This window comes from Drosophila sulfurigaster, chromosome 3, assembly GCF_023558435.1.
Source record: "Drosophila sulfurigaster albostrigata strain 15112-1811.04 chromosome 3, ASM2355843v2, whole genome shotgun sequence".
NCBI classification, from domain to species: Eukaryota; Metazoa; Arthropoda; class Insecta; order Diptera; family Drosophilidae; genus Drosophila; species Drosophila sulfurigaster.
Genome location: NC_084883.1, coordinates 31363439 through 31430430, shown reverse-complemented (window position 1 = coordinate 31430430; position 66992 = coordinate 31363439). Strand labels below are relative to the sequence as shown.

The following is a 66992-nucleotide window of genomic DNA, read 5'->3' as shown; positions in this document are numbered from 1 at the left end:
ACTGAGAATTAAATTGTGTGAGTTTGCAAAAAGAAAATGTTTATTTTAAAAATGATTCGATTGAAATCTCAGAAATTTAATACAACAGAATGAAAGGTTTTAATCTTTTTCTCTCTTCAATGAATATCAAATATGTTTAATACATGCATCAGAATTAAGTACATATGCAAAAGATACAATATTTCACATATGAAATATTGTTAAAATCGACAATTTAAAAGTTATGAATTAAATTATGTTAAATGACATGAAGACTGCTAAGACTCTGTGAGAGTAGTTTTAATTTATAATAAGACTTGATGGAAATCTTAGCAGATTGTCGCCCGTTGAAAGGTATTGATATTGCTTCTCAGAAGTTTGTTGAGCCTGAAGCAGCTGCACAAGTTGTGGCTTATCTTGTATTTGAAGTCTGTCTCCCATATTGTAGGCTATTAGCAAAGCGATGTTCTGCAGGACTTGCTTAACAAATATTTGCTGTTAGTGCCACATCGTGCGTAACTGCTGGACAAACATGCTGCAGCAGGAGGCAACAGGCTGGGGGAGAAGCTGCCACATTGATGTTGCCACATTGCTGACCAATTCGCGGCGTGCACAAAGCTGATTATCATGGCAATGACAAGCGTATTGGTCACGTTAACAGCTCCGCCCACTGCCACTCTCCCATCCCAGACTGACTGACTGAGTTGCATGCACTTTACAAGCAACCAGGAAGCAGTCCCGTTAATAACTGAAACGTGCCTCAAATGGACCATTCGGCATTAACGCGTCCGGATGGCTGCCTCTATTTGCGTACGACTGTCTGACTGTTGCCCAGTTACCAGTTTCCCAGCTCTCAGTTCCCTGTTTTCCAGTTTTGCCTGTGGGGGCAGCAACGGCATGTGGCTGCAGCCAGTGGAGCCAGTGTGGCATGCAAAGTGGCAACTCCATTTTCAGTCAGTCTCTCTCCTTGTTATTTCATATTTTTTCCTTTCTCTCTGTTGTTTTTTTGTGTGTTTGCCATTTGCCGCTGCCGTTGCCGTTTGCTGTTTGCGTGAGAATCCCTAGTCCCGAGTCTCGCAGAGCTCTCACGTTTGGCGCTTAGTCACGGCAATCGCATGAGTCGCAGTGATTAAGTTCTGTTAGCATTTCGGTTATGCATGCGCCTGCCACACGCCTACACTTTCGAGTTCCATTTGGCAGCATAAGTAAATACGTTCCTCTCTCTCTCTCACTCTTTGTGATGTTTGCTAATTACTTTCCTTTTATATTTAAATATTCAAAGCGATTCGTATCGTAATGCTAGCTAGCCCTTTCTATTTTTTTAATTGCCGCTAATTGTGGAGCCCTTTTCAATATCCACCGCCTCCTTGTTTAAGACGTTGATGTTGATTGATGCGATTGAGACTTTAACACCAGCAGCATTGCAGCACTGCAGCATTAAAGTCCCCCAAGAGCTGAGCTGGCTGGGCAAAGTTGCATAATTAATCATACGCGCATAAAAATGTCAACCGAAACGAATGGAAACGAGAAGCTGTTGCAACATGTTGCTGCTGCTGCTGTTGCTGCCCCGCAACAGTAACAGCTGCAACTGCAACAAGGGTCTCTCTCTCTCTCACTCTTTTTCTCTCTGCTAGCTGCGTCGAACATTTACAAACAAATCAAATTTGCATCAGAATTTCATTTATCTTGTTTTGCTGTGTGGCAACTACACAGCTCTCAGTCCGCTGGGGAGGGGCGAATGGGCGTTGCTCTTGGTTGTAACGCAGTAAAAGTGAAATTGTATTTGCCAGTTGCAAAATCAGAAATAACAAGCAACAGACAGACAGAGAGAGAGAGAGAAAAACTGAATTGAAGGATGAATTGTACGACCCTGAAATGACCTGCAAAAAAGGTTTTTCTATAGTGTATAAAGTTTATCGTAAACTATCATTTGGTAACCGCAAGTCAAACCCTTTTCATAATCGCACTCGACAATAGAAATTAGGCCCTTTACTTGCCATCAATCAATTTGCCCAATTTCGCAATCGAATGACAAGCTCGCTATGGAACTCAATATGCCATCAGCACGTAGCAACAATTTGCCAGTCAACGTTAAACAAAACAGAAAAAAAAAAAAACAAGCTTTGGTAGCATCATGTGGCAGCCACGGGTTCAAGTTGCAACGACTTGCGTCGCGCCCAGCGAGATTCAGCTCCTCATTTATTAATGTCAAATGTAATTTCTTTACATATTTCGCTCGTCGTTGGCAACCCTGGCAGAACAAACGATACTCAGCCAAAAACCGAAAACTGCGCAAAAACCAAAAAAAAAAAAAACTATGCAAAAACATAATAAATTGAGGCAACAGCAGCGGACCAAGGGGCAAAGCCATGAAATCACTTTAATGAAACACTATATACGACGATCTCTCTCACACACACAAACATACTCACACACACTCCCACACAGTTATACATATATTATATGACTTTTTGTGCAACGGGCAAACAAAGTTAATAACCGTTTTATGAGTCTATTAAAAAAGGATAATCGTTGGGTTCTATTTTGTTTTTCCTTTTTTATTCTTTGGTTTTCATTGCGTTTGTTTTGCCGAGAAGATGAGAAGGGAGTTGCGAGAGGGGAGTAGGGGAACCTGTCTAGGAGCGGGCTACATGTGCGTGTGGCATTTATGTAAACGATGCCACAAAAACTTCAGGCACACAGTTGCAAAAACACATCATCAACTACAACAACAACAACAACAGCAGCAGCCACAACACCAACATCATCAGCAACAACAACCTGCCTGACGGGTTGTAACAACAATAATAAAAGGACCCACACACACACAACAGCCTGGCACTCTCTAATCGTCGTTGCCGCTGCCGCTGCCGCTGCTTTATATGCTCGTATATTATTAAACCCGTCTGAACCTGAACCTTTCTGGAAAAAAAGAACTCCAACCCCAATCGCCAACAGGCAACCTCGACCAGGCTGCCAACAACTTCACTAGTTACTTACTTTCTGTGTAAATAAATAAACAGGCAAATAACAAAAAACAACTACAAAAAAAAGATCAAGAAAAAATGCAAACAATAAATGGGCTCGAGTCAAAGATACCTCTTGAAAAAGTAGTCAAAAATTAAGCTAATAAGCACAAGCACCTAGCAAGCAATGAGCCATAGATGGCGCCAGTGAGAAATTTCATAACTTTGCAGAATGTTAACTAATTTACAATCACTTAATAAATTAAGAATGTGATTTGATGCATTAATTAAAAAAACTCGAATTTAATAGTATAAACATTATATGGAATAATAAATATAAGGTATTCGAATAAAAACGTTTACCTTATATACAAAATAAAAAAAACTATATTTCAATATCAATTTACTGCGTTTTTAACTTCGCAGGGTATACAACATAAACTAGAGATGGTTTCTATTTTTTTCCTCATTTATGTTGTTTTGTATAAATTCTGCTGTCCCTTTAATGATTATCCTCTGTGTAAATCAAACCGCTTGTGAAAAGGGACGTAGCAAAAATTATGTAGATTAAGTTGAGTTGCAAAGTGTGGCGAGAGCACCAAAGGGGGCTCGAAAATAGTCTATAAATATTATTTATGGTGATATGTGTTTGTGCCCCGAAAGCCCGGCAGAATGATAAATTATATAAAATGCCACATTTTCTGCCAACATTTTCCAGGTAAAATGTTGTGGTTTAGGCTTTTAAGGTTTTCTTTTTCCCCTCTCCAACAATAATTCTCACTTTGCTTGAAGTGTGGCAGAAATCAATAATTAGAGAAAAGCCAGGCTGATGCTGCGGTGGCGGTGTCGCCGTCGCTGTCGGGACTATCATTTGGCCCGCGTTTATTTAATTAAATTATGCGGTGAGCGTCATAAATCAAATGGCAAATTGCATAAGCGGCGTCCCGAAAGTTGGCTAACTACGTTTGCTAAACTGTTGCCAGGCCAACCAACTGCATGCAATTATAAGGATTTTAAATGCACATGTGGCGAGTTGTCTCTACTGTGTGTGGCAAGTGTGTGTTGCAATGTGGCAAGTGCCAAACTTCCGCCTAGGAGTAGGAAACCATCTTAAAGCTAACGGAGTTGCCAGCATCAACTTCCCTTTTCCGTTGCATAAATAACAACAAAAGTCCTGGCCATCTTAATGTTCCAAGCTCTCATCCTCTCAACCAGAGTTGCGAGAGTTTCGCAGTTGCCAACGCCAACGACGACAACGACAACGCCGCCAGCGGCCGGCGGCAATGAAAATGCCGAATGCCGAAAACTTTGCAGCAGCTGCCACTAAATATTATATATGCTATCTTTGCACCCATAGATACTCGCCACACAATTATGAAAATGTCTCGGTGTGTGTGTGCGAGTGTGTGTGTGCACACACATGCATATGCTTTGCTCCGGCTAAGATGAGCATTTAAATTTACCGACTGGGCATTTGCGGACTTACAGACATAGCGCACTTCCGCTGAAGCTGGCAACAGTAACAGCAACAACAACAACAACTACAACCAAACATTGCTACAGTCCAGACAACTAACATGCTGCGTTATATGCTTATTATACGAGGTTGGGCTTTAAGTTATTGCCAACTCAACTTCATTTTACTAAAACGATTTGATGCTGTAGATATTGCCAAAAAATATTGTACATTTTAGAAATGAAACGAATATTGCATTCGCATGAAATGAAAAAGAAAAATGAAAAGTAATTAAAAGTGGATCTTTCAATGAATCTTAAAGAATAAAGCTGAGATTTACCTCTATAACTTGTCCAGCAACCCTCGCTCTTTTTGTGTGTGTGTGCTGGCATTCACAGCGTATGCTGATATGAAAAATATTACTTCCGCCATTTTGTTGGTAGAATTTATGCCTTGGCTTGGTAAGAAGGATTCACAGCGCAGCCACAGCACACACACAGTGAACAGTACAAGGCTCCCCAGCATCCCTTTAACACATAGACTTTCAGACAGACACCTTTGCCTGGTTGTATATATGTGGGCACTTGATTCCCGGAAAGAGAGCCGCAGGCAACACAGCTTTCATTAACAGGCAAACACAGCAGCACTTACAAAACAGGACACGCTCAGCTTTTGCTTTGTGCACAGCTTTAATATATAAGAAGCATTAAAATTTGGCAGCTTCTTTTTCCCACAGAATATTCCCGTAACATAATTAAGAGTTGCTGTTATGCTTTTTATTCAATTTTCTGCTGCTTGCAAACACAAAAGAAGTATGAAAATCAACAAACTGCTGCAGTGCCTCAAATTGTGGCTAGACGGCATAAATCAGAACAATTGCAGAGCAGCTGCTGCTGCAATACTTGGCCAGAAAATGTTATATCTTTGAAAACTTTTTGTCCAATTTGCTTACAAACAACCTGGCCACATGTCGACTCAAAAGTAGAGACTGCTTTATTTGGTACTTAAACGGAGATCAAACTCTGTCTCTGTATTCATTTCAATGCAGCTCCAAATGACAATAAAGATGGAAGAAAATCATAATGCCAAAATATGCCATAACCTGTGTGTGATGCAAAAATACAGTTCAAATTCTAAGGCAGAGAGTTCGGCAAAAACAAGTTTGGTATGACATAAATCCAGCTTTATTTTTTTCCCAAATACTTCCCAAATAATTGAATAAATTGTAGTTTTTGCTCTTGAAAACAATGTAAAATGCTATCCAACATTCCGGTTAACCTGAATTTCAAATTAGTTTCAACTAGCAGCTGTTTAACGTTTGGAAAGCAAACGGAAATTGAACCCTTCCGCAAGGACGTTTTTGGGAGGAAAACAGATGAAAATAGATCAAATTGAATTCAAGCATAAATCCATATTAATTATCGCACTAATTACTGGTATGCGTTTGCTGTAATCTAATAACGCATTATGAATAGCTGAATAGTCGAGAAATGAATAAATATGAATATGAATTGATTCAGCGATTTTTAAAGCGGAATTTCAGTTTTGATTTAATCAACGATTGCATTTACTCGATATTTATTTAGACATTGATGATAGTAGCACTCTGCGGCACATTCAGCGGTCTGAATGAGTGAATGACTGAATGAGTGAACGAATGCATTCAATTCATTGCGGCTGGCAATTAAATATTCAACGGGCAATTGAAAAACACGAAACAAATTTGCACGCATAAATTGCTAATTGACATGAAAACGCATCGTTTTGCCAACTCTCTGTCTGACTGACCATCTGTCTGTGTGTCTGTCTGTCAGTTAAACTGTCTCCCAGCAGCGAGGACAAACAGAACGCGTTATAACAAACAGCACTCCTAAATTGAAAATTCAATTGTCGTCGCAAATTGATATCAAATGTCACATAAACGTCAAACTTTGCAATGGATGCGAACCATATTTTCCATCCTGCTTCAACACACAGTGCAACTGCAGCTGCTGTTGTTTCATCTATGCTGATAATAATGCTAAAAGTGACAGGAAAATAGAAGCAAAGAGTGGGAGAGAGAGAGCGGGACTCTTGACTTTTGGCCATAGTTAGATAGATGATTCGTCAGCGTTCAAGCCATCCATGAATTTAGGTGAACACCAATCAATAATCGCATTCACATTCGCTTTGGCCACACTCTGTTTCCTCCCCCTCCCCATTCCACCCTGGTGACCACCATGCCAACATGAAAAATGACCGATGGCAGCCAAATAAAGGATGGAAAGAGAAAAGGTGTTCGTGTTCGTGTTGGTGTTAGTGCTCGAGTGTTTGGGTCGTAACTGTTGTGGCAGCAACTGTTGGCTCTGAGCTCTCTGAGCCAGCAGAGAGCTCGCTTTGATTTACTTGACTGTGCCCGGGCTCGACACTTTGACACAAATCACTGCTGACCAGGCAGCTAGTCGCTCAGGCATCCACTTTAAATGGCAGCCTATTGCAACAGCTTTTATGTGTGTGTGTGTGAGTGTGTGTGTTTGAGAGTGTTTGTGTGTGTGGTTTCCAGTCAAATCTGAGATTCCAGTGTGTCAAATGGACTACACTGCGCTACCTCAACTGGGAAATCAAATTTAAGCCTATGTCAAATATTTAAAATGCCATGAAATTTCAAATTGAAAACTCAACAAAAACTAGATTTATTTTGCTGCAACGAGAATTCGTCTAATATCACGGCATTAGTTTGAAATATATTTAGCGAATGGCTTTAATTATTTATTGATTTGAGATATATTAGAGAAACAATATTAGCTTTTAAGCTTAATTTGATAATATCAAATTATTATTGTTATATTTATCCATGTAAAATACACCATTTAGTTTAATCAATGTAATTGAAATTTGTAATCGACATAATTAGCTTATAGTATACGTGAATGTAAATATGATAATAAATTAATAAATAAATACTTTACTTTGTCATTTAGCAGCGATAATTCCAGTTTTATATTTTGTCCCATATAATTTATATTTAACGTATCTAGTTCAACATTTGATTGTTTAAATTTAAGTTGTTATAATAATCTATGTAGAAATGCATGATTAAAAAGTATAATTAAAATTCGTTAACAACATAATTAGTTTATAGTACTGAGATGAAATTAAATAATGATAAACAAATAACAATAATTGAAACAGTTTATTAGAAGGGAAATTTACAGAAAAAAAAGAGTATAGGTAAAGAGTTATATAAGAAACACAATATAAAATTTGTATTAGAAAAGATATTGACAAAAACTTCATGGTAAATAAACTTTGAAACTTAAGCATAAACATTCACCTTTACATTTTTGATTACATTCTCTATCTCTAAAATGTATTATAAAATTGCTTGTTGAATTAAAATTGTTATAAAAATCAATATGGAAACACACTATTGAATTTAATTAGTTTAGCTATAAATTCTTAATGTCAAAATATGCGAATAGGATGAAGATAGTTAATTAATAATAATCAAAAACGACTTCATTCATCATTCATAATTCTTGCCTTAATTTGTATCTCATATATTTCCTCTTTAACATATGTATCTACCATATTTACAACATTTATATTTCCTCTTAGCTTCCCATTTCAGATTGTCAACCTCTCAAAAATTTGTTATCTACTCGTGATTCCTTTTGATCTGAACCCTGGGCTTGCTAGTGTGCTTCCTAAAAACTTTGCCTTCTTCATAAGTGAAAGGATGTTTAATTCATGTAGCATTTACCTGTTGGGAATAACAACAAGTGTTGAAGTGACGCCTGTCTTTGGCTTCTGGCTTTTGGTCACGCGTGTGCGAGCAAACCGTATGAGGAATTTAAAAAATACAATATATAATAATGCTCATAATAATGCCAAATGCTATGAAACGCAATCGCAATGATGCAGCTAAGCGGAAGCACGTGTCAAGGATTTGCCCAGCAATGAATCGTTGTTTTTTTTTTTTGGCGCTTTCGGAATTTTTGGAGAATTTTTGTTGTACATTTTTCTTTTGTTTTTGCAGCGGCAATTGCCTTTCATTAGCCATAGTAGAAGCTGACAGGATTTGTCAGACATTTGTCAAATTCGAGCATATCAGACGAGGACAGCGAGAATGAGGATGAGCGAGGACGTGAATGAGGACGACGACGATGACGACGCGACAGTTGTCAACTTGGCCTGCGCCTTTTGTTTGTTTGTGTTTGTGTTTCTATTTGTGTTCGTGTTTGTTTTTCGACTTGCAGGCCAGAAGCGAGAACGCGTACAAAATTCACGATAAATCAGAGAGACAACAGCCAAAATTTCATATCACACACAAGGTGTGAGAGGGGGGACGACTCTCTTTCCTCGCCCCGCCAGGTGACACACATGCAGAGCGACGTCGTCAATTTTGACTGCATGTCTGCCGGACTGAAGTGAACTCCGGCACGGGACACAACTCAACTCAACTCAACTCGACTCGACTCGATTTGTTTGTTGAGTTTTGGCTTTGGTTGTCGCGACAGCAACAACTTCATCACTCAATGCTGCCACTGCTGCTGCTGCTGTTGCTGTTGCTTGCCACATTCAGCGGCGACAGTTACAAATTATGATTGATTGGCATACAAACTGAATTCGTCTCTCTTCTGGTCGCCTCCCACGCACGAACTGAACTGAGCTGAGCAATCATTGAATTTGAGTTGCATGAGCCATAAATTCGCATTAGACACACTAAAAACTACTGACAAGACAAGTGCATAAATTCATATATAAAATCCAGCCAAATTTATGACCAACGTTTGCCTCAATTGAAGCCACTTCATAAATAATCTGTTCCGAGTGTGTGTGTGTTTGTGTGGAGAGTACACAACATATTTTGCATTGTCTGTGGTGGGAAACGCTTCACTTGAGCTTGCCAAAAAGGCTATTAAAATTTAATGCTGGACCGCGTATTATTGAAAAGCAGCAGCAGCAACATCAGTAGAAGCAGCGGGAACAGTAGCACCACAAAATGAAGCTACCACCACACACAACTCTGCACGACGGGCAACCGAATCATAAATCATTTGGTCAATTTTAATGCAGAACAAGACAACGTAGACAGCAACAAAAGCTGCTGAACTCCAGAGAAGAGACAACAGCAACAACAACAAACAGAAGAAGCGACAACTAAGAATGAAAAAAAGAAAGCTCCAATACCCAAAAAAAAAAGACGAAAAGCAAAAGAAAAGACAAGCAGACAACGTTGGTTTCGTCCCATTACACGCTCACTTGCCTAGATAATTGGTGTCTGCCCCTCTATATGTGTGAGTGTGTGTGTATGTGTGGTCGAGAGGTGGCCATTGCTGGCGCGTGTCGGTGATTTAACCTTAGGGGTATTATAGTACGATTGTCCAGTTTGCATACTTCCACTACCAGCTGCTTACCAAAGTTTGGGTCGAAAACAACAAAACGAAAACATTTAATTAAAATTACTCACTTCATTCTCAGCTTTGCAATCATTACAGTTCGTTCATATTTATTTATGCAATTAGTTTAAAGAGGCCCTTAGCATTCTATACCCTGCATACTGAGCACAATGGATTAATTCTACCAAAGATAAGAGAGGAATGCTTTATAGAGTTCAAAGAATTCCGTACTTATGAGATAACTATCACTTTTTTGCGAATGTGTTTCTCAAAATTTTGATTTAACTTAAATTTTTATTTTTATTTAGAACACTTTAAAATATGAATGAGAGAGAAATTATTTATAGAGTTGAAAGAATTTCTTTCTTAACTGTTCATTTCGATTTACTTTTATTTTTATTTAGAACACTTCATTTGAAAAATATGAATGGCAAATAGAACATAAAGATATGAATGAAGAAGAATGATATGAAAAAATTCGTTATAGTTTAAAAAGAGGTAGCTTTCACTTTCTTCGAAATTCTTTTTTTTTTCGCAGTGTCTGTTCATTTTGATTGTGTTTTATTTTTATATACAACACTTCATTAGAGAATATATATTAATGAGAATATTTATAGATTTCAAAAATGTTTACTTAAGATATAACCTTCACTTTTTGGGAGAGATTTTCTGTTAATTTTGATTTACTTTTATTTTTTTTTTATTAAGTTTACTTCTCAAATATATGTAAGTCAGATAGACAATCATTACAGCTTTAAAAGAATTTCAAAGATTGGTTCGTAATAGTTTTGATAAAATTTAATGATGGAAATATTACTGTACTGCTGTACAGAAATATTTGTATGAAAATAAAATCAGTTATTAATGAATCAATTAAACACAAATTAAAACAATTTTTTGATCTGTTGTAGAGTATCTAAGAGTCGCATAAGTTGCAGTTTAAACTTGTAAGTTGTTGTTAATAAATCATAAATTGGCGTAACCATCGTTTGGGCGTGCTTTTGGTTTTGCCTCGACCGCCCACAACTACCACGCCCCCGCCTCATGTTATTCTCTCTGGATGATTGCAAAAGTTAAATGAACTTTAAGTTTTAAAGCAGCTTAGCAAAGCGTTTTGCCAGCTTCTTATGCCAAAATTGGTTGGCTTTGCATATTGATGTGGCATTAGGTGCAAAAGTTTATCATTTCTCCCTCGCGTACTCTTCTAAGTAAGGAAGGCAACAAGTTACGAGAGAGCGAGCGACAGTAATCGTCATCTCTACAACTATCAAATTTGTGGCACTCATAAATTTGCTGTTACCGTTCCCATTGCCATTCTGTTTACCACTGCCCCCAACCACTTCCACTCTCAGCAGCGTCCACGTCCACGTCCACTTCCTTTTCGACTGACATTGCGTTGCGCATACGCAGTGTGTGCGTGTTTGACTGCAGAAGTTTTGTCGGCTTTTGTCATTGACATTCAGGCTGCGTGCCATAGAATGTAGGATAAAGTGAGACCGTGACAAAGAATCGGATTTTTATGTTGGCCATAAAGTTGCCGCCTGCATTTGGATTTTGCTCTCGCTGCTCTCGTTTCGATGTTGTTCTTCTTTACTGATGCTTCTGCTGCTGGCATTAGCCTTTGTTTTGTTTTATTGTCTGCTCGTATAGCGCCTAGAGTTCTACTGTTATTATCCTTGTTGTTGCACTAAATCAAAGTCTCGTTTATTCGTCGGCTGGCCAAGTTTATTGCCATTGATTGTTATGGCCCCATTTTTGGTTTTGCATAATAATTATTCACAGCAATTTGATTAGCTTTTGCCCATTGAGTTATGCAACCATTTTTACCACCCACCGAAATTAAATTCAAATTGAAAAACCCCAAGTGAAAAATAAACCAGTGGCCAGCGAAAGTTGTGGCTTGCAAACTTAATACCCTTTTGCTTAACTTTGAACTGAAAGTTTTGGCGATGATATAATGACAATAAAATTCTGTTGAGGGGACATGCAGACTAAAATTGAATTGAAAAAGTGGAAACTATACAAAAATTGGTTTTACTATTGCAAGATTCTAAACAGATATGTACTTAAAATATTTTTCCATTAAACAGAACTGTAAAGAAGATATTCTACAATATTTATATTCGATTAATAATCGATTGAAAGCCATTTTACACAAAGAATGGAGACAATGATGTACATTTAAGTATACTCTAACCTTACTCAGATATCTCCCCTCATGTCAAATATATTTTATTCGATTCAAAGATGCCCCATTGAGGACGCCCAAAAGTTCAAGGCAAAGGGTATGAAAGACATTAAGTGGTAATTGATATTATCAAGTCGCCATTAGCAAATATTCGCTCAATTTGCATCAAATTTGCCACCGTTGAATGCAACCTCTGCCTCAAATTGTGGCGAGTCTGTCCCTGTCATCAAATACGGTTTAAAAAAAAAAAAAGTAAAGACTAAACGACGAGGGAAAACGAACTAGAAATATATGTATAGGACTCGTATATACCCTGTATATAAGGACAGGCGCAATGAACCGCGAGAGATGCAATGCGGCAAGTTGCAATGCCACAGCGCAAAGGGGGAAGCGGGGGCGACAAGCTGCAAATGCACAAGAGACACAAAGAAAATTGCAATAACAATTTGGCACAGACCAAAAACTTGTACGAAAAACCATTCAAATTTGGGATACAATTTTGTATTTTTTGTGTTTTTTTTTTTTTGTTTGTGCTGTTCATTTGCATAGAAAAATTCAAATTAAGCGAAAAATGTGCAAAATACTGTGAACGAGTTTTCCATTTGTTGTGCTGTGAGTTGCCATTTGTTTGTTATTTTAGTCTCTGCTTCAAATGCAACAAATGAATGTCCAAATAAAAGTAAAAAACAAACGGGACACAAAGTATTTGCCAACTGGGCAATTGGTTGGCTCAAATGAGCAGCAGCAGCCAGGACAAGCCGTATACAAAAGGATAACAAAGGCAGACACAGGACACGGTGATAGGGGAAGAGTGAAGAGTGGAAAGTGGGGTGTTGAAATTGTCCGTCTAATGACAAAGTAAATTGTTTGCATTTGCACTTCTGAGCAACAACAACAACAACAACAGCAGAGACAACAACATTGACAGTGACGGCAACAATAAAGCAACTTAAGTTATTTGCATTGAAGTTTAAAGTTGCCAATTGAATAAATAATGAAAGAAGTTCTTCTTTCTTCAAGAGTCAACCACAAAAGGCAGTTCATAATGTTGTTGTTCTTTTGATTCTCTTTAATTAAGATGCTGATGACAATGCTCTTAATTGTCTCACCCGTCTTTGTTCGCCTTTGCAGCAACGCCATCTTGTAAATCCTTTCTCTCTCTTGCTGTCTCTCTCCCTATCGCTGTCGTTTTGTTCCGTTTATCCGCTTAACTTTTGCTTGTGTGCGCTGGCCCATGACTTATTTTTATTTGCATAGGCACCTTGGCACGACCAGCCGACCGGAAGGATGTCCACTGGTCAGCAAACAGCAACTGACGGCGTCAGCTTCATCTGATTGCAGTATAACCCTCGCTCTTCCACTCCCACTGCCACTTCAGCACTGAATTGAGACTCGTAGTTGCCACTTATGCTCGCCTCTGTAAGCAAAACTGCAAAAAGCAGAAAGAAACAAAGTTTTTATTGCAACAATGCCAGAAAGTTGCGAAGTCTAAATACCCTTTAAGTATGCCAAACTTACAACAATTCAATTCACTTTGCAGTACCATAAAAACTGTGCACAATAAGCGAAAAGTTGCTTTTTGTTGGACGCGTTTATAAATATATTATTTATGGCCTGCTATCGATTATTCGCTGCCAAAGCTGTATCGCTGATTAATCGAGTTGCATTTTAGGCAGGATGTTTTCACACGACGTTGCCTAAAGTAATTTGTTTACTTTTTGAAAACTTGAAGTTAAACTTATTAATAAATAAATAATATATTTAGAAATATGTCTAGCGTTATAGTATTTACGCTTTACTTTTCCATACTTTAGTAATTAGCGCAACTCATGCCTAATCGATAAGAATTTCGATTGCAGCTTTCGTTGGAGTTGATGCTTCCATATCATTCAGCAATTGAGAGACAGCGTTTGTTGTTCGAACTTCGATTTATTGCGAAACGATAAATAGAAATAGGAATGTAACGTATTTAAATTGAACCGTTTGAATTAGTTATCATGCCCTATTTGATGAAGCCAAAAACAGAACCTTTTTTTAAATGTTTCATTTATGCCTTTTGTTTTATCTACCCTTTGCTATTTCCATCATCATCACTTTCTCTGCCAAATGCAGTAAACTGTCTTTGTGTGTGTATGTTTGCTTGTCAGACTGTCCAACTGTCCGCCCGCTTGTCATTTTCGTCTCTCTTTTTTGCACTCTCTTTTTTCATTTTGTGTGTTATTTGCATTATGCCTCTGCATTCATTGGAGCCGCTATTGTTCGCATGTAGATTTGGCCGCCTTGCTTCACTGTTTACGGTTCGAAGCACTAAATGTCAACAGTTTTCATAAATCTTGCGCAGTAGACATCATCGTAGTCATCAGCGCTGGGCTGGACCGTGAGCCCTGCTTGCACTTGCCACAAGATACAGTTATCTTAAGTGCTCTAAGTGCAAGCTGTCACTCGCCGTGTTCCCCTGCTACTGCTGCTGTCCAGTTCTTCATTTCGTTTGTTTTCTTTCGTTTGCCGTTCGCTCAACTGCTTTTGACATTTTCGCAAAGATAAATAAAATTCCCAAATGCCCGAAAATTGAATTGGGGGAATTGGGATGGCGCGGAACGAAACACAAGCAAATGCAATTTATTTTTGACATTTGTGATTAAGTATATAAGTAATGTCTATGGAGGTGGTATTTTTTACTTTCCTTTCGGTATTAATTATCGATATTACTATCGATATTCATATGCAAATTGGCGACAATCGACTTTCACCTCGCGTCATCGCGTGTGTCACTTTATTAAGTTTTCAAGCATCGCCATCGCGTAAAAATGAAATTGGTCAAGGCTCTGACAGGTCAGCGTGTCAAAGCGGCAACTAAACGACAGGCCCATCATCTTGTCTTGTCCATAACAATCAAGTTTTATGGCATAGCATTAGCAAACAGCAACAATAACAATATTCGAACCCAAACAGATCCCATTCGGATCCATTGTGTTGACAGACAGGGTAAAAAACAGAAAAGTGCCGTTGTCTGAGCCAATTGGGAAACCAGTTTTTGCTTTTTTAGCAATTCAAGTTGATTTTCACATTCTTAGAACATTTGCGAATGAATGTGAATGGTTAATGCAAATTAGACAGCAGCCAAAACTTGATCTTCACAGCTCCATGTCTTGGTCTGACCCAAATTCAGAGGTGATAAAATTGCGTGAGTGTCGCACAATCGGTTTAGTCGTTGACGGAACGGACGGGAACGGAACGCCCAAATTATGCTAAAGTCATGTGGCTGCCGGCAGTAAAGATATTGATAATCATCGCCTTGGCATGTAAAGCAACTAACGTTAATGTTAATTTAAGCCACTGACTAAATCCCAACGGAATTCTCTTCCAGCTCAACCACCTGCTGTTGTCCATGGAGCACGCAAGCACTGGAAGCGAGCGCCAGTTCATGGCGTATTCGACGTTGATGTTTATGCGTACAACAAACCGCTGTCCAATTTGGTAGGCAAGCAGGCGATAAGTGAACCTGGCCAGGCTCTGCCAATGGGTCAACTGCTGGAGCAACTCTCGCATATCAGTCGCCGTGAATTGACAGTGGCGAAATCACATTACCGAAACCTCGACACCGATAATTACATGGTGCGTGACCAAGAAGTTGCCGCAGCTAATGCAACCGCAGATGCAGAACAGATAATTACGCAGCGAAAACAATCCAACGAGAATCTTAAACTAACCGAAACAACTGCAACTGCAACTGCAACCAGCAATAGCGAGGCAATAAACAGTCAATTAGCCGAGCAGCAAATGAATTCCAGTTTGAAAAACTCGCATGCAATGCGTAATTTATACTCGCATGAGTTCCATGTGCAGCACATGGGCAAACGGAAGATTGTACTGCTCAACACGCTCAGCAAGAATGCCAGCCAGCAACAGGATCGTAAACCAGACAGTGCAGAAGTTATGGCGCAGCAAACGCAGCCATTGAATTTAAAATTGGCAATGCCAACACTCGAGGAGAACGAGGAGCAAGAAAAACAGGAACAGGAACACACAACAACGCCGAAAATGATCGAAAATTTGAGCACAGTAGAGATGTTAGTCAAGCCGGACTCTGAGCACTCTCAGGCAATTAGCACATTAGATGAAATGGAAAGCATGAGCAGAGAGTCGACAACTGAGCAGCCTAATAAGAGCAATGCCAATGATGGCACTGCTGGCATTGATGACAGCAAACATGGAGCAAAGGATGCGAACAATATGACGACAATTGAAGCAGCTAATACAGCTAATGCATATGACAAGGAGCAACTGATGCCGAAGCCAGTGTTGCAGGTCGAGAATGAGGCTGAGACTGATGCTGATGATGATGCCGATGCCACGAAGAAGAACGACAGTCGGCATGACAATGATGGACAAGCAAATGGCATCAATGCTGTGCTTCAACTCGAGTCGATGCCACGACCAGTTGCTGCTGCAGATAAGCCTCTCACTATTCCCAAGTCCAGGCGAAAGCAAACAAAACCAAAAACAAAGAATAGACCCAATGAAATTGATACAAAGCCGACGACTTCGAGTAGCAGCAGCAGCAGCAGCACTGGCAGCAGAAACAGACCGAGCTCTGGAGCAATGCTGATGGTTGGGACAGCAAATGTCAAGGCGCCAGTGAAAGTATCACCGGAAATCAGCACAACGACGACGAGCACACACGCCCCCGGCACGAAAAAGAGCAAGGGAAAGGGGAAGGGCAAGCGGAGGAAGGGTTCACAACGTCGACCCAGTGGCAGTCAGCAGGAGTTGGAGCAGGAAATCGAAACTACGACAAATTGGTGGCAGATACTACCATATGCGGAAATTAGAAAATTTTTGAATACGATTTATGATAGCATCACCGAGGATGACGATGACCGTCGCCTTGGTCGTCATCATCATGATAATGATCATCCAGCCCAACGGATATGACTGTGCAACCAGTTCAATTGTCAGGTTTTGGGAACAGCGGGGAACGGCAACAACAACAAAAACTGATGTCCAGCGAGCGTTGAATTGAATTTCCGTTCAAATGAGCCAGGTTGCTGTCCAGTTGTATGTTAGCTGTTTGGTAGGGATCGGGGTAAGTTTTTAGTGTTGATTACAACTACCAACTAAGTTAGTGGATCTAAACTTCATTTTTATGCTCAGCACTTGGCCATAAAAAATAAAATATAATCGTAAAATGCCGAGCGAAAGTTGGAGAAGTTCCTGCTCAACTTGGGCAATTTCACATTTTGTATTCACTTGTAACCATTTCGAAATGAATACTTTGGAAATGAATGGCGCGCCTGGGATTGTAACTGATGCAAGAAAGAACTGATTTGTCCTATTTGATTGTTGGCTTATCCTGGTTAGTTTTTAGGCAAACCTATCCCTTTACTTTTCAAATAATTGTTGCCAATTCATTCGATTGAGAATGAATAATTATGACACGGATTCTCTTCCGCGTGAATAACTGTCACTGTTAACAATGAATAATGAATGCGCTCTTCTCTCTCTTTCTACGAATTCTTAAGTATGCAAATGCGCTAAGTAAGAATTAATCTATTCTTAATGCTTTCAATTGTCACTCACCTGTCTCTCAATACGAAATTCTCCCCCCGTCGAGTTCATCGAGAAATCGAAAGCTCAGTTCATTCAGAAAGTCAACGAATGACTTAATTAAATGCGTTCTGGCATTTAAAAGGCAATTTATTAATATTTAAGTAAACAAATAGAAGATGAGCATAATGACGGCTTAGTTCACACCAAATGAAATGTGTTTAGACAGCTTATCGAAGGGGAGATGGATACGGAGACGCACAAGGGAAGGGGACACGCGTAGACGCGGTCACAGGTTAAAGTTGAAAGCGGTCCAACGGCTTCTAGTTCTGACTTCCAGTTTGGACGGCCGACAGCAGACAGCGCTCAGCATGGCGTGAATTGGACATTAATGAGATAATAGTCTTATTTATTGTTCGATAACCTGCAAGGCAGTTTTGTTGGTCTGGCCTAAAGCGCCAGAACAGCATCCAAGACGTTAAATAAGTCAAATGGGAAACTATCATGAATCTTGAGCCATTTAAGACTTCTTGGGATTTTGTTCTTTGTCGTTTTATTTGTTGTCTTCATTTATTGAATTTAAGCAGCAAAGCGGAACTTTTGAACTTGTCTATCGCTTTGTTTACATAACCGTTTTGAAGTTGGCCAACAGCTTTCGCCGTCGTCGTCGTCGTCTCCGTTGTCGTTGCCGTTGTGACTTGCCCAACTTTGTCCAGCTCTGTTGTCGCTCCACCTGCGCATAGATAAGTAATTTGTGGCTCTGATCGCTGCCAGGCACCGTAAAGATTACGGGAATGGGTTTAGTCTCAACTGGCGGCGAACTAGTTGTGGATGTTGTGCTTGTACTCGATGGACTTGTTGTTGTACTTGTACTGTTGGTGTTGCTGTTGGTGTTGTCTTGTGGCAGTTGGACGCTGAATGCGTGCCCCTCGTACAGATGAAGTTGCCAATCACACAGCTCTGGCGTTAGCTTGCAACGTGCCGTGGCATTGTCAGCGATTAGCGCCACTTGGGCATGGCTTAATTTGGGTATATGCTGCAGTGTCTCATCGAGTGTGGCGTCCACACGTACAACTGACCAGGCTAAGACCATCGCTGGCAGTAACAACAGCATCCGCAATCCATCGCACATTGCCATAGCGACACCTTGTGAGCTAAGTACCTGCTGCTCTTGAGTTACGATTGCGACTGGCATTTGGCTTTCGAGTCGGTTGAACTCAAACCCGTTTTTTTGCTTTGACATGTCAAAGACAAACACAAAGACAATGGCCATGGCAATGACAATGACAACCGAATTAATGCTGATGCCCTGAACCCTTTCGCTTCACCAGAGGCGCCCACTCTTGCTACCTGGCAATTACGTAACAACATCTCAGCGATTGAGATTTGATTTTATAGAGTTTGGCAGCTCTCCTTCTTTGGTGAGCTCACTTCTGGCTGGTTTCTGTCGAGAGTTTCTTGGAATCATTAGAAAGTTAATCGGTTAAAAGATATAGCAAAAGTTGGGCTTCGCTCTGGTTGTCAGATTTGATTTCTTTCAGAAATCTATTTCACCGAATTCCAAAAGATCTTAGTCATAGCCTTACGCACTTAATTAAGAGCTGTATACTCGAAGAATAATGAGTAAGTTTTACAATAGTAAAGGCACTTTAGGATGATTTTGTTTCCCGCTTTACTCAGCAAATGCGAAACAATTTAGTAAAGTAAAATGTAAAGATGTAATCTTGGCTTTTGAAATTAGTTTATAGTCTAACTTTCAAATATTACTTGTATTCCTCATTCACAGCAATATTCCAAAGTTGCTTTATTGAATTATTTTCAACACATAGAACTAATAATAGGAAGGACGCTTTCTCGTTTCTTTTCTTAAAGTCCTGTAGAACTGATTGCCACTTCGCTTCCGTTGATTATAAGGTCTTAATGTAGGTTTGTAGATGTTTGGCTTTTTGACTGTTTTGGTAATTGCTCTGGGCGATATCAACAAGAAAGGATTACCATTGCCATCGGTGAGTTCCACATACTGTGCATCCTCTGGCTGCGTGCAGAGCTTTGGAAAGTTGTAGCACAATGAGTTCATGGACTTTGGTGGCGACTTGATGGACAACTGCTGAGCGGGACTTAAAATGTCTTCAGAGTCACTTGAGACGATGATAGAAGGCTCACTGCTTGCGCTGGGAAATGATGGTGTGGTAGTGGCTGTTGGGATGGTTGTTGTTGTGTCGGAAGAAACTGTGGTTGTCTCTGGTTGCGGTGTTGTAGTAGTAGCATTGTTTGAGTCCACAGATGATGCAGTTGTGGCTGCAGTTGTAGAAGCAGTTGTAGCAATTGTTGTTGTGGCTGCTGTTGTTGTGGTTGCAGCTGTTGTGGTTGCAGCTGTTGTGGCAACTGTGGTTGTGGCGGCAGTGGTTGTGGTTGTTCTCCTTGTTGTGGTTGTTCTTCTGGTGGGTCTGCGCGAAGGTCTTGGTCTAGGGGGAGGAGGTGGCGGCGGAAGCACATACTCCACGTACGGCGGATTGTGATAATAATAATTCTCCCAATAATCATTGTAATAGTTGTCCAAAGCAGCAACATCAACTTTTTTTTTCCTCTCAGTCTTTTGCTTTTTATGCGGAGCATGCAATGCATTCGTTATCCTGGAGTAAATATCGGTTATATCCCACACAGGAATATGTAGTCTCATCTGGCCAATATCGCCTGGTGACTGACTCCATGTTGACCCTGCGAGCAATAGCCAAATGCAGACGCGACTTATAAACATTACGGATTAGAATTTTTCGGTAAATTTTACATCACTTTACGGGCACGCGTCTTGGTCGGAACTTAGGAGAGATTGGCAAAGTCCAAGTGCTTTTATATAGACATCAGTTGGCGCTAATCTCGCAATAAAACTAATAAAGCTATCCATTCTAATATTGATGATTAATGGTTGCCTAAAGCGTTAATTCACATTCAATAGCATAAAACTATGCAGCTTCAGATGAAACAATGCCTGGCTATTATCACTTCTTTAACTTGCTTTTCATCACTTTTAATATTGTTATTGTGGATTAACAAAATGTTTCTATAGATTTTACTTTCATTCAAGAAGTGTTTTTAGAAGGCAGTTTTTGAATATCATTACATTAATCTTCAGAAGATTTGAAGATTAGTCTTTAAAATGTACAAAGTCTGGAATTTATTAAATCGTATAATTTTTGGAGTACTGAAACTTTTACTAAGTTTTTTTGTATTTAATCCCATAATTTAAATGTTTAGGAAGTAAATTTGCTCCATAGCCTATAAAACTATGTTGATCGATTGGGAGTGAAAATAAATATAATTTTTTTTGTCCTTTTGATGATTTCTTCTATTTTCTTTTTGATCCTTATTATGAATACCTCTATAGTTCTCAATATTTGTGAGCTAATAGTAATTAAATATTATCTGAATTGCGATAAAAAGGAGTAAAACCTGTCTGACGTCTTTAATTTTTTTGTCTTTCTTTGCACACTCCAATTTGGTTTTAGCATGAATAACTTTCTAGACTAATGACCTACGGATGCATCACGAGTTTTGCGAAAACTAACTCGCTTTTGGGTACAATGAAATCGATCCAAATGCTGAAATTAGAAAAGGTGCCACTGATAAAGAATAAATTATCACTACGATTAGCTTTAGAAAATATTTTATTTTATTGAATAATTTAGATAAGGATTTTAAATATCCACATTAATAAAATCACTTTTAAAAGCAAAGTACCTTCAATAATAATATTTCGTTCTTAAAGACTTAGAAATCAGTCGGTTAGTTTCTAAGATTTGTGTTTTGTTCACAGAGCTGTGAATTTAGTAGACATAACAGTGTCAATGGATTCGGAGCAGAGACAAGAGATAATCTTTGAATAAAATTTTGATTTGATGCCCGATTTCTTGTCAGAGTAGAAACTGTTGTGACCTCTGGTTTCGTTGGTGTCTCAGTTGATGACTCAGTTGTCGTCTCATTTGGTGGTGTTGTTGGTTGCGGCGGTGTGGGGTGCGATGGTTTTGGCGGTCTTGGTGGTCTTATTGGTCTTACAGGGTTGATAGGATAGTACCATGGTTGCGGAGCAGGCGGATAATAGTAATAGTATTGTCTATCAATTGCCGGCCTTGGAATGAAAAGTCCTTTTGCTTCGTTGATTAGTTGCGCTGTGTCACTAAAATCCAAAATAGGCCCTGTTATTCTGTAGTCTCCAATCTTAAAAGTGATTGCCCATGCTGTGCCCACGGTAAGCAGCAATATGCTGAATAAACTGGGCAGCATTTTCGCTTTGTGTTCAGATCATGAAAAGTGGATTATTACTAAATCCATTCTGCCGCATCATGAGATTTTATACCGAGAGCCGCTAAAACAATACCCTCGTTCCCTTTTGCTTAATCATATTAATAAAATTTGTTTGCATTTTATTGTCTTTCCAAATCATACACAAGATTATCGCTTGAATAACTTTCTAATCTAATGAGCTATCAATGCATTCCAAAGTTGTCTACTTCTGACCTCTTTTATGATACAACGAATTCTGATTATAGTGATAATATGGGTAGCTGGTGTAAGGTGCAACAGGTCGTCGTCTCTGCGGCTGTTTTTGTGGCCGGGGCCGTGCCAGTGGCAAAGGCTGTTGATATCGGTTCAATGTGCTTGGTGCCATTTGCCAGCTCTGTTTGTCGGAGCTGGGCATTATCAATATCAAAGGTCTTCCATCTTTATCAGTTAATCGAACAAACTGTGCATTTGGTGGCAGCGAAATTTGTCCTTGATGACCTTCGACAACACTTGGGTAGTGAACTTCATCTTCGCTCACAGATGCGGGAGCCTGAATTCTTTGATTGTTTCCATTGCTGTTGCTAATCAGTAAGGGAAAAGGAACAAACTTTCGGACTGGAACAGTCGGGGTTGGTGTGGTTGACGGGGCCACTGCAGTTGAGGTTGAAATATCTGTAGATGTTGGCAACGCTGTGGAAGTTGTCATATCTGACGAAGCTGTAGTAGAAGATGTTGGTATTGCTGTGGAGGTCGAAACCGTTGTTGAAGCTGTGGTTGACTCTGTTGTTGATGAAGTGGTTGAATCTGTTGTTGATGAAGTGGTTGAATCTGTAGTAGAAGATGTTGGTATTGCTGTGGAGGTCGAAACCGTTGTTGAAGCTGTGGTCGACTCTGTTGTTGAAGATGTGGTTGAATCTGTTGTTGATGAAGTGGTTGAATCTGTAGTAGAAGATGTTGGTATTGCTGTGGATGTCGAAACCGTTGTTGAAGCTGTGGTCGACTCTGTTGTTGATGAAGTGGTTGAATCTGTAGTAGAAGATGTCGGTATTGCTGTGGAGGTCGAAACCGTTGTTGGAGCTGTGGTCGACTCTGTTGTTGAAGATGTGGTTGAATCTGTTGTTGATGAAGTGGTTGAATCTGTAGTAGAAGATGTTGGTATTGCTGTGGATGTCGAAACCGTTGTTGAAGCTGTGGTCGACTCTGTTGTTGATGAAGTGGTTGAATCTGTAGTAGAAGATGTCGGTATTGCTGTGGAGGTCGAAACCGTTGTTGAGCTGTGGTCGACTCTGTTGTTGAAGATGTGGTTGAATCTGTTGTTGATGAAGTGGTTGAATCTGTAGTAGAAGATGTCGGTATTGCTGTGGAGGTCGAAACCGTTGTTGAAGCTGTGGTCGACTCTGTTGTTGAAGATGTGGTTGAATCTGTTGTTGATGAAGTGGTTGAATCTGTAGTAGAAGATGTCGGTATTGCTGTGGAGGTCGAAACCGTTGTTGAAGCTGTGGTCGACTCTGTTGTTGATGAAGTGGTTGAATCTGTAGTAGAAGATGTCGGTATTGCTGTGGAGGTCGAAACCGTTGTTGAAGCTGTGGTCGATTCTGTTGTTGAAGATGTGGTTGAATCTGTTGTTGATGAAGTGGTTGAATCTGTAGTAGAAGATGTTGGTATTGCTGTGGATGTCGAAACCGTTGTTGAAGCTGTGGTTGACTCTGTTGTTGAGGAAGTGGTTGAATCTGTAGTAGAAGATGTTGGTATTGCTGTGGAGGTCGAAACCGTTGTTGAAGCTGTGGTCGATTCTGTTGTTGAAGATGTGGTTGAATCTGTTGTTGATGAAGTGGTTGAATCTGTAGTAGAAGATGTTGGTATTGCTGTGGATGTCGAAACCGTTGTTGAAGCTGTGGTCGACTCTGTTGTTGATGAAGTGGTTGAATCTGTAGTAGAAGATGTCGGTATTGCTGTGGAGGTCGAAACCGTTGTTGAAGCTGTGGTCGACTCTGTTGTTGAGGATGTGGTTGAATCTGTTGTTGATGAAGTGGTTGAATCTGTAGTAGAAGATGTTGGTATTGCTGTGGATGTCGAAACCGTTGTTGAAGCTGTGGTCGACTCTGTTGTTGATGAAGTGGTTGAATCTGTAGTAGAAGATGTCGGTATTGCTGTGGAGGTCGAAACCGTTGTTGAAGCTGTGGTCGACTCCGTAGTTGAAGATGTGGTTGAATCTGTAGTAGAAGATGTTGGTATTGCTGTGGAGGTCGAAACCGTTGTTGAAGCTGTGGTTGACTCTGTTGTTGAGGAAGTGGTTGAATCTGTAGTAGAAGATGTTGGTATTGCTGTGGAGGTGGTAATTGTTGAAGATGTTGGCAATGCTGTTGAGGTGGAGACTGTTGTTGATTCTGTTGTTGAAGATGTTGTTGAATCTGTAGTCGAAGATGTTGGAATTGCTGTCGAAGTTGTCACAGTAGGAGACTGTGTTGGCAGTGCTGTAGAGGTTGTAACTGTGGTTGAACTTGTTGTTGATTCAGTTGTAGAAGATGTGGTTGAATCTGTAGTAGAAGATGTTGGCAATGCTGTGGATGTAGTCACAGTGGGCGAAGATGTTGGCAATGCTGTCGAAGTAGTCACCGTGGGGGACTGTGTTGGCAATGCTGTAGATGTGGAAACCGTTGTAGCCTCTGTTGTTGTTGTGGTAGTTGTCGGTGCTGTGGTTGTAGTGGTAGTTGTGGTCTGTGAGTTGGCATTTTGGGCTTCTAGATAAGCCAGCAAAGCGGCGTAGTACTCGTAGTTTTGCAGGTATTGAGCATAGTTGTAATCATTGTAGTAGGCATTCCATAGGTCGGCTTCATATTGATTATACTGATTAAAAGCATTATTGCCGCCTCCATTATTACCGGCTCCATTATTGTTTTGTGCGTTTTGTCCACTCGTTGATTGTCCTGTGAGCTGATTAATAGCATCCCGGATATTAAAAACTGGCAGAGTAAAAGGCCCAACGTTGAGCGTAGAGAACTGAGCCCATGCAGGTGCACAGGCAAAGACAAGTAGAAGCCAGACGCGATTAATTAACATTTCGACGACCTCACGTCAAAGCAACTCGTAAAGAACTGAACCTTCGTGGGGTTAGTGCAAATGCTTTTATATATTTGCAGCTACTTAACTAGTCTGCTAGAGGGAATTGCTAATTTATAGTTTTAACCTAGCAGTCACTGTAGATAGCGGACAGCAAACAGAAGACAGCAGGGCAAATGTAATAAAATGTGAAAAGATCAGAGCATAGCTTTATTATCTTAGGCTATTCGCAAGCAAATACAATGAAGACAAGAGACAAGGAACATTTGAATAATGGCTTTCGATCAGCGTAAACTAGACTTGCTTTCATTCCCATCAAGATGGAATTAGATAACCAGTTTGCTGTGTATTAAAGACGCCGACAATCTGTGGAGCTGGTCGAACCCTTAAAATTTTGTTGGGGTTTCGAAAATAATCAACTGGTTGCCGATTGTTATCCAAATCGTATTTGATGCGTGATCCCTTGTTAAAATCTATGTAATCGTATTCGCCATCATTCTCATCTATGGCCTCGGAGTCTAGTTCATCGGTTTCATCCGTCTGTCCATCCAAGTCTATGGGACCATCTGGTAATATTGTTGCCATAGTGTTGGGCGCATTGTTGGCCAAAAGTGACTGGACAAAGCTTTGCAAAAACTGTTGACGTATCAAAGCTTCCTGGAGTTGAGCTGCATTTTGTAACGCATCAGCCAGGAAAATTGGGTCTTGAATTGGTGGGTAATCCTCAAGTGCTTGTCGAAGAGCCAACTCTGATGACCCATTGTTTCCAACGTTGACATTAACTTTCGAAGATCCTAACAGGAAAAATAGCGATCGCGTCTCGGGTTTCTCTTCTATGGGCACGCTATTAACGCCTAGCTGAAGACACGCCGCCAGGGCAACGATCAAAGGCCAATGCAGAGCAGACTTTGGATTCATTTCGCTACGAGTTCGCTAACCAACTAAATGATTCGGCTATGGTTTATGCATATTTAACTAGAGTTTAGCAAAAGCGCCGTAGATATTTAATGCAAATGGGTCCGGGCGAGTTTCTATCAAAAAAAAATGATCAGAGCATAACTTTATTATCTTAGGCTATTGGCAAGCAAATACAATGAATACAAGAGACAAGGAACATTTGAATAATGGCATTCGATCAGCATTAACTAGACTTGCTTTCATTCCCATCAAGATGGAATGAGATAACCAATCTGTGAAGCTGGTCGAACCCTTAAAATATTGTTTGTTGTTGGAGCATAATTAAATGTTTGTTCATTATTAACGAAATCGTATTTGATGCGTGAACCCTTATTAAAGTCTATGTAATCGTATTCTCCATCGTTAACTTCAATAGCCCCGCGATTCTGCGACTGTGCAAGCAAATCCAAAAGGGCAGCTTCTGATATTGTTGCTCCATTGTTGTCCAGATTGTTGCCTGAAAGCGACTCTGCAAGACTTTGCAGAAACTCTTGACGTATTAAAGCTTCCTCAATCTGAGCGGCATTCTGTGACAATGCGTCAGCCACCAAATTTTGCTCTCGGGTATCGTCGTTCTGTTGTTGTTGTCGTCGAAGTGCCGACTCTGTTGAATCGGTGTTTGCCACGTTTACATTCACTTTCGAAGATCCCACTAGGAATACCAAGGGTAAGAGTGAACGCGTCTCTTGTTTTCTTTTCTTTAGAGGCAAGCTGTGCACGCCCAGTTGAAGGCAGGCCAGGGCAACGATCAAAGGCCAAATCAGAGACGTTTTGGGATTCATTTCGCTACAAGTTTGCAAACCAACTAAATGATTCGCCCATGGTTTATGCATATTTAACTAGAGCTCAGCAAAAGCGCCAAATTTATTTAATGCAAATGTATCTGGTTAAATTTCTATCAAAATTTCTCCCCCGAAAAAAAAACTGATTAACAATCGATTCGTAGTCAAAGTCTGAGCAGTCATTCAATTTATTGAAAACACTTTTAACTAATTAATAACTAATGCGTTTGGAACGTTGTTGAGATTGTTGCTCTGGCTCTATCCGTTTCTTCTCTTTGTTGCTGGCTTTTTTTTTTTGCTTTGGTTTGCTTTGTGTATCAGCATTCGCTTTGCGCCACAAATCATCACCATCTTCGTAGTCGTCGCCAAAGTCATCGCCCTCGGCGAAATCAGTTCCACTTGGGTCAGCATAATCATCCTCATCGTCGCCATAATCATCTTGGCCATAACTGTTCACATTCTGCTGGCCATAACCATAGCGATGATATTTCGGGGAGTTGTCATATCTCTGTGAAGAATACCTGTTGCGCAGCCACTGGCGATAGCCGTCAATTTCACTGGAGTAACGATCCCGGTTGCTGCCACGCCTGCGATATCCTTGGCGGCGACGATTGTTGTAGTCATTGTACAAGGTGTAGAGTCCTCCATTGTTCTGTAACACGGAGTAGGGCAGCTCCTGAACTTGCAGACCGGGTATATTGTTTAGGTTGTTCAAGCCAATGATCTGTTGTACTCCAGGATATCCATAACCATTGCCAAATCGCGTTCCATAGTTAGCACCAAGCTGGGGAGCATAATTGCCACCATAAATTTGTAATCCATTTACTCCGGTGGGCACCTGACCTGTGATCAAATTGTTTAACGTTGGGGTTCCAGTGCGAGTTAAAGTATTTGTGGCCAGGGTGGGCACACCGCCAAAGTATCCAGAAGGCACTTGCCTGTAGCGGAGGCCATTCTGTAGAAGAGAAGCGGCAAGAGTTTGTGTGAGAAGCGCCTGACGCAGATTGACGGCTTCTGGGGTTGTCCTTGTGTCGGTGACAGTCTCCAGCGCAGATATCAGTCCGGTCTTGGAAGTCAAATTCAAGAGCTTAGTATAGAGTGGGCTAAGACTGAGGGCATTGTAGAGTCTAGTAAAGTTGACAGTGGGCAACTCAACCACCAGTTTATTGTTCTCCAATTCCCGTGCTTGGAAACCCACCTGGGCTGTTGCCATGGTCGCCAGGACCAGCAGGATCACCAATTCCAGTTGGCGTACAAACATTTTTGTATATTTCTGTGGCTGTGAACTTTGAAAGAATATGTTGCGCGTGCGGCAAACTTTCTGTATGTTTACTGACTGAGGTCAGTAAAGAATGGACAGTGGCTTTTATAACTTGCTTATAACCCAACTGACCTTCTTTTGTTTATATTTTCTCAAGACTTCTTCTTTTAGTATTAATATTAATATTCCGATTCGAGTGCAATTTGCATAAATAATTGATGCTTAAATTGAGGCGGCTCCTTCTAAAAATGAAAGTATTTGGCAATAAAAATATAATGCGAAGACGTGAATTCCGATATCATTTGCATTTGGTCATTTGGTCACCTGGTCAAATGGTCAAACTGGGGTGCTGGTGAAAGGTGAAAAGGACTTACACATTTGCCTAATCTTCTAATCTTGTTTTGGCATTTCTTAATTATGCAATATTTTTGCACACATTCTTGGATAGTTTAGCATATATTTTATGACATTTTAACGGCTAAGAATAAATTTAGCAACTTTGTCAACTTTTCTGCCATTTGCTATGAATCTATTCGCAATTTAAATTTCATTGAGAAGTGTGCAACAAATTACATTTTACAACTTTGAATGTGTTTAACACAGTTTAGCTTTTATTTAAATTGAATGAAAACAATGCATCATAAATATGATAATTTATATGCACGCAGTTCCATTGAATATTTGCCATATCAATTTCATTGCTTTTACCCTAGCCTTTTTCCCCTGAGGCCATCCTAATTAGCCCAACAGAAGCGAATTCTCATGTGAATACAGTTCATAAATATCTATTTCAATTATAATTTTGTTTGTTTATTTTTTCATAAAACATACTCAGTTTTTCATTACAAAATTCATTAAAGTACTTATTTTAAGCCTGTAGAGCGTTAGCTTGAGCTTGCGCTTGAACATCGATTGGCAATTGTCCTTGGACGGGGTCAATGGCTAGGTAAACCGTTTGAGGATGGACTCTGGACTTCTTGGATTTCTTGGACTTCCTCTTGGACTTTTGAGAGCGACGCATCTTGATACGCTGATCCGGCTCTTCATTCATATCAATGTCGATCAGTTGTTGCGATGGCACATAGTTTGAAAGCAACTGTTGGAATTGAGCCAAAGTAATGGTGCCCTCTTGGTTGTTGGCGTTGTTGTTGACGTTGCCGTTGAATGGCGGATAGGCCACATTGGTGGGCAGTGCCTGGTTCTGTAGCTGAGAGAGTTGCTGCAATTGTTGGAACTGTTGAAGCTGTTGCAGCTGCGACAGCTGCTGAGGCATAAACTGAGCCTGATCTTGAGGGAACAGCAACTGCGACAGTTGGTTAAGATCATTCAATTGCGCTTCCTGGACACCACGGTTAAGGAAACCTGAGCGGGTTGCAGGCACCTGTGGCGAGTAGGTGATGTTGATGAATGGCGGGAAACCAAAGCCACCGAAGCCGGGATTATGATGATGATGTGGCCTGCTGATGATGGGCCTGATGATCGTGGGTGGAATTGGCGGTGGCACTGGTACCGGGAAAGGAATTGGCTGTGGCACAGGATAAGGCGCTGGAGCTGCTGCTGGCGGTGGTGGTGGCGGTGGAGCTGGTACTGGACTCTGGTAGAATGGCAGTGGTGGATACGATGCCTGGGGTGGTTGCGAGATTATGATCGGCTTGGGGTCGTACAGTGGATAGCGCGCTGGCTCCGTCTCTCGGATAATCGAGAAGAGACGTCCCTGTGGCTCAGGCTCCTCATCGTCGAGCTCCCGTGAAGTGGGCAACGCTGTGCGGGCGAAGACCCTCAAGGCCTGCGTTTGCGTTAGGGCACAAAGGCCAAGAAGGAGTAGTATGGAGTTCAAGCGACGCATTCTCTGATCTATTGAGGAATAAAAGCAACTGATGCACAGCAGATGACAAGAGGCCTTTATATAGATTACAGAACGTTCGGGTCGGGTTCAGTTCCAACTCATTAATAGTAACCATTAGTTATGTAAATGTAGCGCTTTTTTGTTCTGCAGCTCAGAAACATATGTATATAGATATTATATCTGTGCATATTAATTGTCTGAGCCTAAAATATATGCGCATAATTTGTCTACGTATCACAGGCTGATGTCAAAGTTGATAGTTCCTATTAGGAGATTTGAATTCAATAATTTTTATTTAATTTCATTCAGTTATAGTCGTTAAAATATCTGCATATTTTGAAGATTTGCGTCACACAACGTGTGAATGAAAGTCCCAATCATTTCACTAATTAGGTTTATGGCCCACACGTGATGATCGTTTATACAAAGCGTCGGCGTAGTATGCTCTATTGTTGATGTAGCTATAGAGACGATAGGACTTCGGTTCAGCCTTGTAGATTGGCACGCGAACTTTACGTGATTCTTGTAAGTCTTCCGCAGTGTAATCGTAGCGTCCTTCTGTCTGTTGAGGCACATCCAAGTCAACGTCACCCACATGCACTGGTTCCAATTGAGGTTGGAGTATCAACGCCTGTGGCACCTCCTCATGGTTTCGACCGAATGTAATAGTTGCCGGTGTTCCAAACTGATTGAACAAATTCGAAAAGAATGTTTGCAACGGAGTATCAGTCGTCGCTTGAGGCTTTATGAGACTTGTTAAATTTTTCACAATATCAGTCACATTGATTGTAACGACAACTACGCCATCCGCGTTTGTATATGAGAATTGTGCTTCGCCATTTGCGAGGCCAAGCAAAAGAAAACTGAATAGAACCACAAACATTTCGCTTGAAAGTCAACTGAATTCTAAGTATAGTTCCTTCATTGTTCTTCAGCTTATATACCAAGGAGAATGCGCTCAAGTAGACCAAAGTAAACTGATTAATTGCTGAACAAGTCTAAGGCATCATGTCAGTCACATGTCACTGTCAGAGTTCAGAGTTTAACAGCTCAACAAGAACCCATTGATCGGTTAGATTAGCAAGACATTAACCTACAACTGAACCACAAACTGATCCATATCAAAGTGTTGCTCTTCTTCAAGTAATGATATTCATCTTTTTATGTTCTTTTCTTTCCAGTGATTTTGTTTTGTTTCATATTTTATTCATCGTTTGTTGGGCGCGGAATTTAGAGTGTGGTCTAATCTGATGATATTAGTCCAAGTTATTAGCATTCGAATTGTTCTTAACGACGATGACGATGACGATGTTTCTCTTCCTAATGCGACAACAAAATGTCATATTACATTAGGCCTTTGCGGCATTTTTTTATCTCCAAAATTGGGTTACCATTCGCATAAGTGTGGAATATTTGATCTGCTTTGCTATATGAATGTATGTATAAATACATCAGTGGAATATAAGATTCTAATCATTTGGCCTGCAGCGCTTGCAAAATGAGCTTGAAATTGGCCTTATGCCTGTGCCTGGCACTCTGGTGTGGCATAGCCGTTGCCATCGAAGGGGAACCAGCCAAGACAAGACAAGATGATTACGATGAGATCGATGACATCGAAGAAGAAAGCAATACCATTGCACTCGCTTCGGCTATTGAAACTGGTGAAGAAGAGGCGCTGCTGGAAACCGAGACTGCAGCTCTCCAAGGTTCATTTCCATACTATTTAAACAATCCATTTATCGGTTATCCGCCCTACTTCTATCCGGGCTATCCACGACCTGGATCACATGGACATCATCACGGCTATCGCCCCTATTCTGGCTGGCCTTATCCCGGTTTCTATTCTCCTGGCTATCCTGGCTACTCTGGTTATCCTGGCTATCCTGGCTATCCTGGTTACCAGTACCCTGGTTATCCCAACTATGGATATCCCTATGCTTATCCAGGATATCCTTATCCCAATCTTGGTTATCCCTTCCGCGGCAGGGAATCAACTGAAGATGCGACAAAGATCTGCTCAAAGACTATACTAGGCCTAGGAAGAATTTGCACTACGAAATGATAACAACGAAATCACAAATTTTGAAATAAATTATATTCAAAGACTTAATAGGAGTGTATTGATTTATTGAGCATATATTATGGATTATTAGACGTTAACTTACAAAATTAATCAATTAATAGTCATACAAAACCATGATTTATTAGGAAGCAAGCATTTAAGATTTAAAGTTAAACTTGCTGAGTTTGATATTTATAGCTTGACTAATATGACAAAGATCGACAACTTTAGCTTTCTGTCAGATCAACTGATTTGCATGTTAATGATTCTCAGTCTTTGACATAGAAGTGTAGATCAACTGAGCATAGTTCTTACTTGGATGGTTGGTGATTTGATGATTGCTCCAAGTGACACTTGACAGCTCTTACTATAAAAACTAAGAACTCGTTGCAGAGTTCAGCAGTTGCAACAATCGTTCACCCTAAACATGAACTCAACAATTGCGCTTACCCTGTTATTGACACTTTGGTGTGGTGTTTCCATGGCCAAGGATGAGAACGATGCTGTGGTCTACAAGATGGACGAGAGCAGCATTCAGGCTGCTGCAGCCTACTATGCAAGTCCCAGGAGCATCAAGAGAGTCGCTGCTGGCCAAGGAAGACTTATTGGACTCAACTGGGGACAATTGCCCTTAAAGAATTATCTCTTTACAAAAAGCGAACAACATGTTGACAAGGATGGGGAATTTGATTCAGATAGTGACGAATATCCCGATTTCGATCCAGAAACTGATCCAGAGCAGCTTCCTCCTCCACCTCCTTTCTTTCCCAGTGCTCCGATTTCTGCTTATTCAGCTTATGGCGCCTATGCTGCTTTTCCTTCTCCATATCCCTATAGCAGCTATAATGGTTTTCCTTCTCCATACCCGGATTTCGTTTACCAAGGTCCGAATCAAGGAACTAAGTACTACAATCGTTACTATTACGGTGCTCCACGTAAATCGGGAAAGAATGCCAAAAACTGCCGTCAAACCCTATCGAGGGGCAAGACTTGCTATTAAGAGAAGCAATTTTAGAACAATTTGTCAAGCTTGGATAACATTTTAATTATATGTATCTACTTTAAAGATCGAGTAATAAATTAAATTATTCAAGAAACGTTTATTCTATTAACTTAACCATTAAGGAAACTACAGCTAAGAGAAAAACAGTGCGAAGACAGTAGTATTGTGAAATTATACCAACTTAATATACTAAAAATACTAAAACAACCCAGAAGATATTTGGTATAACTATTGCATTTTAAAAATACCGTATATAATTGATTTCTAAATAACTGTTTGTATCTGGTTACAACAAAATTTACAGAAATCATTAGTAATGTAGTTGTTATTGTGTCAATCTATCTATGTTCAATCTCTTATAATCTTTGAGGTCCTGGTTTTCATACGGACATCCATTGAAGTTTTAATATTCCATTGTAGTGACGACGATTATAAAGAGGGGAAAAATTAACTGGCGCCACCTAGTGCTCATGGCTCACGATATGGTTGACAATGGAAATGTTTTAATGGGATTAGATAAATATTGATCAATGTTAGTATGTTTGTAAACGATTTCTGGTCTGGAAACTAGTTTTAGCTCCAAACATATGAACGGTCTTTTAATATTTATTGATAACTTGCTTAACTGGAAACGACATGTGTAAATACTTGCCGATTCTATCTTTGCGATCATTCTACAAACAAAACTAAACACAATAATTAGGAAATCATTCGTCATTTATTACTCTAAATTAGACAAGAAAAGAAAGCACTTTGATGCTATCCATTCACATAATGCTCGATCGATAGCAGAAAACTGTCACATCATCCTGAGACAGATACAGTTTTATTTTTATTACCTTGATATAAAATTGATCATTTCGCGAAGAAATAAATTTAATGTTCGATGACACAGATAAAAACGGGTAAAACAGAACGACATTTCGCCAAGTTCTTAGTTGATTTTTTATAGTCTGACTTATTTGCATGCCATCATTGATTGGCATCTTTGTATTCAAATTTTGTATATTTAAGGCGTTGTCTTCACGCTAATCACAGATGGTCTAGGTGACAATATGTGGGTCAGTTTTAATATGTATACGGATAGATTTGTGAATTGACTTATCTCCCACAAAGACAGCAAACCGTAAGTAGTCCATAGAGACAAGAAATGCCTATAAATACACAATCCAAAAGAGACATTAATCAGTTCGACACAAACACTCAGAAAATGAGCTCAAAATTTGTTCTCTGCCTATTTGCGGCACTTTGCTGCGGCATTGCCGTGGCCAAGGCTGCTCCAAAGGCCACCAAGAATGTGCTCATCTACAAGCTGCAGGATGACGAAAGCGACGATCAGGAGCTCTACGACTCTCAGGATTACTACAGCCACCTGAGAACCGATCTGGAAGAGGAGGACTCCAATGCTGTGGCCGACGAGGAGGAAGAAGAGGAGACCGGACGTCAGTACAACTATCAACCGTACTACTATCCTCCTTACGGATATTCACCATACTACTATCCTTACCCACCACCCGGACCACCACCACCTAAACCACCAACTTCATCATCTAGTTCATCATCTAGTTCATCATCCAGTTCGGACACTGATTCAAAGCCAGCACATCATTCGCCACCTCCACCTCCGCCACCTCCACCACCGCCACCACCACCACCGCCAGGCCCTCCTGGACAGTATTATCCACCAAGGCCTTATCCTCCTGGACCTTATCCACCAGGACCTTATCCACCAGGACCTTACCCTCCTGGACCTTATCCACCAAAGCATGGACACCACCCTGGCTACCCTTATCCTCCTCCTCCTTCCAGCTACCCTTATCCTCCATACTATCCTGGATATCCTTATCCCAAGCCGCACACCACAACCACAAAGGCTCCTTCAACTGAGACAACTAAGTATTGCAAAAAGATCTTCCCCATTGGTGTGGTGTGCTTGTAGAGCAATTATTTGCATCTCAAAACGAACGATGTCATTTACCTAAATACTATTTATTGACAATAAAACATTTTTCTAAAACAATGTAATTTATTTTTTGTTTTATTTTGTAATTCCTATGTATAATTTAGATATTCTAATAAGGAGATAATTAACTTACTACAGTTCTTTGTATTTCGACTATATGATTGCCAAAATAGTAGGTTTCTGAAATTAATTGTCAAATTAAGATCGATATAAAGAATAAATTCTATAAGGATGTGCACTTATAGAATATTTTTCTCCAAAAAACGTGCTTTTATAGAATCTCATATTTTTCTTTTTTTTTATTAATTTATTTAGTTTTTTTTTTGTAAAAACTTTCTTTAAGAATTATATGAAAATAATATTTATGAATAGTGACAACAAAACCGCAATGCATTTTTGTGGAGTTAGGACATATTACAGATTATTTTAATCGATATTCCTACATTTAAATAAGATTTATTTTATGTGTCTTTCCTTAAAATAATCTTTTAGTGAAATGAATATATATTGCAATGAATGAATTTTGATTCTTTAACTTTCTTTGACATGCTTTTTATAATGTAAAGTTCAACTTTTCAATATGGAAGTGGTTCGAACAAATAGCAAAGATTTGTAGTGTTTCTGCAATGTAATGAAAATAAATAACCTCAGTAATAAAAAAGACAAATACTCAACTGAGCGTGCGAAGCTTATCAGATTGTTTTACACATTCGCTTTAGAATTTAGATTTATGTTTAGTAATGGATTATGTAGAACCATTAAGCTTGTATTTAATGTGTATCATTTAAGTTATCATTTAATCAGAATGTTTGTCTTTGCGTGAACTATAAATACTAAAGTCTTGGCGTTAATTCTTCAGTTCGATAGAAGCACTCACAAAATGGACTTGAAGTTCGCACTCTGCTTCATTTTGGCACTTTCCTTTGCATTTGCAAAGGCCAAGTCCTTCCATAAGCATGAAAGAAATAGTTTTGAGGATAATGGTGAAGCTGGTGTAGACTTAATTGCCGAAGGACGTCAATTCGGCAAGTATTCACAATACGGACCATTTGGAAAGTACGCTGAATACGAAGCTCTGCTCCAAACCTATAAGCAATTTCCACAATTGTTGGCCTATAAATATTTGCTTGAGTGGCGTGCAAAGCACAAGCCACAACCGCAACCACAACCCGAGCCGGAAACCGATCCAGAAACGGAAGCACCAACAACATCATCAACAACAACAGCAGCACCAACTGATTCGACAACAGCAGAGACAACATCAACAGAGGCAACAGTCGCAACCGATCCAGCTCTTCTGTCGCTCTTTCCGCCTCTTCCTCCTAAATATCCAATCTATCCTTACGATCCTTTTAATCCCTATTATCCTAATTATCCTGTTCCCCTTCCTCCCACTCAAAGACCCCGTCCTCCCAATACAAGACCATCTATTCCAACGATTCCAACGAAGCCTACTTCAACAGCTGAGCTGTCTGATCCGCTCTGTAAAAAAATGACACATTTTTGGTTGTGTGTTGGCAAACCAACTAATGCTTAAATACAATAATTGAAATTTAAATCGAATAAAGCTGAATAAAATTAATAATTATAAAAGCGTATATAGGATATCTAAAAGTCAGTTTTGTGTGACGTTGTCTAATATTTTACATTTAATTTTGTGAGACATTTTCCGAATGCTTTTCTTTTGGGCACAAAGCGCTGCGGGCGGGCCGAGTATTAGGTTGCAATTGACATTGGGAAGCTCATTAACACAATTGTCAGGCGCAGACTTTTCGGGCCAAGACTTTGATAATTGCCAGAGATACATTCCGTTTTTAACAAAAAAATTCAAAAAATAAAGAATGAAAGCAAGTTAATATTTGAGAAATGTAAATGGCAATGTAAATTGCCATAAAAGTTCGTTGACTTGAATAAGATTCAATTTTAATGCAGTGAATGAGTCGATTTGAAGGCTTATCACGTCTTTAAGAGGGCCAACATGACTGGCTGTCTGCTAACTAATAGCCAGCTTATTTATCGAGTTGAGCCGACTTGCTGGCGACACTAATTAAATGTCCAACCCGACTCACTAAATCAAAACAATTCAAGCCAAAAGCCAAGTTAACCAAGATGCGGCGTCTCCCCCACGCCTTGTTATGTGTTTTGTATACGAGTATGTTTTGACAATCGTAAATTCTAGATATTGTTAAAAAACTTTGGCAAAAGCATAAATCTGCCGCTGCTGCCAGCGACAACAACAACGAAAATACAGTAACTATGTTAGAATAAGAACTCAGAGCTGGCCGCTAACGAGGCAAATGCGCGCTGCTGCTGGAAATCATTGAAAAATAATGCCTATAAATATGCTAAAGAAATTGTCTGTTCTAGCATTGGAGCTTGAGTTTTCCTGTTTCGGCCTTTGTGAGTCAATTGAGGCTCAGCTAGCATTCAAAAGGAAAACTTTTGCTGCCATCGAGCGAAGGTCAACAGTGTAATTTGTTTACTTTATGCTGCCACTTTGCCTAGTTATGAGAGTGTGAGTCAGTGTGTGTGTCTCCCCTATCTTTTATGTATATGTATGTGTGTGTGTGTGTGTGTGTGTGTTTGATGGGGGCAACGCTTGGGTAAGCTTTGAAGTGGTTACTCCTCGTATAGGTTTGTCTCACTGCAAAGGGGGAGAGAATAGCACTACAATTATCTGTGTTTACTCTACCATAACCAACAGCTAATGAAATGAGGAACACGATTGTGCCATGGAGAGAGAGGCCAACTCAATCGAAAGCATCTAAAGTGTCTTGTGCTTAATTATTTAAACAAAAGCGACTTGGAGCAATTATCCACAGATAATCATGTAATTTATGAAATTACACTCCACAATTTATACATTCATATATTTATGTTTGCAGCAGGGAAGCCTCGATAAAGCATATAATGCACGCCATAAATATGCCAGAGAGCTTACTACGGTCGTGCCTATAAACTATATATTTTGCAGTGCCACGCTGCCACAATGGCACTCTTTTTTAGCCGAGGCATGCCACAGCATGTTCCTGCCCCATTTGACTCGGGCTCCGACTTTGGCTCAACTGTTGCCCAACTGAGGCCAGCATTTTTCTAAGGCAACCATTGACGTTTGTCATATGACGAAGCTTGCATACGCTACAGGTTTATAAAGCTAGAACCGTAAATATATTTTTTGTATATCAACTTCAATATATTAATATCTTACATAGCCTTACATATCTAACATATCTTTACTTTCTATTTGTGTAACCGAATGAATTTTCATACAGTGTATCACAAATTCTTTTTGACTCGCTGCCAGAGTATAAAAATGTCATTCACAAATTTGGCTGGGGTCCTTTTTAAAGGCAAACATTTTTGTGTTTCTTTTGTACCTAGGAATTGTGAATTCCTGAGCCTGGCAACCGACGACGTCGACGACGCTGAGAACGACGGAAGTACTTGAAGGCGCCGGAAATACAAAATGAAGTTAGCATATCAGTTGAGTTACTTAACGTTACATTTTTATGGCTTGCAATATTTGTGGAAAATGAAAAAATAAAAATTCTGCTGACTTTTGCCGTTTTTTTTTTTTCTTTCTTCATGTCAAACTTTATAATACTTTATGGTAATTGCCATAAAATGAATAAAAACAGAAATTGGAAATTAGGTTAATTAAACTGTCAAATTCAAATGCTTTGCGACGCGTTGCTATGCATGCAAAAAATGTATTTAATTTTAGCTATCAACAGTTTGATCATTTCTACAAATAATTGATTACAAGCTGCTCTGTGTCAAAAAACAAAATATTATCGATATGGATTCATTGGAAATATATATGAAAGAAGAGAACAACATTACCCAAATAACTTCTAAAGAAAAATGTCAATGCGGATGTCTTGATGCTTTAATTAGTATGATCATTAAAGCTTATATATTTTTCCTGGATGTGTTTATTTTCATATGAAAAATATGAAATCATAAAAATCAATTCAATTTAGCTAGTTCTTGGAGTTGCTTAGACCAATAGGATAGAAGGGTATATAATATAATAATATCGCACTGTTTGACTTTTATTCAAAATGAAAAGCGGGTATCTCACAGTCGAGCAAACTCGACTGTAACTTTCTTACTTGTTTTTCTGAAGTTCCCGCAGCCAAGGAGAGGGATAAATATTTTTATGAAATATTGAAATTTGTTGCTATTTCCCATTTAGAATGTGCTTGTCACTAATCACCAATCAGAACCAAATACAAATATAAATATATGGATTGCGACTACTGAAAAGGCGAAAATTTGGCCAATAATTTTGCAATAAATAATTAATTTTTTGCTTTGCTACTATAAAGCTACTCATAAAGCCATTGATGCGTTTAGTGTCAAGTGCCAGCTCATTAAATGAGAATTCAATTTTTAATAAGTCCAAATACTTGAACATCGAATTGCAATATCGAGCCCCCAAAGTGTACTTGAAGTTTTAATTAACAAAAAGTCGCAGCGAATAAAAGAAGCAAACAGTAATTAACATAGCCACACCACGAAAAGAAAAAAAATTGTACACGAAAAAAAAATTATATATGCAATATAAGCAAAGTTTCTGCCAAAGATACAATGAAACTGAAATGTGGCTTGGCAATGTGGCCTCTTTTGATACACTAACAGAGAAGAGGCTCCATAGAAATGTCAAGCACAGTTGACGAAAGATATTTTAAATTTTCTACGAATATAATTATTGAAACAACTATTGAAAGAAGTGGAAAGGCATTTGATGTTCAGTGTTGTGTGGATAATTTTCGCCTGCTTTCTCAATGATTGTTTTTCGTGATTCTTTTGCTCGGCAAATTTTCTATTCTATTTTTAACTATGTATTATTTCAATATTTCATGTGCCGTTCAATCTATTGGGGTAATGATCATTAAGCTCTCTCATTTTCGGCCACCCACACGACAGCAACGAGATTGAGAGCGAGGTCTGGCCTGGACTGGTAATGAGTATTTGATATCTGCCAGTGCACAAGATGCTCTATAAATGTATCCGTGTGTCAATATCAAAATGTTTGCGGAGCGGCTGTCAGAATGTCAGACAGTGTGACATAGTGGCTGCCAAAAGCAGTTGTCCAGAAACCATTAAAGCCATATTAAATTGACAGACAAGAAACACAACACAACACGGAGAGAGCAAGCAAAAATAACACTGTAGAAAATGTTCGTATTCGCATTTAAATTGCAAATTTGCGACTTTGTCTAATTGTTTAATGTGCACGTGCCGAGAGAAAGGCTGAAATTATTATGCCTTTATTATTGTATTATTATTATTTTTATATATTTAAATTTGTCATTGACAATGGCCACAGACACACACAAAAGACTCGGGCTGGAAACAAGAGAAAGTTTTTGCTTTGCATTTAGAACACACGCCATGGGCCATACTCCGTTTTCCCAGAGTCCAGAGAGCAACAACAACAACAACACCAACAACAACAGCGATATCAAGAACAATGTCTATTTGGAGGCAGGCGCCATGGCAAGGCATAAGGCAGACACGCCCCATGCCCAAAAAACACAACGCCTATGCTTTGGCTGAATGGGGCCGCCTTTGGGTTTGCTTTTGCTTTGCCTTTTTTTAATTTCTTTAAGAGCTAAACAGAAATGGCGAAATAAGCATAATTTCAGGCGCCATAAAAATAAAAACAAAACAAAAATAAATTCACACAATTTGAAAAACGCAAACACTCAGCCACAGCCGCAGCCACAGCCACACACAAGAGCAACCGCATTGAGAGAAAGCGTGAGAACGAGAGGGATAGATAGAAAGAGAGCCAATGGCAGCGGCGTCGACAACGGAAGCCAAAGAAAATGGCGGTAGCTAAAGTACAGCTGCAGCTGTTTAATGGCAGCCCAGCTCTACAAGTATGTGTGTCCGTGTGAACGTGCGTGTGTGTGTGTATGTCTGTGTGAGTGTATTTTTAAGCACGCTGGAAAATGAATTAAAAAATGTTTACGACTCGACCGCTTGATTTTCAGCACATTGCAAAGTGGTTGAGGCATCCAATGGCCAAGGAATTTGGTTTATGCCGACCCCCCGCCCCACCCGAAAATGCTCTCAGCCACCTCACAGTTGCTGCTGCTGTTGTTGTTGTTGCCACTTCTTCTGGTGCTCCAGCTACTGCTGCGTGTTTGTGGCGACGCTTTTACAATTCCATTTCGTGCTCTGCAACGAATTGATTTTGTATTAACGTCTGTAACGTCTCTAGCATCAGACTCACAACAAAAGAAAACCTTTTGGTTTTGCTTACTTGCAGAACTGATTCAACTTGCTTCTATTTGCCAAATCTATAATAGATATAGAGCTGTGTAATATTGTATTTATGCAAATATTTTAAGTCTGAATTATTTATGTTGTATTTTAAATTTATAAATTTAATCATAGTTAAATGTTCTACTTCTACAAAATCATTTATGTAATGGATTGTTTTCGAATAATTTTTGATTAATCTAAACTATTTTATTTACTGAAACTTTAAAATATTTTTGGTAACTAATTTTACCAGAATAATATTTGAATGTTAGTCTATACTAAATATAAATTTGTATAACTTTTGTACAAATTCTCGAAGTATGGGAATAATATTTTGTTATTATTATTTATAACTGAAATTTTAAAATGATTATATGCGAATATAATTTTATTGTTAATATATACTATATTTAATCTAAAAATTTTATTATTTTTAATCTCTTCAAACATTTTAAAATTGTTTTCCGAAACATTTTCCTATTATCCCAAAATGTACTCCTTCATTTAATTGTTGCCTTAGGGTATTCGTGTTTCAACTTACACCCAATGTCGAATGCCCAATTCGCAATTCCTTTGCTGCTCTCTTTTTTTCGTGTTATTGTGTTGGCCTTGGCAATGCGCATAAAAAAGTTTTAATTATTTGAGCACACACCCACAGCCAGCATTCGAATTACGAACTGCCAGCACGTGGAGCAAATGAAGCCCAACCAGAATCCGTTGGCGATTAATATCTGAGCGGAGAGCAAAACATTTCAATTGAATTGAAATCAGAGTCGATTAAGTCGAGAACTAAAATACGTTTGCAGGATCATTGATAATTGTGAGTTGTGTTTGACATAAATTGTTGCAGTGGTGGTTGCAGTTGCAGTTGTTGCTGTGGCATGCAACACTTTAAGGCGCGCAGTTAACGAAAGCGCCGCAACCAATTAACGGTCGCATAAGCTGTGCCCATTAAGAGCACACAAACACACATACACACGCGTAGATGCAGTTGTAAGGCAAAATGCAATTGCTGTTTAATTGAGCGCACGGCTGCCACAGCCATTTATGTGGACCACGCCTCGGGTTTTACAGCGGGCGTTGCTGTGGGCGACGGCGACAGCGACGGCGACAGCGACGCGGCGAATGCCAAAGCCAACAAAATGAGACAAAATGTTTCAAAGGCATAAGCGCCTCGATAAATTGCATGCACTGCAAATCGTCGCCAAGCGGTTAGCCAGCGGAATGAAGCGCATGGAGCGCGGCGCTGCCAACCCCATTTGACAAATTATTATCGAGTTGGCATCGCCGACGCTGCTGCGTGGCTTTCGGCTTAAATTTATGCGTCACAGGTAACCAGGAGACTAAGCATCGAGTGCTGCTGCTGCCTGCCACCAAAACCAAGCTCACGTGCCTTGTGTCGAGTCTATTAAATCAGTACTTGGAAGCCGAAAGAGAGAGAAAAAAATTCGAATTATTTATGGTACGCATTTAGGCAGTGATAAAATATGACAAATGTCTAAAAATATGCCAAGATGCAGCAGCCGAATACCCCAAGCTCAGTCTCTAGTTCACCCCCCCTCGCCTTATCTGCCACATGCATAATTTAAGTCAAATTGACAATAAATCAAAATACCGAAAATGCCGCTGCTCTACCTGTAAACGCAGCGTTAGTGGCGCCTAAAAGTGTGTGTGCTGAACACGCTGCGAGTTTTTGTTGGTCACAGGTGCCACAAGCACATTGGCAATGCCCATTTTGATTGCCGGAAACGCAGCGGCGACAACAAGTGCCAGACCAGGCCAACAATTCATTTGAAAATGCTTTTATAATTGTTATACCCTCACCCTTAGTGGAGCATAAGCTCAAGCAGTCAGTTTGCCAGCCTGACTGCATAATTCACTCGTTAGATAATCATCAATCTGCGGCTGAAACGAGCGAGTGCCAAGGAGAAGAAAAGATGCCTGCGAAGCATGCTAAGTGGCTGATGAACTTTTCGTTGAATCTTCAAATTTTACATGTTGTTGCATCATTATCTAATATTTAGTAATTTCATTCTGTTAAGCAAATCACTCGCTCAAACTATCTCTCACTTGTTTGATAATCATAAATTTACCGAAGTGAGCGAGTGACGAGTAGCGAAGTATCTTAAGTAGCTAAGTTTCGCTTTCTGCTTTCCCAGACGCTCAATATTTTTATAATTGTATATCTACAAACTTTAAATATGATTGTTGAATCGAACTAATCATTCGCTTAGACTATGTGTTATTCACTCGATAGATAACTATTAAACTGTCCAAACGAGCGAGTGACGAGTTACCGAATTTGGTGGAATTTGGTGGAACATCCAAGTTTACAGCTAACCAAGTATCATAATCATTTTCATTTTCTCGCCTATCGTCGATACACACAATCTATGCTTCACTCGTTAGATAACCGTACATTTTTACTCGCTGCATCCAACAACAGTTCAATTACTCGCTGAAAATGATTTTCACTTGTGTTTGTAACTCGTGAATCGTTTTCCTTTTTAAACTGTTTTATTTACTTTTTGAATATCTCTCTTTTTATATTTAGTTTAAACCTCCATCATATTTATTGTTAGTTGGCATTGCACTCGCTTATTATCTCATCGTGCAAAACAACTAATAATAATATTTATATGCGTTCAGATTTTGTTTGATTGATGATCATTGAACTCGCTTGCAAGTTCATAAAATATGAATCTTTTTCAAAAATATATACGTTGTATTGCCAAGGGCATTCCAGATTCGACAGAGAGCACTTAATTTCATGTTGTATATATGTTGCTTCAAATGATTTGGCGTCATGCATAAACTACACTCTCAATATGCCATGCAGAAGCGCAACGAAAATTTAGATTTATTTTAGACAATTTGATTGCCGATGGCCGAGTTGCGTTTTTATTTTATTTTTTATTCAGCTCCCACTCCCGTCTGTTTTCCCAATTTTTGTTGGCATCAAAAAAAAATGTCCAAACATATAAATCTGCGGCGAGAGGTTGAAAAATTCCAAAAATAAATTCGTAACATACGTGCAGAAACACAATTTTTCAGACGCCGCGTCGGCGTTGGCGATGCCATCAGAGCATGTAAAGTAGCAGACTGTCAGTTGGTCAATGTGACAGGAGCCGAACGGCGAGCAGTGAATGGAGTGGATCTGCCTGCCGCCCCCCCTCGAGAGTGACCCTGAACGCAGCTGCTGCATGCAATTAATCACAGCTCGGCGACCAGGTGAGTCGATGCTTAGAGCGAAAAAAAAACTGCAGTTGAATTGAATTTCAAGCTAAACAGGTTAACTGGCAAGCCAAGCCAAGTCGAGTGTCATTCAGCTGAGAGAGAAGCAACGAGAGAAGAAGAACAAGAAGAAAACACACACCAACACACATAAAGAGGCAACGTCTGAGCTGTCGTTGAATATGACCGTGTGGCAGTTTGTGCTTCTTCTTCTGCTGCTGCTGCGTGCGTGCTTCAAGTTGAAGCACCTTTCAGACAGCAGCTGCCACTTAATTTTGCGCACTTTTTTAGCTGCCTAAGATGTCTTGCTGATGCTGCAATGGGCTGGCAGGTTGGGGGTGACGTGGTAGGCGTGGCACATCAGTCAAAGTGCAAGTGGCACTTGTTGCCACTCCATGCCACAGCGCACAAAAACGGACGGAAGCAGCAGCTTGCCACGGACGCAGTTTAGAATGCCCGCAATGTTGCAGCAGCAGCAGCAGCAGTGGCAGCAAAGGCAACACAGCAGCAGCTGCCTCAAGTGGCGCCCACCAAAAGTCTTCTCCAAGTTGCATACGATTTACTTTGTACCTTCTCAGACCTTGACAATGTCCCCTCCAAGAACTGGAGATGGAGCAGCTGCTGCCTGTTTGCATTCTTAGCTCGAATTAATTGCATCAAAGCCAACGCAAAAATGTTGTCCAAAAATTCCCTTGGAGCCAACAACTTTCCAACCACAAGGCAAAAGCTAACAAACAAACATCTCTCATATATAGTATAGGAGTGTGTGCCTTTTTCGGTTCGCCTTGACAGTGCTCTGTTTTCAGCAATTATTTTTATTAAAAACGAAAACGAACAAAAATTCTCGTCGAAAGAAACTAAAACTTTCACAAGCACAAATTTGCATGGCATAAAAACTCTGAGCTGTAAAATGATTCTTAGAAAATATTTATGGGAATGATAGATACTAAGCTATGCTTTGAAATGGAAAAGTTAATAGTTAAAAAGTATTCATCAAAAAATTACAAATTTAGATAAAAAATCTAGCGTTTTCTAAAATTATTCTGCTAAAAAAAATTTACCACAAAATAAACCGCTTGACACAATAACCCAATTTCATTTTTATTACATATAGAAATAACTAAATTTATGGAATATTTTTTAAAAGAACAATTAGTTGTATAAATAATTGGCATTTAAACTTTCACTGGCGTAAATTACAAATTTTGAAGTAAAAAAACTACATTAATATTATATATTTCTCAGCTAGCAAAATCAATGTTCGCCTACGAAAAAAGATTCCCTAACTAAAAGTTGAATAAAAAGTGTATCACAAATTAAATATTTGCCTTTTTGAATAGTGTGCATACCCTTTGATTGGCATTACAGCACAGGGTATTTGTTTCGGCATCGATAAAGGCCATCTTATGGCATCTGGAGTTGGCTGAAGGCAGCACATAGAACTCATGGACCCACAAAAATAACCATAAGCGGCTCAGTCTGTATGCTAGATATGTGTGGGCATCGAAGTGTATGTGTGTGTGTGTGTGTGTGCGTTCGTTCGACCATTGCAGAAGGTCCTTTGCGTCAATGCATTGTGCATAAGGATGTGTTTGTATGTGTGTGTGAGTTGCAATTTCCCCTGGGAAATTTATGCAAATAAAATAACAAATAAATTTTACAATTTCATGTGCACAACATTCAAGCGTGCACTCAGTCAGTTATTCATTTAGTCATTCAGTCAGTCGGTTTATTCATTGAAGCATTTTCATTCCGTATCATTTTATTCTGTTGTCTGGCCGCTCAACTTTTGCCATTGCATGTTTGTCAATTGTTTTCCCCATCCGTCTGTCCGTCCGTCCGTCTGCCTGATTTGTTTGCTTTGCCTGTTTGTTGGTCGTATTGTTTGTTTTGTGTTTGCTTGTTTTGTTGCCCAGTTTGCATTTGCATTAAATGTGTGTGTGTGTAAATTTGCCAAAGGTCGTCATAAGTCGTAGCACAAATTGCGACTCCCGCGACGCTTCAGATCATTTTAGAATATACGTCTAGACAGCGACCTTGGCGAACAATAGAATGGCGCGCAGTTATAAGATTACACTCATCATCACTGGGCAAATATCACCGAGGTGTGTCTGCCTTTAATACACATGCAGCTATGTGTGTGTGGGTGTCTCTGTGTATGTGTGTATGTGTGTGTGTGGCCATTGCGAATATAAAAACTTTAATTGCTTCAAGCGCCTTGAGCGCCAAACTTTTTTAATCATGAATGTGCGCATTTAACAGCTGGTCGACTTTTTCACACACCCACACACACATTTGCTTAGAGCAACGCGTTTTTCTCACTTGACTAGACTCATAACAACAGTAAAGCTTAGCTATCAAGACTACCAAATACTCTATAGTAAACCTTTTAAGCACTCTTCAGAGTCTAGACTTTATTTATAGTTAAAAGATTAATTCAAATAAAGTCATTTTATTGTTTACACAATCAAAGTTTTCTTTCTCATTTCTTTACAACACTCTATAGAATCTACATTTGATTTATAACAGAAATATTATTTAAAATAAAGTATAAACTTTATACTAATACTAGTGATTAACACTTAGTTTTAAATTCAAATTCAATCAATTCCATCGGTCTCTAAGCAACTAAATTTCAATTTCTAGGGTATCCATATGTAATAAGCAAATGCTGCCGCACACCGTCTAAAGTTTGTGGTTATCTCTCGCTCTCGCTCTCATTCTCTCTTACTTGTTGTTGCTAGTCTGGGTAGTCGAAATGGATTAGAGGCAACTTTGTCTGCAGCGTCGTCGTGCGCCAGAAAGTATGCAAAATTATTGAAATTGAGCATTCAATTTATTTGCAAATGGCTTGCCATATATTCCGAACAGCTTTTGCCTTGTTTTCCCGTTGTTATTTTTATTTCATTTTTTTCTGCTTCTGCTGCTCTCTGCAATCTCATATGTGGAAAATTACAGCACATACACACATACGCACGAATGAGCGTCGGAAGGGAAGCAAAAAAGTTTAAGGATAACTGAAATGTACGCACGAAGGCGCCAACATCTATTAAGCTTCAATGGATAACACAATGGGATAACATACATACATATATGTATATGCAGGAATTGTTATATGTTTGTGCCCCACAACTTTCACACTCACACTTCTATTGTGTGTGAGTGTGTGTGTGTTGGCAACTCAAATATGATGTATAAATTGAAATCAATAATTATTTCCATATCATTAGATGGCGAAAGCGCAAAAGGAAATGAAATCCAAATTATATGCGAAACAAAAAGTCGTAGATTCTTGATACATAATATTTTTATTTTGTTGCGCCAGCTGTCCTTGCTAGAGAGAAAAACAATTGCCAAAATTGTTGTTTACCTCAAAAAAAAAAGAAAGAAAAAATAATGCCACCATTGATTTGGCTCGTTGGCCAAGTTAAATGAATGCGCGCCCCTCAAACTCACTCTCTCTCTCTTTCTCACACTGGCAAAGAAGTTAATTTTCAATTATTTCCAACACATATGCAAAGTCAAAACAATCTGCCGTGGGGAACGACGAGCAAATACGCTCTAGATGAAAATTTATGATGCTCTAGCGCTTGATCTTTGATTGACGATACCTTTATTCGCCCTGCTGGGTATCAAAACAAGTGGGCAAAACTCTCGAAAATGGGGGAAGCGCGTGAAAAACATCAGCGAAAGAAAAACAAATTTTGTCAAAGAACCCGAAGCGCGCTGCTTGGAAAAGGTGCAAATTGTTGTGCATGAAAGTGGAAATTTTTCGAGGCGAGAAGAAAAAAAATTAAAATAACGAAGAAAACAAATCAGAATGCGCGCGCGTGTGAGCGTCTCACATTGTAGCTGATTTGATTTTTTAACTGATTAAATTTTAAGGGCAGACAAACAAAGCAATTTAAAAGTAGAAATTCCGCGAAAACAATGAACAGCGACGCGCACGTGGAAGCAAATGATGATGTTCTCATGTGAAGCATATTTCTTTTTTTGATTCTATAAATAATGCACACAAATGCGAGGACAACGCGGCGTATACGTAATGCAAAGCGCAAGGCATTAATTAACGGCAAACTGAGGTGAAAACAGATAGAGAAAGAGAGAGAGATAGAGAGTGAAATGAAATTGCAACAATCACAATTCCATTAAACAAACTAACAAGCAACAGTCAACAATTCAATAATTAATATGCGACTTGTGTCCACTCTCGGGCCCTACTTTGACCCCAATTTATCAAGTTTGATTTATTGCGAAGTTGTAAAATGCAGGCGTCTCCTTCTCTCCTCCCCTCTCCTCGACGACATCGACGACTCTGCCTCTGTCTCCTCCCAAAACTGACTGAAATGGTTGCCACAAAGCGGCTACAATTTGGCTCACAGCCAGGCGCACATAATTGGCCTGGCCAGGAGCATTTGTTTGGCTTCGCTTCGTTCACCTGGCAACAACAAGCAATTGCACTCCACTCGAACCCGATTAAGGATCATTGTCGGCAGCAGCAGCAGCAGCAGCGCCGAAAGGGAGAGAGCGAAAAAAAATGAAGGAAAAGAAATGCGCCAAACAGTATGTAACGAACACATGGAGAAAGAATAATTGTATGTATAAATAATTGATGGCAATAAACGAGTCGAACGAAGGCGATTTCGCAGCGAGCTGCAATACCGCAAATGAGTCTCACGGTTGAGTGTCGGTTGGCCGGAAATCCCTCGAACAAGTGTGTACTTATCGGCCACATAAACTAATGCTATATGCGGTTGTTCCAAATTACATGAAAACTTTAAATTCAACGGTTTGGGAAGTACGGGGAATGGAATTAAAAGTTTTGTTAAGCTTTTGAATACTAAAAAAGTTTATTAATAGAAAGAAAGTTTTTTATTATTATTCCTTATTATATATAATAATCAATGGCTTTTATTCGAAATAATGTATTAAATAACCAATTATGTTGTCGAAGCAAAGATTATATTTCCGTAAATTCACACAATTTAAGTCTTGATAACACTTCGTTATTTTTAGTCTTTACTTTACCGTTTCACTCGTCATCTTAAAAAAAACTCATTATTGCTTTTTGTGTAGAAATGGAATTGTTTGAAATTATAAACTTATTACAAAAAGAACAAAATCTTGTACCTATTGTATAAAATATTGTTTTATTCGGTTGATTCCAATTACGCAAATACTTAAAATTTACTAGCACAAAAATTGGCTTGAACTATTGAATACTAAGAATGTTCTGTGGTAAGCTTTTAATTTTGTATACATTATATTATACCAAGAAAAGGTATTATTTTCATTTTTTTTTAATTAAAATAATTCTTTTTTGTGGAATAGTTTAAAAGCTTTATGATAGGAAATTGTTTTTAATTTATTTTCTAATCATATATTAAAGGCTTTAGCATTGGAGTCTTGTTCTTTTAATTCCCATTTCGAATTCTACAAAAATGTACATATGTGTGATATTTCCTTCTTGCTAGTTTGCGAAAGAGCTGCGCTTATGCAATTTGGATTCAGCGGAGCCAAGCGCACTTTTTCTTGAACATCTCGTTAATTTCATTTGATTTTCGCCTTAATTGACAACATCATTTGCAGTTCGTTCCATACGCAATCACTTAAGCACTTGCTTGCTTTTTGCAATAATTACATTGTTAACTTGTAGCTAACATACTATGCACATGCCTCGTACCCTGTATGCCTCATGCCCCGTATGCCTCATGCCTCGCTCTGAACATTTTGTCGAGCTAACACGAGTAAACACGCTTTGGAACAACAATTGAGAGAAGCAATTGTAAGAAGCTGTTAGCGACAAGCTCGTAGAACAGTAAACATATACATACACCCGAGGAACTAACAAAGAGACGCTTCCCCAAAGATTGTGTCTAGACTGCAGACAACGTGACTGTGTGTGTGTGTGTGCCACAATTGTTGCATGCGCTTGAAATTGTTGCGAGCGGGGCGTGGCCGTGTCATTAGAGGCGCAACCTCGGCTCAATCTTTGGCGTCGGTTAGTCAAACATCACTCGCAGTTCAATTTGCAGCACACGGAAAAGCGTCGGAAATAGTGCGTCAGCATGCCACATACAACATGCAACATTCAACATTTTGAATGTACTCGTAACATTCAACGTGCAACAAGCAAACAGCCGCCTCCAAAAAGTTTTGTACATGCAAATTTAGCATCATTTACTGGTAATTCCATATGCGACCATTTAATTCAATGTTTTCGGGGCACACACAGTGCCTGGCAAAAGTTTCGTGCCAGTGTGTTAAGCTGCAATTGTTCTTACACATTAATTACGTGTAAATTCTGTGCTGCATTAGGCAGTAGCCAATAGCCTTGTGTGGCACATTTGCAGATATACCCTGTAAAATAAATTGACATTAATTTTCTGAATAAGCATTTCCTTTGTTAATAGTAAAGTAAGTAAAGAAAATTCTAACTAGCCTTTGCCAGTACTTTAGTTGGTTTTTTTTTTATTAATTCACCACTTTTAAATTGATAAAAAACATAAATTTTAATATATACGTAGACGAAATTAAAAATAGCACAAATTTCAAAAATTTACAAAAATAAATCTCAAGTTCACTTTTATAAAGAAGTAACTAAATTATATCTATTAGTTGTATGAGCTACAAAAACAGTTAAAAATAAAAACTGGTTTTTTTTTAATATCTCATGTGTATATTATAACGATTTTAAACACAATACACATCTTTAAAATGAGGGAATTTTGTGTGTACTTATTTTTTAATTGATGTAAAACTAAAAAAAATATGAAAATACTACCTCTCCACTAATGTAAAAACATAGCTTTGGTTTAATTAACTTTATTTGGAATCATCTGATTTTTATCTCAATTTAAAAATGTAAAAATTTAATTTAAATTAAAAATGTAAAAAAAATACTTTAAAACGCGAAAAGTTATGAATAATTTTAAATCAATTTAAACCATAAACCAAAAAAGTTTTAAACCATAACTGAGAGCATAAAGTATGTGATAAATTTGTATCGATTCCATTAGAATATTAATTGAATTGGAGTTGGTTTATATTGTGGGTCAATTGAATCAGTTATGTACGGCATGAATCAAGATTAGCGCAAAATAGTTTGCGCGTTTTAATTTGATATCTATAAATTAGAAGCTTTTGCAATATGCCACATTTTATGCAGACCTTTTACGTGCACTGCAACATGCGTTTGCCACAATCCAAACAAGTCTCTGGCTGGCTTCTTTTTTAGAGGAGTGAGATGGGAATGTTTTAGGGTGTCTCATTTATATGTACATATAGATTCCATGACAGTATTCCCGAATCGGTCTATGTAATTACGTTGCAAACTCAGCGCTTTATTTGCTTAATGCGCTGCTGCTGCTGCTGTTCATTATCGTGCTGATGTCAAATGCCACTCATGGAGTGAGAAGATGGAGAAGGACGAAGAGGAGGAGGCAGCAGCCGTTGCATGTTGACTGGGTTTTGCAGCTGCCTCAGTTGTTTGGCGCATAATGAAACAGCGGCGACTTTGACATGCTCACAGTTCGCCACAGGCAATATACCAATGCCAATGGCAATGCAACAGCCGCAGCACCAACCCTTTTGCAGCTGGACATCTGCAGCTGGACATCCGCTTGCAGCATCCCAGCTGAAAGCGGAATGCGGAATGCGAAAAAGGCCGCAAATAGTGCGCATTAGGCGTACAGTCATTGTTTTCTGGCTGGTATTTACATTTTCATTATAATTGCGTGATAAATAGGATAGTCGGGAAACTCGTTGTTGCCAGTTTTCCCCCATTTTCCAATACCAACTTCTCTCTCACTCCATGACTATGCATGTGCTGTTGTTGAATTTCAATTAAGTTTGGTTAACAATAAATGGAATTAAACACATACATAATTGATGATAGCAGCGGGTGTTGCATGGATTTCCTCATTCCCCCACTCCCACACTTATCTCACCACTTGGCACATGCCACATGCATTAGCTGTAGACACGCGCACCCTTAGCCTAAACCATTTGCATAGCACTCATACGCCCCATTGTCCTAAGGCCAAACGAGAGAGAGAACCGTACCGAAATCAATTAGCAAGCGCTGCACAAAAGTCAAATGTAAGTGGCATATCGAAAGTTATCGATGTCGTTGACGTTGCTTATTATTATTAGTATGGTTATTAGAGCATAAGCACACACACATCGAGAAACATCTGCAGATTGAGGATGAAGACTGGTTTGGGAAATGCGATTGCGAGAGCCAGCCGCAAGACAAAAAGGGACCTGAACCTGAACCCGCTTGTGCCCAGAGTATTCAATATTTGAATTTAGTAACTGATACACATAACAATGGCCATTTGGTGCACGAGCGCCACAACTAGAGCAACTCCTGCTGGTAGCTGGTTGCTCGTAGCTGGTGGCTGGTTGGGAGAGCATATCAAAGAAGCCATTAGATGGAAATCGTTTGGCGAAATTGCCACAATAAATGCTAAAATGTGATTGTGCTTTAATAGTGCCGCTTGACTTTGACTTTGACTGCCTTCCCATTTCGCCATTTCTTTCTCTCTCTCTTCCACTCTCTCTCTCTCTCTGGTTTTGCTCTCCACATATGTCTATGTATGCGTGGCTAGACACACAAACTCATATAGAGCAGTGCCTGCAGTAGACAGCACGTGGCAAAGTCAACTTGCCCCAATGCCAAGGAAACCCAAAAAGAAAAAATTGTCTCGCCTCTGTTGTCGTCGTCGAGATGAAGCCCTTTCTTGGAACGACTCTTTAAGCGTAGCATTCGCTTCTTCTTTTCTTTTGTTGTCCTCTCTCTTTAAGTGTCATAGATGAACGTCCGCTCCATCTGATATTGCAGCAATTTTAACCCATAGATTCTCACCAAAAAAAAAGAAGAAAAAATAAACTTCAGCCTAGCAGACGAAATTATCTGCAAGTCAATTAATTTTGGTTTCTATGTCGAGTCTATGCTGCTATTTTTATTGCTGCTCAATCGACTGGTAATGTTATTGCAGAATAAACATTTAATGATGAACTCTGCGGAAATGTTGAAAATAAAATGATAATAAATCATAACAATTTCAAGTGCTGCAATATTTGTATGTAGAATTAATGCCTATCTTCAAGTGAATATTTTTTAGATTGTTTTCTGGGAAACGTAAATTGTTTTTTCACATTTTCATATAGAATATTTCGCCAGGGCATATTAATGCTTTTAAAGTGACTGCACAGAAAAAAGTTCTTAAATTGAGAACAAACTCTTAAAGCATGATCATATGATGTTAAAATGGAACACAGCAGATAAATTATTGAATCAATATCAAAATTCTGAATTGGTTCTAGTCTAATAATAAATATAATTCATTGCCATTTCTTAAATTATAGAATACATTTGAGTAATGCAAAAATGTCCATAAGCCAGTACGAATCATTTTAGATCATTACCAGACGTTCTTAAATTTCAATTGTTGAAAAGAATTATTGTTTTATATATTTTATGAAGAAGGTTGAAGAGGTTGAAGAACGAAATATTGTTTCTAGGATTTTTTGAAGATCAAAACATAATACATCTTAGAATACTGTTTTTGGTTTAGAGCGATATTTTTCTCTGTGTGTACAATAAAATTAATAAAAGTATTTCTAGGAAGCGTAAGATTTCGAGAATATCTGAAAAAATGTTATTACTTTAACTTAGACTCTTGAGCATTTTTAACACACTATTATTTTTTGGGGGGTAGTCTACAAAATTTTGCCCCACAAGTGACTGCAAAGCAGTGAACTCCACATTATTGCCAATCAAGCAAGATGACAATCTGCCCAAAAAAACAGCGAGCAGCAAATCCAAATCATAACCGCCGAGGATAAGCTCGCAAAGAACATCAACTAATCGCTAAAGCTGTTCTGTTCCTTCGATGATGCGAGGAGTACGACTTTATGTATAAGGTTCCATTATGGATTTATGCTGTTTTATTTTTGTTGTATTTTATTTTCACTTTGTTAACATTTTCATTCTTTTGCTTTATGCCAAGAACTGTCGGCTGTCAATAGCCATTGTGGAGCTCTCGCATTGCTCTTGTCCAGCAAATTGCTACACTGGATTATAGCCACTGTCTGTCAATGTATGCGTGTGTGTGTGTGTGTGTGCGAATGTGTGTTGGGTATGTGCTGTCTATCAACGTGTACGTGTATGTGTAAACGACAAAGCCATTGACTTTGACAGCGACAGCGATAGCGATAGCAAGGAGACGAGAGAAAGAGACACAAAGTCCGTCGAGGTCGAGGCGGCGGCCTTTCATTCTGATAAGTAACTTCGGTGGCGCAAAACTCTAATTGTTGTCCTGGCTACAGGACTTAGTAGGATTCATTGTTGCAGGCAATTTATTTCGCTGGCCTTAAAGTAAAAAATAATTGGGCATTTTGTTTTCCGGGGGGCCATCTATCAAAATGTATCAAAATCTCGCTCGTGCGCACAATGCGCTGACAAACGAGCCAAAAACTGACTTTGGCCTTTAAAAGGTTTTCCACGAATACACTCAAATACACACACACACACACACTAGCACACACATATGTATGTATGTGTGGCAGCTGATAGAGTGCCAAAGGGAGCTGCCAATCTAAGCGAAAGCAAATTGAAGGCAGGATAACCACAGTTTGGTTTGTTTTGTTTTGGTCTTTCTCCATCTCGCCTTCTTCTACTTTGCCTTTCACTTTCCTTGGCTTTCCTTTCTCCCCTCCGAATAGCGCCACACAATTCACACACAGCCGTGTTAATCCACACTAATTTGTTGGCCATAATTCACTTCGGGCTAAGCTGTTTCAAGTTGGCTGCTCTTAGGCCAGTCTTTGTTATACCCTCGCCCAGCACACAGCCAATTATAGGGTATTTGCTGTCAATGACTCATTTCCTGTGCAGCTGCCGAAGTGCTGTAATTTCCGCAGGGTATTAAATTGTCGGCTATTTGCAAACCGCAAAGAGAAAACCTTTTTCTTTGCTTTCATTTTCATTTGCATTGTGATGAATATCAGGCAAATTATCCTTTTTAATTGACAGCTGTTATGTGGATTTTGGCAACAACAACAAGCGAGACAACAACAACAACTTCACCAGTTAGAGATACAGACACAGATACAAAGACAGTCGGATGGCCGATGGCGTGGCAACGGCTACGGCATTAAAGCCTGATTATGCGCTAAATTTATTTTTTGTGGCAAAAGCAAAAACCAAATAAAATATGAGCCAACGCAGAAGGACTAACAAATGAGGAAACTGTGGCCATTTTCAGGCTCGTAATTTCTTGTTGCCGGCATAAATATGTGCGCCAATAAAGATCGCCAGCCAAGGATGCGGTGTGTGGGGAGGGGGGGAATTTGCCTCGCCCCGGGGACGCCTCAATATTATCCTTCGAAGCGCATTAGCCTGGCTATTCCTCTTCTTGGCAGTTTTTTTCTTCTTCCCCTCACCCCCTGGTTGGGTTTTGTTTTTGAAGCGATTGCGTTGGCATAATGAAGCCAAAGCGAGCGGGGAGAAAGGAGAGGAGCAGAGGATGGTCATGCCTTGCATAAATCAAGTAACTGTAAACGGCCAAAAAGACAACCGAGAGGCACAACGAGGACAAAGGACACAACACTAAGCCGAGACGGTCGAGCCTTACGTGCGCAGGATTTAATCGATGTACTTAGTTTATTGTTTTCAAATTGAAATTGCAAATTCAAAGCGCGCTGCCGAGTCAAGCGTTGCCTTCACCTCCCCCCCTTCTCAGAATCATTTCTCTTCCCCACGCTGAACTTGAGCCAGGCAAATTAATGTCTGTCATGGCAAATTTAATTTCATAAATATTTCAGATTTTTTTAGCGCAATTTCGGTCAGGTTATTAAATTGACGAAAATCCACACAACAATTTTCATACTTTAACCCAAACAGAGAAAAAAAAAAAAAAAGAAATGCCAAAGAAACGCGCAAAACAAAAAGCAATTCAAATTGAAATGTTAAGCAAAAAACATGTGGAAAGTGTTTGTGTATTTGTATGTGTGTGTGTGTTTGTGTTTGTGTGTATGAGAGGGGGTGTGTCTGTGTGGGTGTGCTTGGACTCGTGTGTTTTATGGCCTCCATTTTACGCTCTCTTAGGGCACACCTTTTGGGTTGAAGCAAACGCTTTGCTTTTTATCGCCAAAAAGTAAAAGTACGAAAAAAAAGTTTGCTGCTTAACAAAATATTTGGCACAAATTTCCAAAAAAAAAAAACAAAACAGATTTTCTTACTGAAGCGACAATACTCTGCCTGACTTTTTAATACTACTATCGAAGAAGTTTAGTATAGAAGACAACTAATTCTCAAACTTGCTCAAAATTATTCTAATATAATAAACAGTTTACTTCGAAATGCGTTACACAGTTTATGCGAAACTTGGCATAACCTCCGCAAGGGTATTGCGAGGAAGCAACTTTAGCTATTAAATGAAAATAGAAATTGCTTTGGCCCTTAGCTCAAGCGTGGAACAACGGGGATCGAAGCTGGCCAAGTTTTGGAATTTATTCAGTAACAACATATTGTAACTTGAGGCATGACTGCCAGTCAGCCAGTCGAGGCAATCGAATAGTAGTGGTAGCAACAGTTGCTGCAACAATACCAACAATCAACATGTATAAGCCGGAGGCAAAAGCATATTGCCGGCATATTCAGTGCGTTTTGTTCCTGAATGCTGCCTGCTGCCTGCTGCCTGCCAGCTTAATGGTTTATTTATAAAGCAACAACGGAAATTTTAACGAGATTTTTTTGCTCTTTCTGTTGTTGTTGTTGCTTCGGGAACTTTTTATGCACATTCTGTTAATTGCCCGAACCAATTATGTTTGACTTCTGAAAATGAGAAAACAAAGGCTGCAGCTAATGGACAGGTGGAAAGAACTTGAGCTACCTTTCATTGTGCCAGCAGCTGTTCGTCTACCCAAGACGATGTTCTCTCCTTTCTCTCTCGCCAATTATGCTGCGAGGAAACTCAAGTCAATTTCAAATGAATTAATGTAGTTCCTTGTTTCCAATAATACTTTGATTGTAATGCTATTCGAGCAATTTTACTTTTCGTAATTGAGATGCGAAAGGGGTTTCAAATTTTACAGCAAACTGAAGTTAATTAATGCATTTCATGTGCCTCATTTCAAGTGTGTCGAATTTCAACCATTCAAACAATATTAATTTTCGTTTACTAACAAAATATTCGCATATATTTCAATTAAATTTATTTTGCAACTCAATTTTGTTGCAAATCTATACTAAATATTTTGTTGACCTTTAACAATTTCGCATTTCAAAAATCTTAACTATATTTATAATTACTTAAACAATATAGATTTTATACATTATTAAAATATAAACATCAGATTCAAATATTCTCTTTTATACGATTACTTATTTCAAATTCAGATTAAATACACAACGACATTTTTATTGAACATATTGGCTGTCATATGTCCTTAAATTCAGCTACTGCGAATTTAAAATACATTCTCTGCATTTGTATAAATTACCTAAATTATTGCTAACCAATTGAAATATATAATATAATATATATTTCACTCAATTCAAATGCAAATTTAATACGCAACTCAGTTTTGTTGTAAATCTCCATAAAATATTTTAATGAACATATTTCATGTTTGCAGCGTTTTTATTATCACCCAAATAGCCGAGTTAAATAGTTTAATTGTCCAATCCGCAGTACACTATTAAATATTTGAAATATTTGCCCAATTTGCAAGTAAATCCAAAATACACTGCGTATTTTTGGTCACATATTTATTTAAATAATGTGTCGCTTTAATGATTTATTAGCAACTAGTTTTTGGTAATTGCGAACAATAAATAATAAATATTATAAACAAACGTTAATAAATATTTATATTTAAATTGTAATCTCAATGTTGTGGTAAACTAGGAACTGAACTTAAATTCTTGCGGCATAAATTTGTGTCTTTGTGGCAGTAAATGGAAATTGAAAGCACGTTGAGTAAAGGACATTTCCTCAATGATTATAGAGCATTATTGTAAAATGTAATAACAAATGGAACCTTCTGTCATTTGTCTTGATTGTCGTTTGTCTGATGTCAGAAGTCCTTGCACAGATTCCACACACACACACACACAAACATATATTTAGTATATAGTGTGTATGTGTGTGGCAATTAACAATTTATGGTTTAGTTATATTTCAATCTGGCGAATAAATGTGAGCACATTTATTTCGGTCCAGTGCTACATACTACACGACATGTGTGTGTGTGAATGTGTGTTGCATGCCCCATGCAACAGTTGAGCAAATCTCTCGCAATTGCGTCTCACGAATAATGCGAACGCACAAATTAAACACATAAATTAACAGCTGAAGCCAGCCGGAGATTGTTTGTTAGCCAACAAACGCTCGTTAAACGGGGCTAAGAGAAAATATCCTTTTAGCTGTACTGCTCTTAAATGACGCTTCGTCCTGGCGGCGACTGCGCAATGCGGCAAGCATCACTCTTAGTTTTCTTTTATGTGCTGTGCTGTGTGCTGCGATTTGCGGCATAAATGTGTTTAACTAATTTCAATGCACATTTATTACCTGGACCAAGGTAATTAGAATTATCAAGGGTGTCGTTGCTGGTCAGGCTCCAGGCTCGAGGCTCCTTGCTTCTTGCTCTGCCATGTCCTTGAAGACTTCGCATGAAACACAGAATAAATGAATAAGAGGCGTGGAGGAGAAGTATGCGAACTGTCGTCGTGCACATCCTGCAAAAGTTGTGCGGCAAAACTTTCGGTTCAACCCATCAATTTGTGCAAAAGCAGGCAGAGCTTGCCACATGTGCCAAGTGGCCTCAGGCGACGACACTTTCCAATAACAGCGACAAAAAATGTGCACCATTAGATTTCATTCGTTTTACCTCCGTTCCGTTCCATTCCTTTCCGTTCAGCTTTCACTTCAAGGCCGCCCATGGCTGTCAGGCTTAACACGCATACGCAATGTTGGCCACAGCACACATAGTTGTGTTCACCTCTGCTCTGCTGCCGCTTTACTCCTGCGCCCCCTGCAACGTGCACAAAATTAAAAGCTTAGCCCAATATGACCTTAAGTGTCAATTCATTGAAAATTTATAATTCAGCCTTAGCTGCTGACCCTGATCTGCCCCTAGCTGAGTTTGCCCATTTTTGGTTTATGCTTTGGCGCTTTGTGTTCGATTTCCGCTTTCAGCTTTTAGCTGCCTGCCATGGGACCAACACTTGTAGCTGCCTCTTTGCCTCTCCCTCTATAGCTAAGTTGTCTCTCTGTTATTTATATCCGTCGAATACCTTGAGAAGTTTTCTCTGTCATATGTGTAACGTTGACAATGCATAGACTTTTTCTTCAGCCTTGTGTTCGTTGTTGCTCTCATTTTTTATTTATTTTCCTAGCACAAATTGCACTTGATATAGAAATAGAACGATTAATCCATTGTGTATTCCATTTAAGCAAAAAGTACGTGAGAGCTGGAATAGTAGTTTACTTTTTCCCAGACTTGCAACATTTTATTTTGGTTCCTGGAATTTGGGGCTTATTTCAACGAAATTGATACGCAATCTTATACGAAGTGAATAACAACTTAGCTTCAAATGGAATGCTGCAGGAAAGCAAAGAAGTTTTTTTTTCTGAGAATTACAGCTTACATTCAATACATTAATGTTAACATACATTCAAGTTAGGTATAATTAGTACGAAAATAAACATAAAATGTACATTAATAATTGGAAAGTTCGCTATTGCTGTTTATGTGAAATCAAAGTTGCTAAAGACTCGATTCGCTTTGAGAAACTCTAGTTTATTGTGCAGTCAAATCCTTTGCAGAGTTACTCGACCAACAGACGCAGATATTTAAGTGAAAATGGAAGCGGCAAAAGAACTGCAGATAAGATAGCCAATGCTTTTCCAAGAAGAAACTACTTTTTGCAGCCAACTAACTAAGTACGAAGCGACAACAACACGTTTACAGTCAAGCAAAACACGATCGACAATGCCTGGCAGAGAGAGGGAAAGAGGCAAGGCAGAACAAAGTTCGCCTGCCGCCATGAGGCAAGTTACCTGCTGCGCCCACAAAAGTATGCAACACACAAATGAGGAGAAAAAAAAGCAAGGCATAAAATAGGAATGAAAACTGCAGGTAACGACGATGACGCTGACGACGACGTTTGCGGCAATGCAACTTATGCAAATTTATTGGAAAATGCTTGGCAATATTTTTGCGTTTTTTAGCGCGGTATTTTCTTTTGTGCCATAACTTTGCGCCAGCTTTCCTTTTTTCCGCTTTTTTTTTCTTTATTTGTGCCCCCCTTTTTGCATTTTATTTGTACATATCTGACGTCTTTTGCAGTTCGTCTTCAATTTTATTGTGTGCAAAGAAAGCAGGAGAACAAAAAAAAAACAAGCGAGCGAGTCGAAGGTACAAATAGAAATAGAAATGACTTGAGGCGTGGTCGGAGTAGGCGTAACGTCTCTTTGATATGCAAGTTATTTCATCGTAATTTCGCAGTGTGGGCGTGTGTGTGTATGCAAGAGACAAAGGCAAAGGCAAAGAAATTCCACAGAGAATGTCCATATGCGGTTAGCAAGGTTAGCAAATGATAAAGCCGAGAGAGTATGAGTTCCCATTATAACTATAAGCTTTACACTTTAACATGCAGTGCCTGCATCTGCATATGAGGGAAAAGCAGAGAGAGAGAGAGAGTTCGAGGCAAAACAGCAATTAATCAAACAGGCAAAACTTGGAGTGGAGTGGGAGCGAGTTAAGAGCAGCAACAGCAACAGAAACTCGGTTCATTGTTCTGTGTTGCAGCCCCAACCAGTTGGGGCATCATTAATTTGTTGGCCAATTGTTTAGTTTCCTGTCCAATGTTTACAATCTTCAGACAGCATTTGCCTTTGTCATTTGCCCATTTTCTGCACGACATCACAGCACATTTGTGCGGCATTTTTATTTCACTTTCCCTCTCTCTCGCTCTGTTGATATGATTTGTTTTGCTGTTGTTGCTGCCTAAGCTGCTTAAGCGACTTTTTGTGGCAGGTCCTCTAAGTGTGCAGCGTAATTAATTATAACAAAATCATTTATTTCGCTCGCTGTGTGTAAGATTCAAGTCTCAGATTTATCCTTGAAAACTTTTCCATTTCGTTTAAGACTTTTCCAACTGAATTTGAGTTTGGCAAACACATTGCATATTTAAATGAAATTTCGTTATAATTTCCTATTTGTGTGTCGCCCGGTTTTCAGTTAATTTTCTCATTTACCTGGCTGTCTCCGTCACTCACTCACTCTCTCCTATCTCTCTTCAGTCTTCTCTTCGTATCGATGCCTCGATGTGAATAAACTCAATTAGGACACTTTGTGTGTCCCATAACTGGAAATTGTTGCCTACAGGCTGAGAGCGACTTAATCGAGACTTACAGCTTACATTTACGTGCAACGTGCTGCTGCTGCGGCTGCTGCTAGAAACGTTCCACTGCAACGTTCTACTTCCACGTGCAACGTGCAACAATGTACTCGTAGTTAAACAGACACATCAATTAGCATATACGAGTAACTGCACACACAAGGTGGCAGCTGTGCACTGCTGCTTCTCCCCAAAATCTCGAGCTGCTTCTAATTTAATTAGCTGCCACTCCAGTTTTGAACCAGTCCAACTGATGATTCCAGGTGTGTTTTACTCTACCCTCCCTCCTCCACCCTCTGGCTATAGATCCATCAGTTGTGGCGCAAACTAATTAAAATTACGGGCGCTAATAAGCGAATGAAGAGTGCTTGAATATTTGTTAGTCGTTGCACATGGCGTATGCGCAATATCCGCATAGCTTTTATCCCAAGCCATTTTGTGCGATGCAAATTTTCGATTAGAGCTCCATAAAATGGCCACAGAGCGTTGAGCCATTCCGTTTGAGCTGATTGCAAAACTGTACGCACGAGTTTTCTGGCATTTTCATCCTCGCCCATCTGTCCGTCGTGTCGGTCCGTTTGTCTTTCTGTCTGCTTGCTGTTTCGGCTGCTTGTTGGCGAATCAATCAAATGCTTTGTGAGTAAATCAATCAGACAGTCAATTGTGCAGTGTTCAGGCTAGCGAAATTGGCAGCCCAAAAGCGTATAAATCACGTATACGCACGAGTGTGCGTACACACACAAGGTCAGGCATAACACGAGCACCAATAATGTTCGTCTTTGTGCCAGTAACTACCACAAGATAGTAGTTGGAGCCAGAACCAGAGCCAAAGCCAAACAGATGGGCAGACCCTGAATGCTAGTAGTATTTATCAAAGGCTTGCTCAAATATTTGCAATTGCAGTGCAGTGCTGCAGTGTGTTGGCGAAGAGTATTACAAGACTTTTCCTTAAATTGCCCAATATTCGACTTTCACAGCATTGGCAATTAGTTGATAGCTCGCTTGAGCACGTTTCGGGCTTTAACTGCCCTGTTAAATTATCACACACACACAGTTTGCATAGAAATTCAATTATTATCCAAAGGTCTCTCGCTCTATCTCTTGTAAAATTGTTCAACAATTTTTAATAACCATCATAAAAATTCCAGTCATTGGTTGCGGAGGTTGACTGACTAGGAGAAGTGGATGACAACATACCTGCTGCTGCTGCTGCTGCTGTGAACCGGCAATCGATCATAATACCTTTTGATATCGTTATTAAGCTTTTAGCGCACATTAAATTTACATTACACTAAACGCTTAATGACCAAAAAGTATGCAATGCCACTGCAAGCTTACCGGCTTACCTCTCCGCCCCGTGATATTTTCGGGGTGGGCGGGAAACTGCCCTCAACATAACTTTGGGCAAGACCATGAAATTTATACGCTTGTTAGCTCATAGCACCCGAAATGGCTGCAGCGTGTCCATTAAAATGCGAAGCGAAAGAAACTTCAAAAATTGATGCACCACCATATTTCGTGGCACTTGCTTTAGACAGCCGCGGCCGCGGCGTCCGGCGCTGAAAAGTATGCTATTAAAATTATACCTTGCTAAAAGCGAAATTACATGCGAAAGCAAAGCGAACAATGAACACAGCCGAGCAAAGTAGCGAAGAACAGAAAGCCATTGCCACCGGGACTATGCTCATAAAAGTTTTCCATATTAATGAGTTTTCATATTGACGTGGCCGACAAGCAAAGCAGCAAGTTACACGCGGCACCTAGAGTCCGAACATTAGACGAACTTAAATTGCACAGACAGCCGGCGAGCAGAGCGGTCAATGACTGATGATAACTGCAGTTGGGGATGGAAAATGGGAGTCATCATTGAGAAGCCATCATCGAGAAACGTTGCGAATGTTTCTAACAACATTATGGAAATTGTGCATAGCTATTGAAATATGCCGACGATTGACGATGAAATTATATTCCTTGAGGAGCATTCAACAAAGTTATTAAGTGTCAAGTTATCAGATGACAACTGAGAAGTTATTTTCATCATAAATTTCATTATTTAAATATTTCATCAATATTAAATAACAATGTCTTTTGCTGCACATAAAATCCCCATTAATCCTTGTTATTATATTGCAAAATTCGATGCATTAATTAAACACAAAGTTTTTGTATTGAGATATAAAATACTGCAACTATTCTTCAATTAATTGTTGAAAAAAAGACAGAGAAATGCAACTGGATAATAACATTATCGATTCGCTTAAATTGCACACGAGAGCAAAAATACGCAAAAATAGAATAAATAAATAATAAGACTATATAACTCGAGAAAAAGATACCCTATAATAGAGACCAATAATAGAGACTTTAAATAGCAGAGAATGTTTAAATTTGATTTTATTACGAATTCCATTTTATTTTCTTAAATTCTTATATGAGAAATAATTTAATTTCTTACAACTAAAAGAATTGTTTCGTTGTTTTATAAAAAGGAAAAATAATTTATTTTCTAACAAATCAGAAATGTTTTGTTGACTTAAACAAGTTTAATTTTTACATCTGCAATATTCAACTCTGTATTACATATTTCGCAACCATTTTACAGGGTATTTGCAATGCAAATATTTGCTGATGCTATAAATATTTAGACAGCACTTGAATCCAGCTGGTTTTTTGCTCAAAACAATGATGAAATGAAGAAGGCAAATGTGATTCAATAGCCATAATTGAATGCCCTGTTTTATTGTGCTGAACAAGCGAGCCGAGTGAGTGTATACGAATCCATTAAAATTCAACTGAGTATTTTATGAATATTCATTTCTGACAGCAACATTTTCTATGAATGATTTTTCAGCTTCAGTCAAAAAAATTAAGGCATGTTCTCGTTAGTACATCGAATGTGGAATATTATATATTCGTATTATAAGAACTTTTCAATATAAAATGCAAAAACAAGGTCGATGCCTGGCCTGATGGTTTATGTTGTTGCTACTGCTACTGCTGCTGACGCGACTCCTTTGCCCTCTTCTGCCGCCCCGCTCTTCTGGGTTGCCATTTAGGCAACGTAACTTGAAATAATCGAACTCATATATAATCCGAGGCATGCAACTTTCAGTTCCCAAAACACCCGCCAGCTGCCAGACGCATGCATGGGAATTCATGCACACTAACACACACACAGAGACAGATATCCTGCCGTGTGTGTGTTAGTGTGTTTGTGTGTGTGTGTGCTGCTGGCTGCTCCTTAGCATAAGTAATAAATGTACTACGTCGCATGAGAGAAATCGCTTGGAATGGCAGCAAAATAAATTATCGAGCTTCGATTTCAGTGCCCAAACTACGAGCACAGCACTCCATTTTCATTTTCTATTTTATGATTTTTCACGTTATTTTTATACCCTGTTTAACGCTGCAGACGCATCGCCAGAAACGAAGCTGGCCAATTTGGAATATAAGTCTCCATTTTCATATGTTACAAATTCAATTGTTTCGAGTTCATTTAAATGCATTGCATTAGTTACTAAAAACACGTTCTGAAAATTCACTTATTTTGATCAATTTATTCAAAGAAAACTATTTTATTATTCAACGTTTAAAGATTGATATTTGAAGGAGCAAAATATTGTTGAAATTCTCTACAGAGTATTTTGCTAGTCCAACACTTTTGCCCACAAATTTCCAACTTGTTTTTTATTATATTTTTTGTTGATTTTTTTTTTGGGCTAAGGTTATATGAAATTGATGGTATGTAAAAGGAAACGTTGATCGAAGGGGTGGCACACATGCAGCTAGCTGTCTGTTATTTTCAACTAGATTTAACTTAAATTACACACAAATTAAAGTTTAATGCCTGAGGCAAACATCCATGTGTATGTGTGTGGGTGTGTATTGATGTTCGAGTAATTTGAGATGAGGCCTTGTTTAGCAATTTGCTTGCTTGCCAGCTTGGCTTGTTTGTTTGCCCAGTTTTGCCTTTTCAAACATTGGGGTTAGTAAAATATTTGTCAGCGCATTGAATTTCAATTCTCTCTCGAGCATCGTGCTCGATGGTCAGCAGCAAGGTCATCGCAGCTAAGCGCATATTTCATAAATTTCAATTATTGAACAATTGACAAAGCGATGCTCTCTAACTCTAACTCTCATTCTCTTTCAGTTTCCATTTTACATGTCTTTGGCTCTCAAGGCTAAGCGAACAAATTGCTAAAATGTTCGACGGACAATGAAATTTAAAAAAAAACGTTGCATACTTTTTGGGGTGGCGACATCTGTGCTGAAGTGTGAGACCCACTCAAACTTTCTCTCTTTCTTACTTGTGTGTGTGTGTGTGTACTCAGGGCAGGTCATGTCAAGCAAATGTTCAACACTGTCTCATTAATCATGCCAGCCTCAAACACAGACACACACACACACACATACATATGTATATACAGTTTTCTTTTGCGTTTGGATTTTGCGCTTTTTTGATTAAAATTCAACTTTTGACTCGTGCATTGTAATAGCTGACATCATTTGCTTGCTCCTGCTGGCTGACCAACCGACCGACCGACCACCTGTGCCGTCCAGCGACACACACACAACCGCACACACTCACATACACATAACACCACATTTACGTGTGTGTGTGTGAGCAGTTTTCGGTGTATGCACGTAGACAGCCTAACACCCTTGGGCCAGTAATCTTTCAACTACCAAAAAAACATAGCAAAAAAAGCATTCCCACAGAAATAGAAAAGAGAAAATTGACTCAATTTTCTAGAACTACGCTTAAACATACCCTGTAAAATACAATTTGATTGATATGAGCGAAAAATTAAAATTGAAATGTGGATTTCAGATTTCCTACCTCAATACCTTTTTGAAAATTATTATTTTCTTTAATCATTTGTAAATCTGGTTTTTCATTTAATTAGAATGCACTTTTATCTATTCGACAAATAATTTTAATTTGAATTAATAGATATTTTATTTTATTAAAAATGTCAACTTAAATTATTTGCAAATACATGAATTTTTCTAAAATTTTGAAACATTTTAAGTTTAAGTCGTAGACACTTCGATTTTTCTGCAAAAATTTAATTCAATTACAATATAATTTTACTTATTAAAAATGTATTCAACAAATTTTCTTAATTATTTTTAATATTTAAATCATTTTAAATCAAAACTGCGCTAATACAATACTTAGATATTTTTGATCTTTCAACATGTAAACCATTTTGTATAAAAGCTGTTAATGAATTTAAATTGTTCTGCTAAAATATAAACAAATATATTTAACTGTACTTATTCAAGAATTATGAGCATATTTTTTTTTTTGTTAATTTCTCTAAAAAT

At 39.0% G+C, this 66992-nt stretch overlaps 6 protein-coding genes and 1 long non-coding RNA gene across 7 annotated transcripts; 2 read left to right on the top strand and 5 right to left on the bottom strand.

The window, feature by feature from the left end:
* Positions 1-12480: 12480 nt before the first annotated feature.
* On the bottom strand, positions 12481-14567 carry LOC133844142 (uncharacterized). Its single transcript, XR_009894570.1, has 4 exons — positions 14040-14567; positions 13780-13972; positions 13489-13695; positions 12481-13399 (listed from the first exon to the last, which is right to left on the bottom strand). It is a non-coding gene; the product is annotated as an uncharacterized LOC133844142 (long non-coding RNA).
* A 109-nt stretch (positions 14568-14676) lies between these two features.
* LOC133844141 (putative uncharacterized protein DDB_G0274435) lies at positions 14677-16967 on the top strand. Its single transcript, XM_062277993.1, has 2 exons — positions 14677-15272; positions 15338-16967. Exons 1-2 carry the CDS (start codon positions 15227-15229, stop codon positions 16903-16905), a joined length of 1614 nt encoding a protein of 537 aa, XP_062133977.1. The 5' UTR covers positions 14677-15226; the 3' UTR covers positions 16906-16967.
* A 668-nt stretch (positions 16968-17635) lies between these two features.
* LOC133844801 (uncharacterized) lies at positions 17636-19246 on the bottom strand. Its single transcript, XM_062279063.1, has one exon. The coding sequence runs from the start codon at positions 18788-18790 to the stop codon at positions 18140-18142; it is 651 nt and encodes a 216-aa protein (XP_062135047.1). The 5' UTR covers positions 18791-19246; the 3' UTR covers positions 17636-18139.
* A 102-nt stretch (positions 19247-19348) lies between these two features.
* On the bottom strand, positions 19349-24858 carry LOC133840017 (probable cyclin-dependent serine/threonine-protein kinase DDB_G0292550). The gene is made up of 5 exons (XM_062271670.1): positions 24376-24858; positions 23195-24298; positions 22407-23108; positions 19904-19982; positions 19349-19815 (listed from the first exon to the last, which is right to left on the bottom strand). Exons 1-5 carry the CDS (start codon positions 24856-24858, stop codon positions 19349-19351), a joined length of 2835 nt encoding a protein of 944 aa, XP_062127654.1.
* Positions 24859-25173: 315 nt separating this feature from the next.
* On the bottom strand, positions 25174-25776 carry LOC133840016 (uncharacterized). The gene has a single exon (XM_062271669.1). It carries the CDS (start codon positions 25774-25776, stop codon positions 25174-25176), a length of 603 nt encoding a protein of 200 aa, XP_062127653.1.
* Positions 25777-28726: 2950 nt separating this feature from the next.
* Positions 28727-29704, bottom strand: LOC133840015 (uncharacterized). Its single transcript, XM_062271668.1, has one exon. The coding sequence runs from the start codon at positions 29702-29704 to the stop codon at positions 28727-28729; it is 978 nt and encodes a 325-aa protein (XP_062127652.1).
* Positions 29705-30901: 1197 nt separating this feature from the next.
* LOC133840014 (uncharacterized) lies at positions 30902-34735 on the top strand. The gene is made up of 5 exons (XM_062271666.1): positions 30902-31140; positions 31193-31759; positions 32160-32701; positions 33784-33830; positions 33911-34735. The coding sequence occupies exons 2-5, from the start codon at positions 31203-31205 to the stop codon at positions 34706-34708; spliced, it is 1944 nt and encodes a 647-aa protein (XP_062127650.1). The 5' UTR covers positions 30902-31140; positions 31193-31202; the 3' UTR covers positions 34709-34735.
* The last annotated feature ends 32257 nt before the right edge of the window (positions 34736-66992 follow it).

Coding starts and splice junctions, on each gene's coding strand:
- LOC133844141 (XM_062277993.1), top strand. CDS start 15,227: ATGTGGCTGCCGGCAGTAAAGATATTGATAATCATCGCCTTGGCAT. Junction 15,273..15,337: donor GATAATCATCGCCTTGGCAT/GTAAAGCAACTA, acceptor ATTCTCTTCCAG/CTCAACCACCTGCTGTTGTC.
- LOC133844801 (XM_062279063.1), bottom strand. CDS start 18,790: ATGGCCATTGTCTTTGTGTTTGTCTTTGACATGTCAAAGCAAAAAAAC.
- LOC133840017 (XM_062271670.1), bottom strand. CDS start 24,858: ATGTTAATTAATCGCGTCTGGCTTCTACTTGTCTTTGCCTGTGCACCT. Junction 24,299..24,375: donor TGCCAACATCTTCGCCCACT/GTGACTACATCC, acceptor ATCAACAACAAG/TTCAACCACAGTTACAACCT. Junction 19,816..19,903: donor CCACTGCCGCCACAACCACA/GTTGCCACAACA, acceptor CTACAACTGCAG/CCACAACTGCATCATCTGTG.
- LOC133840016 (XM_062271669.1), bottom strand. CDS start 25,776: ATGAATCCAAAGTCTGCTCTGCATTGGCCTTTGATCGTTGCCCTGGCG.
- LOC133840015 (XM_062271668.1), bottom strand. CDS start 29,704: ATGCGTCGCTTGAACTCCATACTACTCCTTCTTGGCCTTTGTGCCCTA.
- LOC133840014 (XM_062271666.1), top strand. CDS start 31,203: ATGAGCTTGAAATTGGCCTTATGCCTGTGCCTGGCACTCTGGTGTGGC. Junction 32,702..33,783: donor TTACTATTACGGTGCTCCAC/GTAAATCGGGAA, acceptor TGTATATTTAAG/GCGTTGTCTTCACGCTAATC. Junction 33,831..33,910: donor GTCTAGGTGACAATATGTGG/GTCAGTTTTAAT, acceptor AGTAGTCCATAG/AGACAAGAAATGCCTATAAA.